Genomic DNA, 71713 nt, shown 5'->3' with positions numbered 1-71713 from the left:
ATGTGTGGATGAGATTTATCTGATCCGGCTCTGAACCAGTACACACTGTGACCTCCTGGACACGTTTGACTCTCAGAGTCAGAGAGGACTGAACACTGCAGAGTCATCAAGTCTCCTGGACGGACTGGATCAGAAACTGTCGGCCGCTGAACAACAGTGTAGTTTGATGTCCTCTGAGTGTTTCCTGTGTATTTGAAGACGTTCAAAAGTAAAATAAACACAATATAAAATGCTTTGACATGATGAAATGTAGCAGTAAGAACCTATTGTTCAGATGATTAAATCATGGGTCAAATCTCCACATTGCCAACATGGAGTAATATTTCTAATTTGACATATTAGGATATAATGTATATGCATTGGAAATCCTTTCAACAACTGCTACATGAAGCATTTTTTTCATAACATTGTTTAGTCATTAAAACAGTGTAGCTGATTCTAAGACATTGAAAAAACACATAATTACCTTTTATTGACAAATATGTCGCACACAAAGTTCTCTTGTCCCACACCAGGACTACACAGTGATACATTCCCTCGTCTTCTTGAATTGTCCTCAAAATGGTCAGATGGCTCGTATTCTCATTAACTTTTACATCAAATCTAGAAGCTGAAAACTCTGCGTCAATCTCAGGGTTTGTATTTCTCAGCCGTCTCGCAATTAATTTCAAAGCATCACCAGCACTCTGCTTGAACCAGAAGACGCTTTTGTAAAAAATATCAGGTGAATCACATGTGAAGGTTGCAGGTTCACCAAGTTGAACTTGGGTCACTGGAGCCAGCGCATCTAGATACAAGTATAAAGGAAGAATAAATTAAACAGTAAATAATCATTCAGCCAGACATCTGGACACAGTCATTATTGCGTATCACTTACAGGCCTGATGAAGGAGAAGCAGTGTGAGCCATAACGCGATCATCTTGACACTGTCTCTGCTCAGGAGACCTCTAAGTTACTTTATAAATAAAGATGGTGACGCGGTCATCAAAGCCACACCTTCAAATCTGATTGGATATCTAAATATACATCTAAGTTCACTTCCTCCCACAGTGGTTTTCTCCTTGTGATGTGTAGCATCTCACTTTTTTCAAACTCACTCAGGCCACTTTCACACCTAAAGTCTGTTTGTGTGATCCGAATCAAAGACCAAGTTCTTACAATGCTGCATTTTGCCTCCAGTTTGGTTTTGTGTTCACACAGCAGCTTTTACCAGTCGACCAAGAGTGTTGATGCACAAGAAAACTGCTCTCTGATTGGTCTAATTTTCACATGGGAAAACTCCCTGAAGTAAACAAATAGAGCGAGCGGACTCCTCAATCACACTCATCACGATCACAGACATTAATGTTTTGTAGCGTGTGACCAGGAGACGCCTGACCAAGGCCTGACCTGGTCCTTTGACCTCAGCAGGAAGAGAGCTAAGCCATTAGCTCTGTTCTGGGGACCAATAAAGTAAAGATTGTGTCCACAGGGGAAACTTTATAACTCTTTGACACACCAGATGAAGGACGTCACCTGATAAACCATGGGATTACAGTCGGTTAATGTTTGTCTTAGTTGATTAGCTGTGGGGAAATAAGGAACCACCGGCTTTGATCCAGGGACGGTGGATCAACAGACACAACTCACACCCCAGAGCCCTGGGGAGAAGAAAGAGTTTTGGAGCATCCATTTGTCCCCCCCCCCCCCCCCCCCCCCCTAACACCCCTCTCTCTGGCAGACCTGCAGACAGGCAGGGGAAGGGGGGGGTGAGACTGAGACAAAGGGATGTTGATTCAGTGAGGACATCTGTTAATGAATGTAACAAAGTTGTGTGTCTGTGAATACATATATGCCCTACAGGTATATATATATATATATATATATATCTATATAGATCCAGGTGTCACATTCACACGGAAATGCATAAAGACTGTGGAAGGTCGCTATGTGGTGATCTGGACATTCATCATTAACTTGTACCTTTATCCTCAGGAATCTGCCATGTAACCTCATTCTGTGTATTTTCATCCTGTGGTGTTTGGAGTCCATGTGCAGCTGAGAATCCAGAGGTATTACATGTTGGGATGTATAAGGATAACTACTTTGGGGTAAAAATAAGTAGTTTAATAAGTAGAGAAAGTCTCGGATATGAGGATGGGTCAAACTCGCGCCATTGGCCGGACGCCCCCCCCCCAGGAGGGGAGACCCTTTAAATGAGAGGTGACAACCTCTCTCGTTCTCTTGTTTCTTCCCTCCTTGTGCTACACCCTGCGTCCCGGCCGCTGACGAGCGCCTCCGCCTCCCCCTTCCTCCGTAACTTCTTCCCTTTCCCCTTTTTAAGTTTTGCCCGCAAGTAGGCCCAGAACCTGCGTGCACTCTGCCGTGCTGAAGACCTCGCGTGTCCATATTGCTCCAGCATTAGATCTGACTGCTCAAAATACAGACTCTAGCTCTCCCGGTGCTCAAGCCCCGGTGCTCGGACAGAATCTCAGTCCCGAACCCAGAAGACGCATTCAGCCTCCATCCGGCTCAGGCCGCAACGTGGGACTGACCAGCACGTCATCATCCAGAGAGACCGAACCGGCCGTGCGGCGCCGCTCCGAGGGAACCCGGGTACAAGCCCCGGCATCAGAAGCTCCGAACCACTCCAACCTGACGCTCTCCACACGCCTCATCAGCAACGCGGTTGACCCTCCTCACCCTCCGAGTAGGTTTAACTTTGGTTTTACTGTATATTGGGGTTGATGCTTTAGTCACAGATTTGTTAGGAAGGTTAGGATAAGGTTTTGTGCGATATACCTCCTAATATCTCAGCTGCTACACTTCACTCCTTTGAACAGGTTTCAATCCATCTTTCATCCTATTCATCCTGTTATTAATCATTTCACGTTCATCACCATATTTAGTTATCTCATGTATGTTTAGTGGTATTAGTCAATAAATTCTTCATTTATAAAGTACTGATTCAAGTGTCTTTGTGTGTGTGAAGTACTAAGCCTCTGTACACCGCGAAACGAACTCAATTCTAAACTGTAGCAACCTTCAGATTATGAGACTGAATTAAACAATTAGGTAACTAATTATATGTTTTCCCTGTTTTGTCAAAATTGGGTGGTGCCCCGTTAAATACCTATGATAGGTTAAGTCTTTTAATTAACTTTAAAGTTAACTTCTCGTCAATATAGAGTGCAGGCATTCTATGACGAGTTTAATTAATTATTAAATAATTATTCGACCGATTTACGCTACAGTTTTTGTTCTCTGAGTCTTTTTTTACTTTTTTGATTTTTCTTACAGTTTGAATATCTCCATATTTTTGTGCGTTTTCACAAGCATTTGTGAAATTGTTTGGTCAGCCAATATTTCTATGAGAGCCCTCACCTTGTTTCTCCCCCACGTTTGGCCTCTACTCATCTTGCTGCCTGGCTGTGTGTCTGTCTCTGCAAGTGTCAACATCCATTAAAAACCCACAACGCAGTTTTTTGGTTTGCTTCCTGTATTGGATCCTACTTTAATTGCAAACGAACTGGTCTTTCAGAGTAAAATCCGAAAAGTCTGGACCAAAGATGTCAGGTCTGAATGCCCCTTTAAGTCTGATTACGTCGTCACCTGAGGGTGCTTTAGGACCTGGGAGACTTTCAGACTTTACTTCAAAAGTCTGGTTTCTTTTGGACAGGTGAGAACACGCAGTCGAACTCTGGTGTGGACCAAACCACCGGACCATGGTCCACCAGAAAAGAAGGGACACCGGCCTTTTGGAATCGAACCACGGTCCGGTTTGATTCCGGTGAGAACATAATCAGACTCGATCTAATATAGGAAGCAAACCAAAAAAGTGTGCATTGTGGGTTGTTAACGGATGTTGACACTTGCAGAAACAACCACACAACCAGGCAGCAAGATGAGTGGACAAACGGCGAGGTGAGGGCTCTGATAGAAATATGGGCCATTTGAAATGTCTGAAGGTTTTTTTGTCGAAAATTAAATGTTCATGTGTTTTGTGTTCTCTTGCTTGATTCTGGCATGTGTTTCATGAAATGTAATAAACAACCGACCCTTACAGATCACTCCAGGAGCAAGTTTGGCTCAGACAGATATTTTATTTATTTACAAAGTTTGAACTCCACATCATCCACAAAACAACAGTTACTTCTACGTGCAGACTCAACATTTTCCAGCAGGTGTAATGGTAATAATTGTCCGTCTTTACATGTTTTATTGTGTACGGCAAGCGGCTGATGCGCTGCTCAAAGCATGCTGGGAACCTGCAGGCACAGACCAAGCTAGCACTGCTACGTCCGTAAACCTCCTGCAACCAAGCACAGGAAGAGTGGGTATGTATAACAGATGGGGAGGTTGAAGCACTTAGTGAATCCATGTATCTATTTTGATCTGTCGGGTTTCAAACAGACCTGTTAACTCACTGATCCAACCCAAAAGCCTTCACAGCAGCGTAGATCCTCTCTTTCTCCGCTGCTTTTGCGTCCTTCACTGCACCACTCTTTGTTTTCATCGCGGTGAAGACGACAGCAGAATAAACCTCCTCTCTCTGAGGAAACACAGTGACTGAGACGAGAACATCCAACATGTACATAAAGTGAAACAAGCTTTATTTTAGTTTGGAGACGTTTAATCCTACCTTTAAAATCCTCAGCTGTTGACTTCTCCAACCACCGCAGTTTTGGTGCTCAGCAACAGAGGCTGAAACGATGAGAAAACATAAAGATGACAAAAAATAAAGAAGCAGTCATTTTAATTTAATGTTTTACACTGAACAAAAATATAAACGCAACACTTTTGTTTTTGCTCCCATTTTTCATGAGCTGAACTCAAAGATCTAAGACTTTTTCTATGTACACAAAAGGCCTATTTCTCTCAAATATTGTTCACCAATTTGTCTAAATCTGTGTCAGTGAGCACTTCTCCTTTGCCCAGATAATCCATCCACCTCACAGGTGTGGCATATCAAGATGCTGATTAGACAGCATGATTATAGCACAGGTGTGCCTTAGGCTGGTCACAATAAAAGGCCACTCTAGTGTTGTATGTAACATGCAGAAATTACATGTTGTGAACCTGCCCATGTTGGTGCATATTACTTCTGGAATACGCGCCCTTAAAAGACAGAATAAAACTACACCATTGATGAGGTTTCATTGGTTAATAGCACAGCTGCATTCTGCTGCCTCACGATAGCAACGAGCCAACAATGCGTCTGACCATCTAACTGTACAATCTACTTACACAACTTGGGTGCTGAGCGTGACAAATAACTACGTCACTTAATAATAAGCACTAACAAATGCACTGTGCTCTGGGCTGCTTTGCCTTGGATGTGATTTCGGGCCTGAGTGTCGAATAGGAAGTGCCTCACTTTAGGCCAGATGTATGTAGGCCTACTACTGTATATGCAATATAGTACATACAAGAGAAAAACATGAGTGAGTATGATAGTGCATTAATAGTAGTAAGTAGAATGTACGTTAGCAACACATTAGCTAGAAACAACTAGCATCAGTAAAGTAGAATGTTATGTTAGCGACAGATTAGCCAGGGAAAGCTAGCATCATGGCTAGCTTGGTTAGCAGTAAACTGATCACAGATAAGAAAAACTAAACAAGAAATCAAAGATCACCTTAAGCTGTTAGCTGTTATTAGACCAAGCTGTAAAACAGTCTAATAAGGATATTTGGGGTTTCGGTAGATGAGGCCTGTCAATATTTTTTTGCTATCATCAGTGAGCTAATTATCACTCAACACATTCACAGACGGTGGGTAAGGGTTACCCCCTACCCTAACCTTAACCCCCCCATCTTCCTTGCTCTCTCCTCTCTTCCGTCATGAAAATGAGGGAGTAGGCGGAGGTAGAGCGTACAGCCCGGTCTGGCAGGGTTGCTCGCCCTGGACAGGGCACCTCACCCTGGCTCTGCCTTCCCTGTCTTCTTTCTAACACACCTCCCTCTATAAAACCTTTCTCGCTATGTTTTTCTCTTTTGTGTTTAATTCAAAAACGTTAGTTGCATCAGCGTTGTCAATACCTGGAGCCTGCATGACGGAGCCTGGGTCTGTTGAAAATGGCAAGGCTGCTTGGGTTGCGGTGATCACCAAGGGTCATGTATTAGGATGAGGATGAGGTTTCTTCACTGAGCGCTTCTCCTTATCATCCGGGCACAAGTATCTTGTGTTTAATTTAATTTAGTAAAGTAACATTACAGCACCTGAGCAGTTATTACTCATGAAGTTGTTCTCTTCTGTGTAGCTGTCTTTCATTCATTCACTGACACAGGAAAACTCAGGAAAGGTTGAAACGTATATCTTTTTTTTTTCGATGCTGGTTTGGAATCTCTTCTCATAACATATTTATTCATTCAGCAGGGAAAAACATCTACACAGCCATCAATTGTATTTAGTACATACTTTTTAACAGCATTGACACATATAGGTAGATGTAAGCCAAGAAGGAAGTAACGACTTTGATTACAGCTCACAATGAAACCAACATTTACATACAATACATGTTACATACATATAATGTTTTTAAGTTAACAGAGAAAAATATTGACATATAAGACATTAAGCTACAGGGCTACTTAAGCCGAATATTCCTCGTACCAAGTGCGTACGAAAGTGACACCACCATTAATTCCAGTGTTAAGACATTTCTTTCACCTGAACAGCCCTGACATGAGCGTAGATACTCTCTTCCTCCTGTGCTTTGACGTCCCTGGCCTCTGCTTTGCCAGATTTCCTACCAGTGAAGGTTGGTGCAGAATAAATCAATGAGTCCTCATCTGCCTGACAAAATACACAGAGGATAACAGAACAATTACAATGAAGCTGAGGAAAATGCTGATAACTTCATGTCACTTTACATTCCTCACCTGCTGACTTTGCGGATCACCACTGGCTGTTTCCTCATTTCTTTGCAGAAGAACATCAGCTGCATTATCATATAAAAACACAGAATCAATCTGCAGCGAGTTTTGCAAATTAATGTTTGACAGGGCGACATATAGTTGACTTTTCTTACCGTTGCAACAGCCACAAGATCTTTTCTGGAGTTTCCTGACTGAATAAATAAGAGTGGCTATAACAATGAGGCTTACAGCCAGAGCAGCACATAACAGAGAGAGAAATGTGTTGTCCGTCTGCAAATCGATGTTGACTGCTGATTTAAAAAGAAGCAAATAATGAAAGTTAACAAGTCAAAGTGTATTTGAGACTATACACTACTATTGTTCCTAATCAAAGATAAATATGTGACCTTTCTCATTGTATACAAACAGGATGAAGTTACCTTCTTTGTCTGTGTTTGATTCTCTTCCAGAAATGTTGTCCTCACATGTGGCCTCAGCACAGTGATAAGTCCCAGAATCCAAACAGCTGATGTTTTTGAAGAAACTGTCAATACATTTCTTTGCTGAGAGTCCCATAGGGCTCCTTTCTTCATCAACACTGATTCCTCGAGTGAAGTTAGGAAGAGATTGGTTTAATCCAGTTTTAAAACAGCACACGCTGTGTTCTCCTGGACAGGCTGTCTTCTCAGAGTCTTCTGGAGGGACAGGAGCGGGTGAAGGGACAGGAGGGGAAAGAGGTGCTGGGGGATTGAAAACACATTTTATTTGATTAAATCTTGACTTAAAGATGTGCACTTTTACATAATTCATCTAAAAGACAAACTTAAGTTCGGAAATAGAGGAAAAAATGTGGTGTACTTACCTTCAACTGTCAGATTTATTCCTTTCAAAAACATCAAGTTTTTTTCATTTGTTTTCATACAGTAATAAAGTCCTGGATCATGTAAATCTGCTCTTGTAATTTCTAGAACAAATGCTCCATGCTCTTCTTTGGTTGTAATGCGACTACCTCGTCCATATAAGCTGTATGTTTTCCCAAAGAACTCAGGAAAGTTTCCAGAACCCATCCTGATCCAAAACAAGCTTCCTGTAGACTCGCGTTTACATGACATTTCCACATCAGCTCCAACACGAACAGTCTTTTGCTCTAAGTTCTGATCATCTGAGCATCCTGAAAAGACATTATATGACATTAGTAACAGGATAATATTACTGCATGCACTCTTCTAAACCAGTGTAACGAGGATGACAATAATTTAAATGTATATTTGAAGTAAAGCTGACATTTATGTACTTACGCCCTGCTCTGAGCATCAGGAGTAAATAAAAAACAAGCAGCATTTTCTGGTTATCTCACTTGAGACGGCTGTTATGTAGAGTGCATTATCAAATGATTCACTTTAATGTAATCATAGCAGGTGGGAGGGAACAGTTACAGAGCGATCTGATTGGCTTCTGGCTATGTTGGGGTTTAACACAACAGTGGAAATATCGACCATCTTTCCAACTCAAACACATGAAACAAAACCAGAGCAAGCTTTCGTTTCATGTGCTACGGTGGGTTTCTGACACTCACACATCTTGTCTCATCTTAATGTGAAGAGCAATGTTGTTCATCATGTTCCTTTGTGTTTTTATGATACTTGGAAACAATGTTGAGCTCATACTCACCATGATATAACGACACAATGTTTCTTCTCGTTGGGGTCATAAATCAAGAGAATTTGTTACACTCGGTAGGAACGGGTTGAACCCAAAAGCGGACACAAGGCTGGGGTCGGATGAACAAGGTATTTATTTAAACACCACTGGATACAAGCTACTGTAAATTGAGGCTTGAAGCTGCTGAGGAGCTGCGAGGTGTGTTGCCGCTCGGGGAAGCGCAGGGCAGGTTGCCGCTCGGAAGAGCGCAGAGCAGGTAGCAGCGGGGCTGAAGAGCTGCGTGGCGGGTTGTCGCTCGGAGGAGCGCAGGGCAGGTGGCGGGTGGCAGCGGGGCTGAGGAGCTGCGAGGTGTATTGCTGCTCGGCGGAGCGCAGGGCAGGTTGAGTGCTGCAGAGGTGCTGAGGGCTCGAGACACTGAAGCGGAGTCGCACTTTGGTCGGTGCTCAGGAGGACACTGCAGACAGAGCAGGACGAAGTTAGTTGTAGCACAGGGAAAAAACACAGGAGCACTATAGAAGGTCTAAACAATACGAAAGACTGAGCCATATACCGCGTGTGGTTCACGAAATCATCTGGCAGCAGACAGCGTGAGGATCAGGGCTTTTAACCAGGCGCTGATTATCAACCTGCTGCAGGTGCGTGTGGGTGTGATCACTCCCGAGACCGCAACTCCGCCCAGCCCTCCGGTGCACCTCTGAAAGTAGACAATCACAAGCACAAACACACAACACCGACACTTCAGCCACAGATCGTGACAGTACCCCCCTCTCAACGGGCGCCTCCGGGCGCCCTACCCGGCTTGTTGGAAAACTCACGATAAAAGTCACGTAGGAGAGTGGGATCCAGGATAAGGGCCCGTGAGACCCACGAGCCTTCCTCGGGACCGTACCCCTCCCAGTCAACCAGAAACTGGAACCCGCGGCCCCGGCGACGAACATCCAGGATCTTACTGACTGTGTAAGCGGGGTCGTCGTCGATGAGCCGGGTGGGTGGCGGGGGTTCGGCCGGAGGGCTGAGGTCACTGGAGGACACAGGTTTAAGTTGAGACACATGAAAGGTGGGGTGAACTGTTAAGGATGCAGGCAGCTTTAGGCGAACAGCGGAGGGGTTGATTATCCTCTCCACCTCAAACGGGCCAACGAAACGTGGAGCCAGCTTGCGAGATTCGACTTGTAGGGGCAGATCACGGGATGAAAGCCACACCTTTTGTCCAGGTTGATATGTAGGAGCGGGGATGAGGCGACGATCTGCTAACCGTTGGCTACGCCGGGTAGAGCGCGTAATCGCCTCTCGTGCCATCCTCCATACCTCCTTGCACCGGGCGACGTGAGCCTGGACAGAGGGGACAGCGACGTCTCGTTCCTGCGCAGAGAGGAGAGGTGGTTGATAACCATACGCAGCCATGAATGGAGTCATACCTTTAGCCGCACTGGAAAGTGAGTTGTGCGCGTATTCCACCCAGGTGAGGAAGGAGGACCAGGAGGTAGGATTACGAGCCGTGATACAGCGGAGAGCGGTCTCTAGGTCCTGATTCGCCCTCTCAGTTTGTCCGTTAGACTGTGGATGGTAACCAGAAGTCAGGCTGCATGTAGTGCCAAACGCCCTGCAGAAAGCCTGCCAGACCCGTGATGTAAACTGGGGACCTCGATCAGAGACGATGTCAGCGGGGAGTCCATGGAGCCGGAAAACGTGTAGAGCTAGTAGATCTGCTGTTTCAGTAGCGGAGGGGAGTTTGACTAGCGGAATGTAATGAACCATCTTAGAAAAGCGGTCCACGATAGTGAGGATGGCTGTGTGTCCGTTAGAGGGAGGAAGTCCGGTGACGAAATCCACCGCGATGTGGGACCAGGGACGACTAGGAACGGGTAGGGGTCGAAGGAGATCCTAGCGCACACCACACATGCCGCCAACAAACTCACCAACGTCTCTGACTTGGCCGGGCCACCAGAAATGTTGGCGGAGGAACTGGAGAGTCCGCTGAGCTCCGGGGTGACAACTGAGCTTGGAAGAATGTCCCCACTGAAGAACCTGGGAACGGACCGCCTCCGGTACGAAAAGGCGATTAGGTGGGCCTGTGCCGGGATCTGGATGAGTACGTTGGGCCGCCCGTACAATAGTCTCTATTCCCCAGGTAGCGGCTCCGATGATCCGGGGAGAAGGCATGATGGGTTCAGGGTCGGGAGGAGGCGAGTCGCCAGAGAAAAGGCGAGAAAGAGTGTCTGGCTTCCCATTCTTGGAACCGGGGCGGAACGAAAGGGTGTAGTTGAAGCGACTCAGAAACAGAGACCAGCGAGCCTGGCGAGAATTCAATCTTCGTGCTGAACGCAGATACTCGAGGTTCTTGTGGTCGGTCCAAATAAGGAACGGCTCCCGGGTTCCCTCCAACCAATGTCGCCACTCCTGAAGGGCCAGAACCACCGCCAACAGCTCTCTATTCCCCACGTCATAGTTTCTCTCCGCAGGAGAGAGCCGTCGAGAGAAGAAAGCGCAGGGATGCAGTTTGTGGGAAACAGCGCTGCGCTGAGAGAGAATGGCTCCCACCCCGGAGTCTGAAGCGTCCACTTCAACCACGAACTGACGAGACGAGTCCGGATGCTGGAGAATGGGGGCATGAGTAAATAATCCCTTAAGTCTTTGAAAGGCTGCGTCAGCAGCGGGGGTCCAGCTGAAGGGTGTGCTGGAGGAGGTTAGTTGAGTGAGAGGGGCAGCGACACGGCTGAAGTCCCGGATGAATCTCCGGTAGAAATTAGCAAAACCCAGGAATCGTTGCAGCTGCTTGCGGGTAGCCGGTGTGGGCCATTCTTCCACAGCTTGAACCTTGACAGGGTCCGGCTGCAGCCGTCCCTGAGCGATGACAAAACCCAGGAAGTTGACTTTAGAAACATGAAATTCGCACTTCTCTGGTTTGGCGTAAAGCTTGTTGTTGAGCAGCCTCTGGAGCACCAGCCTCACATGCTCGACGTGCTCCTCCATGGTTTCCGAAAAGATTAGAATGTCATCTAAATAGACGAAAACAAAATGATTGAGCATGTCTCTCAAAATGTCATTGATCAAAGCCTGGAAAACGGCGGGGGCGTTAGAAAGGCCGAAAGGCATAACCAGATACTCGAAGTGGCCAAGGGGAGTCTTGAACGCCGTCTTCCACTCATCCCCCTCCCTTATGCGGACTAGATGATAGGCGTTCCGCAGGTCTAGTTTGGAGAATACACGGGCATGACAAAGTGGCTCAAACGAGGGATCAATCAGAGGAAGCGGGTATTTGTTCTAAATGGTGATCTTGTTCAGTCCTCAGTAATCGAATCCTTCTTTGCCACGAAAAAAAATCCAGCTCCGAGGGGAGACGAAGAGGAGCGAATGAGACCCGAGGCTTTGGAGCTGTTGATGTACTCCTCCATCGACTCTCTCTCGGGGCGCAACAGGTTGTAGAGGCGACTGGATGGGAGAGTTGCGCCGGGGAGGAGGTCGATACCACAGTCGTAAGGGCGGTGAGGTGGCAGGGACAGTGCTAGTTCTTTGCAAAAAACTGGGGCCAAGTTGTGATAAACTGGAGGAACTAGCGATAAATCTGGGGGTTCAGGGATGACCGGAGTTTTAATCCCGTCTGCGGAAACAGCAGAACGAAAACAGTGGGTGTGGCAAAAGGGGCTCCAGCTGGAAATGGCAGCTGCGGTCCAGTCAATGTGAGGGTTGTGGAGACGCAACCAGGGGAGTCCCAGCACCACCGGGGAAAAGGGGGAAGGAATGACAAAGAGCTGTATCATCTCCCGATGATTACCGGAAATTACTAGGGTGATGGGTAATGTGCGGTGAGTAATTACAGCCAATTTTCGCCCGTCTAAGGCGTTCACAGTTCTGGGGGCGTCGAGGGCTTCAATAGGGATCAAAGTTTGTTCAACCAGGGACATGTCGATGAAATTATCATCGGCACCGGAGTCCACGAACACTTGAATGGGTAAGGTCTCGCGAGACCACTGGAGTGATGCAGGAAGAGTTAGACGGACTAGAGGGCTGGAGCATGAGGATGTCTGGCTCACCAAGGTGCCCTCTGTCAATGGCGAGCCGGACCTTTTGGCAGAGCCGGACAGAGGGCGAGGAAGTGTCCGGGCTGGCCACAGTAAATGCATAACTGCAGAGCTCTTCGGCGTTGTCGTTCCTCTGGAGTCAGGCGAGATCTTCCCAGCTGCATCGGTTCCTCCGAAACAGCAGGAGGAGCTCGGGGAACCCCGGAGGGATGTGGGGTGTTCAGATGTCTTGTCGGAGGAAGAGGGGACTGACTGGGGGTGGAGCTAGCCAATCTGCGACTGTTGCAGGTTCTCTCTCTTACCCTCTCCCTCAAACGATTATCTAATCGAATGGTTAATTAAATGAGTTGCTCCAGAGAGGCTGGCTCTTCCCTGGCCGCTAACTCGTCCTGTAAGTTCTCAGATAACCCCTGTAAAAAGAAATTTACAAGAGCAGGCTCGTTCCAGCCAGTCTCTGCCGCCAGAATGCGGAACTCAATAGAATATTCGGCTGCCGACTGAGATCCCTGTCTTAAATTGAATAAATGGCTAGCTGCCACTGAACCTTGCACAGGATGATCAAAAACCTTCCTCATTTCGTCTACGAAAGAGGCGTGAGAGTCGAGAATATTAGAACCCCCCTCCCATAATGCGGTCCCCCACTGTGCTGCTTTTCCTCTTAAGAGGTTCATAGTATAAGCTATACGAGATTTGTCAGAGGCATAACTAGTGGGTTGCAGATCAAACACATGGGAACATTGTAACAGGAAGCTACTACAAGAACCTATGTTGCCTGAGTAATGCTCTGGTGGGGGACTAAAAGGCTCTCTGGTGGTAGATGAAGGGGGTTGAGCTGTGCTTGAAGCGGGAGGTTGGCTCACATTGGCAGTGGAGGTTAAAGGGAGCGCTGGTGGCTGCGTAGAAAGCACGGAGACTTGTTGGCCGAGCTGTGAGACGTTGGTGGTGAGGACCTGAAGGGCATCCATGACTTGTTTCAGCATTTGGTCGTGCCTCCCTACCAGGACTCCTTGAGCATTCAGGGCCTGGGCGACTGATGTTGGGTCCGCTGGGTCCATTTAGAGGCCAGATGATTCTGTTACACTCGGTAGGAACGGGTTGAACCCAAAAGCGGACACAAGGCTGGGGTCGGATGAACAAGGTATTTATTTGAACACCACTGGATACAAGCTACTGTAAATTGAGGCTTGAAGCTGCTGAGGAGCTGCGAGGTGTGTTGCCGCTCGGGGAAGCGCAGGGCAGGTTGCCGCTCGGAAGAGCGCAGAGCAGGTAGCAGCGGGGCTGAAGAGCTGCGTGGCGGGTTGTCGCTCGGAGGAGCGCAGGGCAGGTGGCGGGTGGCAGCGGGGCTGAGGAGCTGCGAGGTGTGTTGCTGCTCGGCGGAGCGCAGGGCAGGTTGAGTGCTGCAGAGGTGCTGAGGGCTCGAGACACTGAAGCGGAGTCGCACTTTGGTCGGTGCTCAGGAGGACACTGCAGACAGAGCAGGACGAAGTTAGTTGTAGCACAGGGAAAAAACACAGGAGCACTATAGAAGGTCTAAACAATACGAAAGACTGAGCCATATACCGCGTGTGGTTCACGAAATCATCTGGCAGCAGACAGCGTGAGGATCAGGGCTTTTAACCAGGCGCTGATTATCAACCTGCTGCAGGTGCGTGTGGGTGTGATCACTCCCGAGACCGCAACTCCGCCCAGCCCTCCGGTGCACCTCTGAAAGTAGACAATCACAAGCACAAACACACAACACCGACACTGCAGCCACAGATCGTGACAGAATTTCCCTTAACACAAGAGGAAGGAGAAAGAGGCAACTTGGTACAACAGAGCACATGTCTGTGATGTTTTCATTCACTGTGTATTTACACAGCATGGTAGGCATGATGACTCGGATGGCTTGAGTGTGCTCATTAGTTTGAATGTTAGCTGTTAAATATAAAATGATAAAATTCAATGCTGTTGAGTTTCTGTCTAACTATCAAGTATGTACGCAGCGAGTGGAATCTGGTGCTGTTTCATCGTGGAGCGTGCCTCCACACATGCGGCGCATGCCTCAATCGCTGAGGTCAACCTACACGCTATGCCCAAGGTTGACTACTTACTTACACATGTGCAGAGCAAGATCAGCAAAGTGATTAACGTAGAAGACTTACCGCGTTTTTCACAGGGGTCGTCGAGGTTGAAACAAAAAGAAACTTCCTCAAAGCAGCTAAGCAACTCAAACCACTTGTTTTGGGTTACAAGGTAATTGTAGAAACGGTAGAGAGATAGTAAAAAAAGAAAAAATGATTGCTTTAACCCGAACCAGACTCTGTATGGACATCTGTGTAAAGGCCAGATTTCTTGAGCCCATAAACAACATAGCTCCCTGTCTGCTTTTGGGAGGTCACCATCATGTTTAGTACTGTGCATTAGGTGGGGGACAAAATATCGGTATGGCAATTTATCATCGTCCTGACTCATGCTTGCAATATATCAATTATCGCAGAATCGCTGTATCGTGATCTTGTCGTTAACGTGGGCCACATATCGCGTATCGAATCAAGAGTTACCCTGTGATGTGTCAGGTGTTGTTTCTCTGTGGATTGGATAAGCATCCCACTGCCTTGTTAGCAGGTAATAGTGAGATTGAGAGTTGTGAAAATATTGATCCTAACAGCTTTGAATTGGAATTTTTTGTTTGCCTGTATTTAAAATTGGATCCAGATATTTGTAATTCAGCAAGTAAGGAAAAAGCTTTTCACAGACACAAGTCACAACGGCCTTATATGAAGATAACGCAACATGAGACATGCACACAATAAATATTCACAGCTGCTTAACATGGCAGTCAAATGATAACAGTAATACAGGAAGCTAAATTAATAAAATTGGAGCCAGCCAAGAAATGTTACACATCATAAATAATGCCCTGCCCACTCTACCATCCACCTGTAGCAAAGCACATTAGAAGGAAGGAAGAACTCCAGGTACACTTCTTGTCGGGGGGGAAGAAGAAAAGAAAGAGCAGAACATCGCTATCATAGAAACACAATCACCTATGAGAAGCGTACACAATAGCTTCTGATTCCTCTGACCTGCAGCTTTAGATCTGAAGGAATAATTCATGTGAATCTGAGCACAAACCACAAAAAAATGATGATAGATAAGAACCCAAGATATAGCAGTGCAGTTTAACACCACAATCACCTCGGAGATAAGCTAGCTATATATAGGGTCAAATCTGCATGTAAAACATTCAGACCAATGCATTGTGGTTTGTGGCCTTAAGCTCCATCATGATATTGACGACTAGCAAAAAAGATCTGGTTTGACCATAAAGTCCTTGCAAATGCGACATATGCACTCTTGCATGCGCCTGGCACATACACAAGAAACAAACACGTATTCACAGCCAGCGCTGACAAACAAGTGATGCATGGAAACTGAAGCACTGCTGTGGTTTGGCTTCAAACTGAGGTGTGAACACCGAGGGGCTTTTCTTGCTTCCTCTCTCTCTGTTAGAGGTCCATGATGCTCGGCCTGCACTGCCGCTTATACTGATCTTAAATAGGCAGGTGGAGTGTCATAACAACTTACACGAGTAAATAAAGGGTACAGTTTCACTTTGTAATGACTGTTTTTATCGTACTTTTCTGTGGTTTGGTGCTTTTCACATCCAAGAGGGTGAAAGCGCTAGAAGTTCACTGGTCCCAGCTCGGTCTTTTTGACCAGAAGCTTGTTAGACTGATCTTGAGTTACTTTTCGCTCTTTATATGTTGTTTCATATCCTTCCTAAAGTCTCTTCTAATTTGAACTTGGAGCACTGTTTTAATGCCAGCCTGTCCATATTAACAGTGATCAATGAAGTTACATTTAAATGAAATAACATGCATCTGCAATAAATCACAAATGCGTGTCGGTGTAGCTGTCTTTGGTTGCAAGCACAGAAAAGCCACATTAACACAAAAGAAAATTAAAACAATCCTTTCGCTTTTATCAACTCAAACTAGCCTGCAGAAACCTCACGCAGCCCGTCCCTCATTACACATCCTGTTCAAGGTCACAGTCATATACGCTCTGAGTAAACAGCCTTGAAGGTTGGTCAAAGCGCACAGAGAAACAGTCAACCGCAGCCTGTGTGTCAGTGAAGCTGTTGCATGTGGCTTTGCTTGTTGTTCTCACGGCAGACATATAAAAGGCCTTTACAAAGCTCTGTGACACAAGCAGGCAGAGGAGTTAACTTATTTAAGGTAGTTTTCCTGCAACTTTTTTATGCTGCATGACTTATTTTTTAACACAGGACACAAGATAAGATCTCTGTATATCTTTGTTAGCTGTGCTTTGCTCTACAGTTGTGGAAACTTGTGGCAGACAGATACACAAAACCACTGATCATCTACTCTCTCTCTCTCTCTCTCTCTCTCTCTCTCTCGCACTCTTCTTTTGTTCTCTGTAAATTTGTGTCTCAATGCACACATGGCTGAAATTTAGAGTGTCACCAAAGATGATAAGATGTTTTGCAAAGAAAAGGCCTGTAACAAAACAAGCAGGCTCATGCTAGATTCATTTACACAGAAGAAACAAACATCAGGATGTCAGATGTGTCATATATCTTAGCGCTACTTCCTCTGAATGTCCCTGCAATTCTGCCATTAACAACACAAAACATGTAAGCCCCCCTGATAGCATCCTCTGGAAACACGTATTTACAATATTTCACAGTAATCCATCCAAGTTTGGTCTGATATTTCAGTCGTAATCAAAGTGGTGGTGGACTTACAGAGAGACAACATTAGAGTCCTGGTAACACATATTTTACAGTCCTTTAATTTGACAAGATTTGACAAAGTAAATGTATTGTGAATTAAAGAATATTGTTTGGTAATCAAAACTAGTAAATTAAAACTTAGATAAACACAGAGACAACAGCTGAACATTTTGATAAAAACACAATCAATCAAACTGATTTTAAACATGAATCTTAGATTGTTGCGGCCTAAGCTGCTTGATTCTGTGGTAGCTTATTAAAAAAACTGCAATGCAAGTTGTGCTGGTTTTTTTTCTGTTAAACGCATCACAAATCCGCTGTGAGCGACTGGGAAAAACACGCTGGGGGACCACGATGATTCGCCATGCAACACCACAACTTCCTGGAAAGACTGAAATGGTCTGCTGTACTACTTAACATCCACAAACTCACTAAACATTCTGTAGCTCTAAACCAACCAATGTCATCATCATCGAGCTCACACAGAACCTACTAATGATTCACTCACTGGTCCAACCTAAAGGCCTTCACAGCGGCGTAGATCCTCTCTCTCTCCACTGCTGTTGCATCCTTCACTGCCCCGCTGTCAGCTCTCATCATGGTGAAGATGACAGCGGAGTAAACCAGTGTGTCCTTATTGCTCTGACAAAATACAGACATGAGAAGATTAAAATAATTAAATGTTGGTTTTGTTTAAGTTAATCGTGCCTTTAAATACTTTACCTGTTGTATGCTTTGAAGGTTGCTGTTCTTTCGCAGAGCAACGGCTGCAGGATCACGAAACAGAAAAAACATCAATAGTTATAATTAAGGATGAAGTAGTTTGAATATATTTTGCATGTATGATGAAGTCCTATTACTTATGGCGACAACCACAACTGAGAAAGATTCGGACATTATTATTTAGTAGCAGCAGCAGTAGTGCACATGCCTGTGCAGAATATACAGCTCATTCTTAAACCAAATATATATTGTACATGTTTTTTATAATCCTCTTTAATATGTATATGTTATTCTTTTTAAAGGGGCCATATCTTTTAAATGCATATTCTCATATTGTGCATGGGTTTCACATGTTTGGGTGTTTATTGTTCATAGAGAAAAAGTGAATTCCGTGTTTTTCCAGAGTTACATGTTTACAAAGGTCGCATCTGAAACGGGCCGCTCAGAACAGCTGCAGGTTTCTAGGAGAACCTTGCTTTCGCTGAAATCGACCAATCGTCATTCACCTCAGGCTGCCTTCTTGCACTAGCTTGAAGTCAAGTCGTTGTCAAGATTTCAACTTACCATTCTGATACCTCCCGGCGATTCTGGCTCGTACATATAGGGCCGAATAACTGATCCCAGAGCAGCCATGTTTTCTACAACTTTGGAGTGAGAGTGCGGTGCAGCCGCTCTGGGGCTATCACTCCAAATACTCAGCCAATCGCGACTAAGGTCTGACCTTTGAATGGCAAAATGGCTTGTAAGTGCTTGTTTGTTTCAGGAGGAAGGCGAGGCTCCGAAACTTAATTAAATTAAAATATGTGTACAGTTTTTGAAATGAAACAAACTTTAACCAACGTGATTCAAAAACACATTTGAATAATAGAAAACAAAGTAAGATAGAACTTTATTAATCCCAAAGGAAATTATAGTGCCAAATTGATTGCATAGCTAAATTCTGTTATATATATATATATATTCTATTTTTATTTTTACCACAATCTCAAGACCCATCGACCATCATCTGAAGCCGATATAACCTCTTTTCGGGCATTCAGGCGTGACCCACAGTTAGTGATAAACAACTTCCACCCAGCACTTCATTTACCGTGCGTTGCATGGTTTACAGTCCAATTCGCAACTCGAGAAGCGACTGTGCGTTCAGATCAAACGTGAAGCAAAATTCGCCCCTTCAGATATGTCAACAAAATGCTGTCATTTCATGGTTCATTAAATCCCCTAGAAGAACGCCTGTTCATCTGTTTCTGGTGAGCCTCAGTTTACTATAGAGGCATGAACCCAAAAAATAAACCGATTTTCTTGTAATTTACTTTAATTAACGAGTTTGTGGACATAACAACATCATAGTGCAGATTTGTGAAAAGTAAAAATGATCATATCTGATGCATTCGTGGAAGTCGGGAAATCTAAATGCTGATCGGCTTTCGCAACACAGTGTCAAGCGAATTTGTCTCAAGTTGAATTTTTGATCAAGAGCAGATTGTTAGCTGTCTGTCTCTAGAGATTAATAGGAAGCTAACTTATTGTCAGATGACCACCGACGGGAGCTGGGATGTCATAACGAAACATTGTGTTCTGCCTGCTTTTGCTCTGCATACAGACGGTTTTTCGTGATAGGTGATTGGTCAGTATTATAAATGTAGTACAAACAGAAACCAGAACAATTCTCATACCAAAGTCCTGTGTGTTCAGATTCTACATTCTTATTAAGAATCTGTAAATAGAGTTACACTTACGCAAACTCCTTGTATGTGGAAACCTACTTGGCAATAAACCCCTGAAATGTCATTTTTAAACCAGTAAACAACTCTTACCTTTACATTGTCCACATGCTGCTCTCGGAGATCGGTGACAGATGAAAACTATATTTCCAATCACAGAAATGACCAGGCAGACTATCGCTATCACCAGAGCAACACATTCAGAGCTTGTTGTTTGCTCTAGAGAACAAAGAAGAAAGTTTCATTCATGATGTTAATGAAATATTATGAAGATCACCTCCAGTGCTGAACTTATAATCATACCAAGCTCTAGTTTTGTTCCGTCTCCAAACAGTATCTCTCCACATGTGGCCACAGCACAGTAGTAAGTCCCAGCATCAGAGGAGCTGACGTTCTTCGAGAAGCGATAAACACAGCTTCTCTGAGTGTCAGATCTCTCGTCACATCCACCACGTCTGTTTCCATCAGTGTAGATGATGTCTGGATGAGATTTATTTGATCCGGCTCTGAACCAGTACACACTGTGACCTCCTGGACACGTTTGACTCTCAGAGTCAGAGAGGACTGAACACTGCAGAGTCATCAAGTCTCCTGGACGGACTGGATCAGAAACTGTCGGCCGCTGAACAACAGTGTAGTTTGATGTCCTCTGAGTGTTTCCTGTGTATTTGAAGACGTTCAAAAGTAAAATAAACACAATATAAAATGCTTTGACATGATGAAATGTAGCAGTAAGAACCTATTGTTCAGATGTAAAATCAAATCATGGGTCAAATCTCAACATTGCCAACATGGAGTAATATTTCTAATTTGACATATTAGGATATAATGTATATGAATTGGAAATCCTTTCAACAACAACAAAAAAATCACATAATTACCTTTTATTGACAAATATGTCATGAACGAAGTTATCTTATTCCAGTCCAGGACTACACAGTGATACATTCCCTCGTCTTCTTGAACTGTCCTCAAAATGGTCAGATTGTTCATATTCTGATGAACTTTTAAATCAAATCTAGAAGCTGAAAACTCTGCTCCAAACACTTTGTGTGTATTTTTCCATCGTCTCACAATTAATTTCAGATCATCACCAGCACTCTGCTTGAACCAGAAGGCTTCATTGTTTAAAATATAAGGTGAATCACATGTGAAGGTTGCAGGTTCACCAAGTTGAACTTGGGTCACTGGAGCCAGCGTATCTAGATACAAGTATAAAGGAAGAATAAATTAAACAGTAAATAATCATTCAGCCAGACATCTGGACACAGTCATTATTGCGTATCACTTACAGGCCTGATGAAGGAGAAGCAGTGTGAGCCATAACGCAATCATCTTTACACTGTCTCTACTCAGGAGACCTCTTAGTTACTTTGTAAGTGAAGATGGTGACGTGGTCATCAAAGCCACACCTTCAAATCTGATTGGATATCTAAATATACATCTAAGTTCACTTCCTCCCACAGTGGTTTTGTCCGTGTGATGTGAAGCATCTCACGTTTCTCACAAACTGTTTGTAAAGCTTATTAAATGTTTCATCAGCATTTAACTCTGAAGGGCTCATTTCTTTTTCTGGGTTTAGTGTTTAAATGTGGTATTCTTCATGTGGCTCTCACTTACTACACAAACATGGTGGCTATCGCAAGTTAATTTTAATCATCACATCCTTTATCTCCAAACCCTTCCGTAAGTATGATCCAGGGATGCCCCGATCAGGATTTTACTCGATACAAATTACTGATTCTTTTAATCGTGAGATCTGCCGACCATCGATCTGATCACCGATTTAAATGCATTTTTCTAACCTTCCAAAGAATATAAAAATCATTACACAAAGAGAGGAATTAATACATTATGAGTTGGGAAGGTTGTGTGAGAGGAGATGGAGAGGAGAGTTTAGCGATCTTTTATTCTCTCTATTCTAATCTATGGTAAAGGTAAGCATGTTTCTGTCATGTTGGTCACAGTTTATGTGAAGGCAGAGTCAAAGGGGTAAGGAATGAATAAGGTGTGCTTAAACACAAACATGGCTGAAATGGGATGTGTTTGAGGTGTGGTCTTTGCTCCCGGACCTAGTTTAAAACTACACCTATGAGGTTATAACCTCTTTTCATTAAATGTTAGGAATGGAAAGCAGTCTCTCACATCACAAACAAGCACATGTTGTTGAAAGTGATGGTGCCAAGTACCAAGTGGCTACTGCTTGAGTTCTTGCCCAAGCAGATAATGGAGGCTGTTGACTAAGCTCTGGCTTTCTGTGGGGTTTTGGGGGATGGTGGAGATTGCAGATAGGCTGTGAATTGGGATCCAGTAACAGGTGTCAGACATTTTTTGTGCTAGTGCAACAACAAGCCAAAGCAGTACTTGATAGTTTGGAATGTCCCTGACCTTGAAACTCCCTTAGTCTGGCTGAAAAGTGTTTTGATGTCCAGTGCAGATGTTACAACCCAGTTTCTGAATGTTGCACTGTCTGGGCCTGGCACCAATCAGGCTTCTCAGGCCAGCAGCACAGGTGGGCAGGAATATTCAGGAAAAAATACACACTCAGCCGTACTCTTATACGTGCATATACACCATAGCATAACATTACATTATATTATCATTTAAGTCCTGTAAGTCGCGAGGTGGGGCCTCCATTCATTGGACTTGTTTGCCAGCACATCCCACAGATGCTCGACTGGATTGAGGTCTGGGGAATTTGGAGGCCAAGTCAACACCTTGAACTTGTTGTGTTCAAACCTCAAACCATTTCTTAAGGATTTTTGCAGTCTGCTGAAAGAGGCCACACCATTAGGAGATACTGCTTCTATGAAGGGGTGTACTTGGTCTGCAACAATCTTTAGGTAGTTGGTACGTGTCAAAGTAGCATCCACATGAATGGCAGGACCCAAGGTTTCCCAGCAGAACATTGCCCAAAGCATCACACTGCCTCCGCCGGCTCGCCTTCTTCTCATAGTGCATCCTGGTGCCATGTCTTCCCCAGGTAAACGACGCACATGGACCCAGCCATCCACATGATGAAAACGAAAACGTGATTCCTGAGACCAGGCCATCTTCTTCCATTGCTCTGTGGTCCAGTTCTGATGCTCATGCGCCCATTGTTGGAACTTTTAGTGGTGGATGAGGATCAGGATGGGCACCCTGACTGGTCTGCAGCAAGGCAAGCCCATACGCATCAAACTGTGACGTACTGTGTGTTCTGACACCTTTCTATCAGAACCAGCATTAACCTTTTCAGCAATTTGAGCTTCAGTAGCTCTTCTGTTGGATTGGACCACACAGGCCAGCCTTCACTCCAAATAATCCGCATCAATAATCCTTGGCCACCCATGACCATGTCGTTGGTTTTCCTTCCAATGACTGCTTTTGGTAGATACTGACCATTGCAGACCAGGAACACCCCACAAGAGCTGCAGTTTTGGAGATGCTCTGACCCAGTTGTTTAGTTGTCAAAGTCACAAACCTCCTGAAACTTACCCATTTTTCCTGCTTCCAACACATCAACTTCAAGGACAAAACATTCACTTGCTGCCGAACGTATCCCACCCACTGACAGAGGCCATTGTAACAAGATAATCAATGTTATTCACTCGACTTGTCAGTGGTCATGATGTTATGGCTGATTGGTGCACAAGGAGGTGTAGGCGGTGGCTGTAACAGCAGAGTACATTGCAAACAAACGGGTGGGAGGCGTCTCAGACATTGTGGTGAGATCACACGTCTCAGAACCACATCTGTTTTTTTCTTTAGAGGTTGTATGTTTCACATAAACCAGGACAAGACCAGTGTAGCAGGAAATGCTCTTTCATTGTATATTGTGTGATAACCAATGAGATGCAACTGAAGGTTTGACCTATCATGACCATGTCACCATGTTCAGTCACATCATAACTAACAGTTCTCCTAACAAGACACAGTATCAAGATGATCGTGTTAGGTGTCACACTGCTTCTACTTCATTCAGCATGTAGGGGATGATATTGAATAAATACTTTCTCATTTATCCTCAGTCGACATGACCTCTGGGCCTGCAGGATCACCATCACCCCCGAGGAGTTTATAGCAGAAGGAACTCTCCACTAACTGGCCTCGTCCCTAAATCTCATACCAGGTGAGGAAGACCTGCAGAGACCCCACAGACCTTTGGGCAGACACAGTTATACTGAATACAGAGAACGTCAAGCACTTTAAACATGGGAGCAGTGAACAAGTAAGGACCTCTTTCAAATCCTTAGAAAGGACAATAAGTATATCTTAGATAAAAGAAGTGAAGATCACACCCAACATGCCCCCATGACCCCTGTTTCCTTCAGACAATACAGAAACAAATCAAAAAAGTCTCTTTTATTCTCATATGCCTTGGACTTTCTAACTGGAGATGCCCTGCACCCATAAAGTGAGCTGAAACTCAAGCAGCACCAGTTGTCCTGAAAGGTTGGCACTGTTTACAAGAAAAAACATCCGAGAGAAGCCTGCAACAGTTTGACTGCCAAAGATGAGACTTCAACCTGCGCATGGGATCGTGTGACGAGGTTTGTGCTGCACCAACAAATGCAGGATATAGGCAAGAGGCCTCGAAAGAATCTTTAAAAAAAGTATTTGCTGAAAGCCAAAACCTGTGGCTTTACTCACCCTAGAGAACTAACGTGCATTAAGCTGCTTCCTGGTGGTCCCTCGTGTTTCAAGCACCGTCAGATGTGACATTTATCAGTCACTAAAATTTGAGCTGTTTCAGTTTCTTTACAGTCCAAATCTTTAAATAAACTTTAACAAAGACAACAAACATTTAAAACTTATATGATGAAAAAGTGCATTTCTTTCCTTTTCCTTACTATGTGTTCTGTTGTCTGTTTAACCTCTTTGTTTAATTGTGTCTTAAATGCTGTAAGTGAATGCACCTAATATCACTGAGGAAAAGCAGAGACGCACGTGTAAGAAAGACAAAAAGATATTTATGCTTTAATAAGACATGACAAGGTTTTACTAAAGATTTCAGATTATTTAAAAAGACATTAAAACACAACAACAGGATGTGAAACATAAAAAGATGGAAGGATCAACTCACAGTAACATAAAGGGTCATTTTATGCATTCAGAAGTAGATGCAGAAACAGTAGTGTCTGCTTCCTCTCAACAATCATGTTAGACACTTTAAGGTCAGTCGTATAAAACCCCCCACATGTTTTCATAGACATTTACATCGAGCGTTTCACTTGAGAATAGACACCGTCTTCAGTCTTTAACTCTTTAGTCTTCCTCCCTCTTGTAGATTTCGGGCCGTGAAAATGCAACGCAGCATAGTTCAGATCATGTCCACCTTCAGTCTGTGCAGCAAATAAAGTTCTCATTACATGATGGTGTTCGTATACAGCAAGTTAGGAGTTATGTTAAAGTTATACAGTATGCAACTTTCTTTGATCACTTACAATATCATCTATTCTTGGGTTGGAGTTGTCACGTCTTGCTGGCAAAGAGGCGCTTTCTATTCCTTGAATTGAGTGAAGACAGAAACATTATGTACTTTTCTCACTTTTAAATCCAGATCCTCAGCTGTTTCAGCACATTTTAGTTTAAAATATAACATTAAAAACATCATTTTTGGACAGTGTCCTTAATAACTTGTGCATCCTGTTCAGGTTTATTGAGGCACACATGGAATAAACAGCAATGTGGAGGCTCAAAATAGTGCGAAATATCAGTGACGTGCTGATATGGATATCTTCTATTTCATTTAAGAACAGGAGGTGAAGGTTTGTCCTCTCCTGTTTGATGTTACACTTCCTGTAGTCAATAAACGTTTCAAGTAAAACTACCAAATGTTTGAGTCAGTAAACAACTCTTACCTTTACATTGTCCACATGCTGCTCTCGGAGATCGGTGACAGATGAAAACAATATTTCCAATCACAGAAATGACCAGGCAGACTATCGCTATCACCAGAGCAACAAATTCAGAGCTTGTTGTTTGCTCTAGAGAACAAAGAAGAAAGTTTCATTCATGATGTTAATAAAATATTATGAAGATCACCTCCAGTGCTGAACTTATAATCATACCAAGCTCTAGTTTTGTTCCGTCTCCAAACAGTATCTCTCCACATGTGGCCACAGCACAGTAGTAAGTCCCAGCATCAGAGGAGCTGACGTTCTTAGAGAAGCGATAAACACAGCTTCTCTGAGTGTCAGATCTCTCGTCACATCCACCACGTCTGTTTCCATCAGTGTAGATGATGTGTGGATGAGATTTATCTGATCCGGCTCTGAACCAGTACACACTGTGACCTCCTGGACACGTTTGACTCTCAGAGTCAGAGAGGACTGAACACTGCAGAGTCATCAAGTCTCCTGGACGGACTGGATCAGAAACTGTCGGCCGCTGAACAACAGTGTAGTTTGATGTCCTCTGAGTGTTTCCTGTGTATTTGAAGACGTTCAAAAGTAAAATAAACACAATATAAAATGCTTTGACATGATGAAATGTAGCAGTAAGAACCTATTGTTCAGATGTAAAATTAAGTCATGGATCAAATCTCAACATTGCCAACATGGAGTAATATTTCTAATTTGACATATTAGGATATAATGTATATGAATTGGAAATCCTTTCAACAACAACAAAAAAATCACATAATTACCTTTTATTGACAAATATGTCATGAACGAAGTTATCTCATACCACTCCAGGACTACACAGTGATATATTCCCTCGTCTTCTTGAAGTGTCCTCAAAATGGTCAGATTGCTCATATTCTGATGAATTTTTAAATCAAATCTAGAAGCTGAAAACTCTGCTCCAAACACATTGTTCGTATTTTTCCATCGTCTCACAATTAATTTCAGATCATCACCAGCACTCTGCTTGAACCAGAAGGCTTCATTGTTTAAAATATCAGGTGAATCACATGTGAAGGTTGCAGGTTCACCAAGTTGAACTCGAATCACTGTAGCCAGCGTATCTAGATACAGGTATAAAGGAAGAATAAATTAAACATTAAATAATCATTCAGCCAGACATCTGGACACAGTCATTATTGCGTATTACTTACAGGCCTGATGAAGGAGAAGCAGTGTGAGCCATAACGCGATCATCTTGACACTGTCTCTTGTTCGGAGACCTCTTAGTTACTTTAAGTAGACAATGACGTGGTCATCAAAGCAACACCTTCAAATCTGATTGGTTGTCTAAATATAAAGCAAGATCATTTCCTGCCACAGTGGTTTTGTTTGTGTGATGTGAGGCATCTCAGTTTTTTTCACTCTAATTTTTAATTCAGACAAGATTCATGGTTCTCAGTGATTGAGGAACTCTGAAACATTTACTGTAAACATGGACAGGTTCTCTTTCTTGTCAGGCTTATTCAACGTTCCCACAACATTTGGGGAATTATGAGACGTGTTCATTGACCGGTATCATGTTGACCTGCATCATATTTTCCAAAATCAACACTGTTTGTCATAACACCTCAGTTAATATCATGTCAGGTAGCAAAGTTATTTGTCATGCTAGACTGACAACACTGACATTCACACTCGGATAATATTTTAGTTGTCATAACGTTAGTGAGCATGCTAAGGTTAGCCAACTAGCTCCAACATAACTACACTGAGTAATTTGCCATTTGGTTACAAAGCACAATGCCAGATCCATGCAATTACCAGCCAGATCAGCCCAGAGAGTCTGTGCGAGTTGGCTGATGTTATCTACTCAACGGTGTTTTGCTACGTTGCCGAACTGGCAAATCGTCTGCGATAGCAGACAAGCTTACAGCTGGCTGGCTAACCTTAGCCTGGGCAGGTAATGCAATGATATTGGCTAATAGAAAACAATCGGTAGTTATGCACATTTGCTTTGTTCTGCTACATAATTTACAAAATCAACACTGTTTGTCATGTTAGCTGGCGAAGTTATTTGTCAAGCTAGATAACTGACACATACACTCGGATAGTATTTTGTTAGTTATAACGTTAGCGAGCATGCTAAGGTTAGCCAACTAGCTCTAACATAAATACACTGCATGACTCTGGCATTGTGTTTCGTGACCAAACGTCAAATTACACCGGCGAACCAGCAAATCATCACAAGCATTAGCTCACATTACTCATGCAGGGCAGGGCGGCTGGAGAGAGCTGGGATGAAGCACTTCTGCTGTGAGAGAAAAAACACTGCACCCGGTGAGAGAACGCTGCACGTGGGTTTTGTTTCTATGACAACAATAAGTTGTGGGTCTGTTTTGATCCCCAAAAGCAATCGAAGGTCTCCATGATTCGCATGCCCTGCCGATGTTGACTCAAGTTTTCCCCCTGATGTCGATCACATTCCTGTTTGGCCATAGGGTTGCCACCTTCCATGCAGAAAAATAAAGGACGCCATCCACAGCGGGGGCCTGTTCCTCGGGGCCACGACCACCACAGGTCCAGTGATGCGCCAGTGGTGTTAAATCATAACTTAAAACATGGTTTGAAGAAAGTATTAAGATTCATACTTCACGTTTGATGTGCTTTATTACCAGTGGACATTAGAAATAAGCTGAACAGATAGGGGAGGAGTAGGATAAGAAATTGTTAATGAAATTGAATCATTGTATAGGGTGGTGTGAACACGGGTTTTGGCTCAAATATTTCATCGTTTGCAGTCACGCCACCCAAACAGTGAAACCACACAGAAATTTCTAGAAACATTTTTAAATCTTAGAAAACTATTTAAGTAAAACACAGTTTTCATTATTGGTAAATGAATCTATTTATTTATTCATTAAGTTTTTTTAATATAGCCTACTGTTAATCCATTAGCATTTAAGGATGCAATTTTCCAGATTGGGTAATCATAACATATCATAGTTTCTTTTCCACACATGGGCACTATATTTGGATTCATGTATTAAATAAATGCTTACGTATCCGACTGTAAACCTCAACCTTAAAGGACAAATTCACCCCTGGAAAAAGCCACTGTCAGTCAAAGCTGGTGTTCTCTGCAATCAATAGAAGCAATAATATTTTAAATTGGCCTTAGCTGTGGAGAAAGTTGTACAAACAGCTTGTGGTTTAAACCCATTCCACTTTCCTACAACACCCATCATGCATTGCGCCTCTGTCTCTGAAAGGAATGGCCCAGTGAGGGCCTGGTTATATAGAGAAGTTACAGGTCTGTGCGAGAAGTCTGCCTGTTTGTTATGTTCGTTCTTTCGACCAGAACAGCTGGTAAACATAGGGGGTAATTCACTCCACTCTCAGCTGCGCGCACACTGACGAACCTCAACTGCATGTACAGATCGATGAGGAGACGGGAGAGGAGGGGGCAGATCTTTGAACAGCTTACTGTAAAATCCAGACTTGACAGGTGTTTACTAGTATTACTCTCTTTAAGTGTTTAAATGTGGTGTTCTTTATGTGGCTCTCACTTACTACACAAACATGGTGGCTATTGCAAGTTCATTTTAATCATCACATCCTTTATCTCCAAACCCTTCCATAAGTATGATCCAGGGATGCCCAGATCAGGATTTTACTCGATACCGATTACTGATTTTTTTTTTAATAGTGAGATCTGCCGACCATCGATCTGATCACCGATTTAAATGCATTTTTCCAACCTTCCTAAGAATATAAAAATCATAACACAAAGAGAGGAATTAATACATTATGAGTTGTGAAGGTTGTGTGAGAGGAGAAGGAGAGGACCCCGACCCTTAGAGTTTGGCGATCTTTTATTAGATTGCTGTCTGAAGTGTCAAGAAGGAGCTCCTAATCTATGGTAAAGGTAAGTGTGTTTCTGTCATGTCGGTCACAGTTTATGTGAAGGCAGAGTCAAAGGGGTAAGGAATGAATAAGGTGTGCTTCAACACAAACATGGCTGAAATGGGATGTGTTTGAGGTGTGGTCTTTGCTCCCGGACCTAGTTTAAAACTACACCTATGAGGTTATAACCTCTTTTCATTAAATGTTAGGAATGGAAAGCAGTCTCTCACATCACAACTTGAACAAACAAGCACATGATGTTGAAAGTGATGGTGCCAAGTACCAAGTGGCTACTGCTTGAGTTCTTGCCCAAGCAGATAATGGAGGCTGTTGACTAAGCTCTGGCTTAGTGTGGGGTTTTGGGGGGTGGTGGAGATTGCAGATAGGCTGTGAATTGGGATCCAGTAACAGGTGTCAGACATTGTGCCAGTGCAACAACAAGCCAAAGCAGTACTTGATAGTTTGGTATGTCCCTGACCTTGAAACTCCCTTAGTCTGGCTGAAAAGTGTTTTGATGTCCAGTGCAGATGTTACAACCCAGTTTCTGATTGTTGCACTGTCTGGGCCTGGCACCAATCAGGCTTCTCAGGCCGGCAGCACAGGTGGGCAGGAATATTCAGGAAAAAATACATACTCAGCCGTACTCTTATACGTGCATATACACCATAGCATAACATTATACAGCCATAACATTATGACCACCTGCTGTATATTGTGTAGGATCCGCTGCCACCAAAACAGCACTGACCATCGAAGCATGGACTCCACTAGATCTCTGAAGGTGTGCTGAGGTATGTGGTACCAAGATGTTAGCAGCAGATCCTTTAAGTCCTGTAAGTCGTGAGGTGGGGCCTCCATGCATTGGACTGACAGAGGCCATTGTAACAAGATAATCAATGTTATTCACTCGACTTGTCAGTGGTCATGATGTTATGGCTGATGGGTGCACAAGGAGGTGTAGGCGGTGGCCGTAACAGCAGAGTACATTGCAAACAAACATGTTGGAGGTGTCTCAGACATTGTGGTGAGATCACATGTCTCAGAACCACATCTGTTTTTTTCTTTAGAGGTTGTATGTTTCACATAAACCAGGACAAGACCCGTGTAGCAGGAAATGCTCTTTCATTGTATATTGTGTGATAACTGTCACGGCCCCTCTACTCGGTAGGCTCTACTGCTGTTTTGCTCTTTGTCTCCAGGACTGCAGACCTGGTGGCAGGCTAATCAGGAGAATGGGACACACCTGGGCCCGGTGTGCCTCATGTATTTAAGCCAGAGCAGCAGCAGCAGCAGCCAGTCTCTGGGCAGACCTCCTATCACCACACACCTCTGCGTTGCTCTTTTGTTTGTTCTTCTTTGTTTTTACACCACAACATCCATGCAACACATTTACACCCATCCACACCCCACACGACTAACTTTACAGATTATTCATATCTACATGTTTTTCTTGGTTTTGACTATTTATGTTGTAAATAAATTAATTCTTTGATTAGTATACCCCATGTGTCTCCCGTTTTTGTCGCAATCTAAGAGCCGGGCTGTGACATAACCAATGAGATGCAACTGAAGGTTTGACCTATCATGACCATGTCACCATGTTCAGTCGCATCATAACTAACAGTTCTCCTAACAAGAGACAGTGTCAAGATGATCGTGTTAGGGGTCACACTGCTTCTACTTCATTCAGCATGTAGGGGATGATATTGAATAAATACTTTCTCATTTATCCTCAGTCAACATGACCTCTGGGCCTGCAGGATCACCATCACCCCCGAGGAGTTTATAGCAGGAGGAACTCTCCACTAACCGGCCTCGTCCCTAAATCTCATACCAGGTGAGGAAGACCTGCAGAGACCACACAGACCTTTGGGCAGAAACAGTTATACTGAAAACAGAGAACGTCAAACACTTTAAACATGGGAGCAGTGAACAAGTAAGGACCTCTTTCAAATCCTCAGAAAGGACAATAGGTATATCTTAGATAAAGGAAGTGAAGATCACACCCAACATGCCCCCATGACCCCTGTTTCCTTCAGACAATACAGAAAAGAATCAAAAAAGTCTCTTTTATTCTCATATGCCTTGGACTTTCTAACTGGAGATGCCCTGCACCCATAAAGTGAGCTGAAACTCAAGCAGCACCAGTTGTCCTGAAAGGTTGGCACTGTTTACAAGAAAAAACATCCGAGAGAAGCCTGCAACAGTTTGACTGCCAGAGATGAGACTTCAACCTGTGCATGGGATCGTGAGACGAGGTTTGTGCTGCACCAACAAATGCAGGATATAGGCAAGAGGCCTGAAAAGAATCTTTAAAAAAAGTATTTGCTGAAAGCCAAAAGCTGTGGCTTTACTCACCCTAGAGAACTAACGTGCATTAAGCTGCTTCCTGGTGGTCCCTCGTGTTTCAAGCACTGTCAGATGTGACATTTATCAGTCACTAAAATTTGAGCTGTTTCAGTTTCTTTACAGTCCAAATCTTTAAATAATCTTTAACAAAAACAAATATTTAAAACTTATATAATGAAAAAGATAATTTATTTCCTTTTCCTTACTATGTGTTCTGTTGTCTGTTTAACCTCCTTGTTTAATTGTGTCTTAAATGCTGTAAGTAAATGCACCTAATATCACTGAGGAAAAGCAGAGACGCACGTGAAAGAAAGACAAAAAGATATTTATGCTTTAATAAGACATGACAAGGTTTTACTAAAGATTTCAGATTATTTAAAAAGACATTAAAACACAACAACAGGATGTAAAACATAAAAAGATGGAAGGATCAACTCACAGTAACATAAAGGGTCATTTTATGCATTCAGAAGTAGATGCAGAAACAGTAGTGTCTGCTTCCTCTCAACAATCATGTTAGACACTTTAAGGTCAGTCGTATAAAACCCCCCACATGTTTTCATAGACATTTACATCGAGCATTTCACTTGAGAATAGACACCGTCTTCAGTCTTTAACTCTTTAGTCTTCCTCCCTCTTGTAGATTTCGGGCCGTGAAAATGCAACGCAGCATAGTTCAGATCATGTCCACCTTCAGTCTGTGCAGCAAATAAAGTTCTCATTACATGATCGTGTTCGTATACAGCAAGTTAGGAGTTATGTTAAATTTATACAGTATGCAACTTTCTTTGATCACTTACAATATCATCTATTCTTGGGTTGGAGTTGTCACGTCTTGCTGGCAAAGAGGCGCTTTCTATTCCTTGAATTGAGTGAAGACAGAAACATTATGTACTTTTCTCACTTTTAAACCAGATCCTCAGCTGTTTCAGCACATTTTAGTTTAAAATATAACATTAAAAACATCATTTTTGGACAGTGTCCTTAATAACTTGTGCATCCTGTTCAGGTTTATTGAGGCACACATGGAATAAACAGCAATGTGGAGGCTCAAAATAGTGCAAAATATCAGTGACGTGCTGATATGGATATCTTCTATTTCATTTAAGAATAGGAGGTGAAGGTTTGTCCTCTCCTGTTTGATGTTACACTTCCTGTAGTCAATAAACGTTTCAAGTAAAACTACCAAATGTTTGAATCAGTAAACAACTCTTACCTTTACATTGTCCACATGCTGCTCTCGGAGATCGGTGACAGATGAAAACTATATTTCCAATCACAGAAATGACCAGGCAGACTATCGCTATCACCAGAGCAACAAATTCAGAGCTTGTTGTTTGCTCTAGAGAACAAAGAAGAAAGTTTCATTCATGATGTTAATAAAATATTATGAAGATCACCTCCAGTGCTGAACTTATAATCATACCAAGCTCTAGTTTTGTTCCGTTTCCAAACAGTATCTCTCCACATGTGGCCACAGCACAGTAGTAAGTCCCAGCATCAGAGGAGCTGACGTTCTTAGAGAAGCGATAAACACAGCTTCTCTGAGTGTCAGATCTCTCGTCACATCCACCACGTCTGTTTCCATCAGTGTAGATGATGTCTGGATGAGATTTATCTGATCCGGCTCTGAACCAGTACACACTGTGACCTCCTGGACACGTTTGACTCTCAGAGTCAGAGAGGACTGAACACTGCAGAGTCATCAAGTCTCCTGGACGGACTGGATCAGAAACTGTCGGCCGCTGAACAACAGTGTAGTTTGATGTCCTCTGAGTGTTTCCTGTGTATTTGAAGACGTTCAAAAGTAAAATAAACACAATATAAAATGCTTTGACATGATGAAATGTAGCAGTAAGAACCTATTGTTCAGATGATTAAATCATGGGTCAAATCTCAACATTGCCAACATGGAGTAATATTTCTAATTTGACATATTAGGATATAATGTATATGAATTGGAAATCCTTTCAACAACTGCTACATGAAGCATTTTTTTCATAACATTGTTTAGTCATTAAAACAGTGTAGCTGATTCTAAGACATTGAAAAAACACATAATTACCTTTTATTGACAAATATGTAATGAATGAAGTTATCTTATTCCACTCCAGGACTACACAGTGATACATTCCCTCGTCTTCTTGAACTGTCCTCAAAATGGTCAGATTGTTCATATTCTGATGAACTTTTAAATCAAATCTAGAATCTGAAAACTCTGCTCCAAACACTTTGTTTGTATTTGTCCATCGTCTCACAATTAATTTCAGAGCATCACCAGCACTCTGCTTGAACCAGAAGGCTTCATTGTTTAAAATATAAGGTGAATCACATGTGAAGGTTGCAGGTTCACCAAGTTGAACTTGGGTCACTGGAGCCAGCGCATCTAGATACAAGTATAAAGGAAGAATAAATTAAACAGTAAATAATCATTCAGCCAGACATCTGGACACAGTCATTATTGCGTATCACTTACAGGCCTGATGAAGGAGAAGCAGTGTGAGCCATAACGCGATCATCTTGACACTGTCTCTTGTTCGGAGACCTCTTAGTTACTTTGAATATACAATGACGTGGTCATAAAAGCAACACCTTCAAATGTGATTGGTTGTCTAAATATAAAACAAGATCATTTCCTGCCACAGTGGTTTTGTCTGTGTGATGTGAGGCATCTCAGTTTTTTTCACTCTAATTTAAATTCAGAAAAGATTCATGGTTCTCAGTGATTGAGGAACTCTGAAACATTTACTGTGAACATGGACAGGTTCTCTTTCTTGTCAGGCTTATTCAACGTTCCCACAACATTTGGGGAATTATGAGACGTGTTCATTGACCGGTATCATGTTGACCTGCATCATATTTTCCAAAATCAACACTGTTTGTCATAACACCTCAGTTAATATCATGTCAGGTAGCAAAGTTATTTGTCATGCTAGACTGACAACACTGACATTCACACTCGGATAGTATTTTGATTGTCATAACGTTAGCGAGCATGCTAAGGTTAGCATGGTTACCAACTAGCTCCAACATAACTACATTGAGTAATTTGCCATTTGGTTACAAAGCACAATGCCAGATCCATGCAATTACCAGCCAGATCAGCCCAGAGAGTCTGTGCGAGTTGGCTGATGTTATCTACTCAAGGGTGTTTTGCTACGTTGCCGAACTGACAAATCGTCTGCGATAGCAGACAAGCTAACGGTAGCTGGCTAACCTTAGCCTGGGCAGGTAATGCAATGATATTGGCTAATAGAAAACAATCGGTAGTTATGCACATTTGCTTTGTTCTGCTACATAATTTACAAAATCAACATTGTTTGTCATGTTAGCTGGCGAAGTTATTTGTCAAGCTAGATAACTGACACACACACTCGGATAGTATTTTGTTAGTTATAACTTTAGCGAGCATGCTAAGGTTAGCCAACTAGCTCTAACATAAATACACTGCATGACTCTGGCATTGTGCTTCGTGACCAAACGTCAAATTACACCGGCGAACCAGCAAATCATCACAAGCATTAGCTCACATTAGTCATGCAGGGCGGCTGGAGAGAGCTGGGATGAAGCACTTCTGCTGTGAGAGAAAAAACACTGCACCCGGTGAGAGAACGCTGCACGTGGGTTTTGTTTCTATGACAACAATAAGTTGTGGGTCTGTTTTGATCCCCAAAAGCAATCGAAGGTCTCCATGATTCGCATGCCCTGCCGATGAGGACTCAAGTTTTCCCCCTGATGTCGATCACATTCCTGTTTGGCCATGGGGTTGCCACCTTCCATGCAGAAAAATAAAGGACGCCATCCACAGCGGGGGCCTGTTCCTCGGGGCCACGGCCGCCACAGGTCCGGTGATGCGCCAGTGGTGTTAAATCATAACTTAAAACATGGTTTGAAGAAAGTATTAAGATTCATACTTCACGTTTGATGTGCTTTATTACCAGTGGACATTAGAAATAAGCTGAACAGATAGGGGAGGAGTAGGATAAGAAATTGTTAATGAAATTGAATCATTGTATAGGGTGGTGTGAACACGGGTTTTGGCTCAAATATTTCATTGTTTGCAGTCACGCCACCCAAACAGTGAAACCACATAGAAATATCTAGAAACATTTTTAAATCTTCGAAAACTATTTAAGTAAAACACAGTTTTCATTATTGGTAAGTGAATCTATTTATTGATTAATTAGGTTTTTTTAATATAGCCTACTGTTAATCCATTAGCATTTAAGGATGCAATTTTCCAGATTGGGTAATCATAACATATCATAGTTGTTTCTTTTCCTCACATGGGCACTATATTTGGATTCATGTATTAAATAAATGCTTACGTATCCGACTGTAAACCTCAACCTTAAAGGACAAATTCATCCCTGGAAAAAGCCACTGTCAGTCAAAGCTGGTGTTCTCCGCAATCAATAGAAGCAATATTATTTTAAATTGGCCTTAGCTGTGGAGAAAGTTGTACAAACAGCTTGTGGTTTAAACCCATTCTACTTTCCTACAACACCCATCGTGCATTGCGCCTCTCTCTCTGGAAGGAATGGCCCAGCGAGGGCCTGGTTATATAGAGAGGTTACAGGTCTGCGCGAGAAGTCTGCCTGTTTGTTATGTTCGTTCTTTCGACCAGAACAGCTGGTAAACATAGGGGGTAATTCACTCCACTCTCAGCTGCGCGCACACTGACGGACCTCAACTGCATGTACAGATCGATGAGGAGACGGGAGAGGAGGGGGCAGATCTTTGAACAGCTTCCTGTTAAGTCCAGACTCGACAGGTGTTTACTAGTATTACTCTCTTTAAGTGTTTTAATGTGGTATTCTTTATGTGGCTCTCACTTACTACACAAACATGGTGGCTATTGCAAGTTAATTTTAATCATCACATCCTTTATCTCCAAACCCTTCCATAAGTATGATCCAGGGATGCCCAGATCAGGATTTTACTCGATACCGATTACTGATTTTTTTTTTAATAGTGAGATCTGCCGACCATCGATCTGATCACCTATTTAAATGCATTTTTCCAACCTTCCTAAGAATATAAAAATCATTACACAAAGAGAGGAATTAATACATTATGAGTTGTGAAGGTTGTGTGAGAGGAGATGGAGAGGACCCCGACCCTTAGAGTTTGGCGATCTTTTATTAGATTGCTGTCTGAAGTGTCGAGAAGGAGCTCCTAATCTATGGTAAAGGTAAGCATGTTTCTGTCATGTCGGTCACAGTTTATGTGAAGGCAGAGTCAAAGGGGTAAGGAATGAATAAGGTGTGCTTAAACACAAACATGGCTGAAATGGGATGTGTTTGAGGTGTGGTCTTTGTTCCCGGACCTAGTTTAAAACTATACCTATGAGGTTATAACCTCTTTTCATTAAATGTTAGGAATGGAAAGCAGTCTCTCACATCACAACTTGAACAAACAAGCACATATGGGGTGTTTGGGGGGTGGTGGAGATTGCAGATAGGCTGCGAATTGGGATCCAGTAACAGGTGTCAGATATTGTGCCAGTGCAACAACAAGCCAAAGCAGTACTTGATAGTTTGGTATGTCCCTGACCTTGAAACTCCCTTAGTCTGGCTGAAAAGTGTTTTGATGTCCAGTGCAGATGTTACAACCCAGCTTCTGATTGTTGCACTGTCTGGGCCTGGCACCAATCAGGCTTCTCAGGCCAGCAGCACAGGTGGGCAGGAATATTCAGGAAAAAATACACACTCAGCCGTACTCTTATACGTGCATATACACCATAGCATAACATTACATTATATTATCATTTAAGTCCTGTAAGTCACGAGGTGGGGCCTCCATGCATTGGACTTGTTTGCCAGCACATCCCACCGATGCTCGACTGGATTGAGGTCTGGGGAATTTGGAGACCAAGTCAACACCTTGAACTTGTTGTGTTCAAACCTCAAACCATTTCTTAAGGATTTTTGCAGTCTGCTGAAAGAGGCCACACCATTAGGAGATACTGCTTCTATGAAGGGGTGTACTTGGTCTGCAACAATATTTAGGTAGTTGGTACTTGTCAAAGTAACATCCACATGAATGGCAGGACCCAAGGTTTCCCAGCAGAACATTGCCCAAAGCATCACACTGCCTCCGCCAGCTCGCCTTCTTCTCATAGTGCATCCTGGTGCCATGTCTTCCCCAGGTCATACTGTGGCTGATGGGTGCACAAGGAGGTGTAGGCGGTGGCCGTAACAGCAGAGCACATTGCAAACAAACGGGTGGGAGGCGTCTCAGACATTGTGGTGAGATCACACGTCTCAGAAGCACATCTGTTTTTTTCTTTAGAGGTTGTATGTTTCACATAAACCAGAACAAGACCCGTGTAGCAGGAAATGCTCTTTCATTGTATATTGTGTGATAACCAATGAGATGCAACTGAAGGTTTGACCTATCATGACCATGTCACCATGTTCAGTCGCATCATAACGAAGACTTCTCCTAACAAGAGACAGTGTCAAGATGATCGTGTTAGGAGTCACACTGCTTCTACTTCAATCAGCATGTAGGGGATGATATTGACTAAATACTTTCTCATTTATCCTCAGTCGACATGACCTCTGGGCCTGCAGGATCACCATCACCCCCGAGGAGTTTATAGCAGGAGGAACTCTCCACCAACTGGCCTCGTCCCTAAATCTCATACCATGTGAGGAAGACCTGCAGAGACCATGCAGACCTTTGGGCAGACACAGTTATACTGAATACAGAGAACATCAAGCACTTTAAACATGGGAGCAGTGAACGTAGTGAACAAGTAAGGACCTCTTTCAAATCCTTAGAAAGGACAATAAGTATATCTTAGATAAAGGAATTGAAGATCACACCCAACATGCCCCCATGACCCCTGTTTCCTTCAGACAATACAGAAAAGAATAAAAAAAAGTCTCTTTTATTCTCATATGCCTTGGACCTTCTAACTGGAGATGCCCTGCACCCATAAAGTGAGCTGAAACTCAAGCAGCACCAGTTGTCCTGAAAGGTTGGCACTGTTTACAAGAAAAAACATCCGAGAGAAGCCTGCAACAGTTTGACTGCCAGAGATAAGACTTCAACCTGCGCATGGGATCGTGTGACGAGGTTTGTGCTGCACCAACAAATGCAGGATATAGGCAAGAGGCCTCAAAAGAATCTTTAAAAAAAGTATTTGCTGAAAGCCAAAAGCTGTGGCTTTACTCACCCTAGAGAACTAACGTGCATTAAGCTGCTTCCTGGTGGTCCCTCGTGTTTCAAGCACCGTCAGATGTGACATTTATCAGTCACTAAAATTTGAGCTGTTAAAGTTTCTATACAGTCCAAATCTGTTATCTTACTATGTGTTCTGTTGTCTGTTTAATCTCTTTGTTTAATTGGGTCTTATATGCTGTAAGTAAATGCACCTAATATCACTGAGGAAAAGCAGAGACGCACGTGTAAGAAAGACAAAAAGATATTTATGCTTTAATAAGACATGACAAGGTTTTACTAAAGATTTCAGATTATTTAAAAAGACATTAAAACACAACAGGATGTGAAACATAAAAAGATGGAAGGATCAACTCACAGTAACATAAAGGGTCATTTTATGCATTCAGAAGTAGATGCAGAAACAGTAGTGTCTGCTTCCTCTCAACAATCATGTTAGACACTTTAAGGTCAGTCGTATAAAACCCCCCACATGTTGTCATAGACATTTACATCGAGCATTTCACTTGAGAATAGACACCGTCTTCAGTCTTTAACTCTTTAGTCTTCCTCCCTCTTGTAGATTTCGGGCCGTGACAATGCAACGCAGCATAGTTCAGATCATGTCCACCTTCAGTCTGTGCAGCAAATAAAGTTCTCATTACATGATGGTGTTCGTATACAGCAAGTTAGGAGTTATGTTAAAGTTATACAGTATGCAACTTTCTTTGATCACTTACAATATCATCTATTCTTGGGTTGGAGTTGTCACGTCTTGCTGGCAAAGAGGCGCTTTCTATTCCTTGAATTGAGTGAAGACAGAAACATTATGTACTTTTCTCACTTTTAAACCAGATCCTCAGCTGTTTCAGCACATTTTAGTTTAAAATATAACATTAAAAACATCATTTTTGGACAGTGTCCTTAATAACTTGTGCATCCTGTTCAGGTTTATTGAGGCACACATGGAATAAACAGCAATGTGGAGGCTCAAAATAGTGCGAAATATCAGTGACGTGCTGATATGGATATCTTCTATTTCATTTAAGAATAGGAGGTGAAGGTTTGTCCTCTCCTGTTTGATGTTACACTTCCTGGAGTCAATAAATGTTTCAAGTAAAACTACCAAATGTTCGAATCAGTAAACAACTCTTACCTTTACATTGTCCACATGCTGCTCTCGGAGATCGGTGACAGATGAAAACAATATTTCCAATCACAGAAATGACCAGGCAGACTATCGCTATCACCAGAGCAACAAATTCAGAGCTTGTTGTTTGCTCTAGAGAACAAAGAAGAAAGTTTCATTCATGATGTTAATAAAATATTATGAAGATGACCTCCAGTGCTGAACTTATAATCATACCAAGCTCTAGTTTTGTTCCGTCTCCAAACAGTATCTCTCCACATGTGGCCACAGCACAGTAGTAAGTCCCAGCATCAGAGGAGCTGACGTTCTTAGAGAAGCGATAAACACAGCTTCTCTGAGTGTCAGATCTCTCGTCACATCCACCACGTCTGTTTCCATCAGTGTAGATGATGTGTGGATGAGATTTATCTGATCCGGCTCTGAACCAGTACACACTGTGACCTCCTGGACACGTTTGACTCTCAGAGTCAGAGAGGACTGAACACTGCAGAGTCATCAAGTCTCCTGGACGGACTGGATCAGAAACTGTCGGCCGCTGAACAACAGTGTAGTTTGATGTCCTCTGAGTGTTTCCTGTGTATTTGAAGACGTTCAAAAGTAAAATAAACACAATATAAAATGCTTTGACATGATGAAATGTAGCAGTAAGAACCTATTGTTCAGATGATTAAATCATGGGTCAAATCTCCACTTTGCCAACATGGAGTAATATTTCTAATTTAAAATGTTAGAATATAATGTATATGAATTGGAAATCCTTTCAACAACTGCTACATGAAGCATTTTTTTCATAACATTGTTTAGTCATTAAAACAGTGTAGCTGATTCTTAGACATTGAAAAAACACATAATTACCTATTATTGACAAATATGTCGCACACAAAGTTATCTTATACCACTCCAAGACTACACAGTGATACATTCCCTCGTCTTCTTGAAGTGTCCTCAAAATGGTCAGATGGCTCATTTTCTCATTAACTTTTAAATCAAATCTAGAATCTGAAAACTCTGCTCCAAACACTTTGTTTGTATTTTTCCATCGTCTCACAATTAATTTCAGAGCATCACCAGCACTCTGCTTGAACCAGAAGGCTTCATTGTTTAAAATATCAGGCGAGCCACATGTGATGGTTGCAGGTTCACCAAGTTGAACTTGGGTCACTGGAGCCAGCGTATCTAGATACAAGTATAAAGGAAGAATAAATTAAACATTAAATAATCATTCAGCCAGACATCTGGACACAGTCATTATTGCGTATCACTTACAGGCCTGATGAAGGAGAAGCAGTGTGAGCCATAACGTGATCATCTTGACACTGTCTCTTGTTAGGAGACCTCTTAGTTACTTTATAAGTAAAGATGGTGACGTGGTCATCAAAGCCACACCTTCAAATCTGATTGGATATCTAAATATACATCTAAGTTCACTTCCTGCCACAGTGGTTTTGTCCGTGTGATGTGAAGCATCTCACGTTTCTCACAAGTGTGAGGATCACTTGAACATTTAGTCTCAACATGGACAGGTTCTGTTTGTAAAGCTTATTAAAAGTTTCATCAGCATTTAACTCTGAAGGGCTCATTTCTTTTTCTGGGTCTAGTGTTTAAATGTGGTATTCTTCATGTGGCTCTCACTTACTACACAAACATGGTGGCTATTGCAAGTTAATTTTAATCATCACATCCTTTATCTCCAAACCCTTCCGTAAGTATGATCCAGGGATGCCCCGATCAGGATTTTACTCGATACCGATTACTGATTCTTTTAATTGTGAGATCTGCCGACCATCGATCTGATCACAGATTTAAATGCATTTTTTTATTTAATACATTATGAGTTGTTAAGGTTGTGTGAGAGGAGATGGAGAGGACCCCGACCCTTAGAGGTTGGCGACCTTTTATTAGATTGCTGTCTGAAGTGTCGAGAAGGAGCTCCTAATCTATGGTAAAGGTAAGCGTGTTTCTGTCATGTCGGTCACAGTTTATGTGAAGGCAGAGTCAAAGGGGTAAGGAATGAATAAGGTGTGCTTAAACACAAACATGGCTGAAATGGGATGTGTTTGAGGTGTGGTCTTTGTTCCCGGACCTAGGTCACAACCTCTTTTCATTAAATGTTAGGAATGGAAAGCAGTCTCTCACATCACAACTTGAACAAACAAGCACATGATGTTGAAAGTGATGGTGCCAAGTACCAAGTGGCTTCTGCTTGAGTTCTTGCCCAAGCAGATGATGGAGGCTGTTGACTAAGCTCTGGCTTTCTATGGGGTTTTGGGGGATGGTGGAGATTGCAGATAGGCTGCGAATTGGGATCCAGTAACAGGTGTCAGACATTGTGCCAGTGCAACAACAAGCCAAAGCAGTACTTGATAGTTTGGTATGTCCCTGACCTTGAAACTCCCTTAGTCTGGCTGAAAAGTGTTTTGATGTCCAGTGCAGATGTTACAACCCAGTTTCTGATTGTTGCACTGTCTGGGCCTGGCACCAATCAGGCTTCTCAGGCCTGCAGCACAGGTGGGCAGGAATATTCAGGAAAAAATACACACTCAGCCGTACTCTTATACGTGCATATACACCATAGCATAACACTATACAGCCATAACATTATGACCACCTGCCGTATATTGTGTAGGATCCCCTGCCACCAAAACAGCACTGACCATCGAAGCATGGACTCCACTAGATCTCTGAAGGTGTGCTGAGGTATGTGGTACCAAGATGTTAGCAGCAGATCCTTTAAGTCCTGTAAGTCGCGAGGTGGGGCCTCCATGAATTGGACTTGTTTGCCAGCACATCCCACAGATGCTCGACTGGATTGAGGTCTGGGGAATTTGGAGGCCAAGTCAACCCCTTGAACTTGTTGTGTTCAAACCTCAAACCATTTCTTAAGGATTTTTGCAGTCTGCTGAAAGAGGCCACACCATTAGGAGATACTGCTTCTATGAAGGGGTGTACTTGGTCTGCAACAATATTTAGTTAGTTGGTACGTGTCAAAGTAACATCCACATGAATGGCAGGACCCAAGGTTTCCCAGCAGAACATTGCCCAAAGCATCACACTGCCTCCGCCGGCTTGCCTTCTTCTCATAGTGCATCCTGGTGCCATGTCTTCCCCAGGTAAATGACACACATGGACCCAGCCATCCACATGATGAAAATGAAAAACATGATTCCTGAGACCAGGCCATCTTCTTCCATTGCTCTGTGGTCCAGTTCTGATGCTCATGCGCCCATTGTAGGCACTTTTAGTGGTGGATGAGGATCAGGATGGGCACCTGACTGGTCTGCAGCAAGGCAGGCTCATACGCATAAAACTGTAACGTACTGTGTGTTCTGACACCTTTCTATCAGAACTAGCATTAACCTTTTTAGCAATTTGAGCTTCAGTAGCTCTTCTGTTGGATTGGACCACACAGGCCAGCCTTCGCTCCAAATAATCCGCATCAATAATCCTTGGCCCTGTCGTTGGTTTTCCTTCCTATGACTGCTTTTGGTAGATACTGACCATTGCAGACCAGGAACACCCCACAAGAGCTGCAGTTTTGGAGATGCTCTGACCCAGTTCTTTAGTTGGCAAAGTCACAAACATCCTGACACTTACCCATTTTTCCTGCTTCCAACACATCAACTTCAAGGACAAAATGTTCACTTGCTGCCGAACGTATCCCACCCACTGAATGAGGCCATTGTAACGAGATAATCAATGTTATTCACTCGACTTGTCAGTGGTCATGATGTTATGGCTGATCGGTGCACAAGGAGGTGTAGGCGGTGGCTGTAACAGCAGAGTACATTGCAAACAAACAGGTGGGAGGCGTCTCAGACATTGTGGTGAGATCAGACGTCTCAGAACCACATCTGTTTTTTTCTTCAGAGGTTGTATGTTTCACATAAACCAGGACAAGACCAGTGTAGCAGGAAATGCTCTTTCATTGTATATTGTGTGATAACCAATGAGATGCAACTGAAGGTTTGACCTATCATGACCATGTCACCATGTTCAGTCACATCATAACTAAGAGTTGTCCTAACAAGAGACAGTGTCAAGATGATCGTGTTAGGGGTCACACTGCTTCTACTTCATTCAGCATGTAGGGGATGATATTGACTAAATACTTTCTCATTTATCCTCAGTCAACATGACCTCTGGGCCTGCAGGATCACCATCACCCCCGAGGAGTTTATAGCAGGAGGAACTCTCCACTAACTGGCCTCGTCCCTAAATCTCATACCAGGTGAGGAAGACCTGCAGAGACCACACAGACCTTTGGGCAGACACAGTTATACTGAATACAGAGAACGTCAAGCACTTTCAACATGGGAGCAGTGAACAAGTAAGGACCTCTTTCAAATCCTTAGAAAGGACAATAAGTATATCTTAGATAAAAGAAGTGAAGATCACACCCAACATGCCCCCATGACCCCTGTTTCCTTCAGACAATACAGAAACAAATCAAAAAAGTAGTCTCTTTTATTCTCATATGCCCTGGACTTTCTAACTGGAGATGCCCTGCACCCATAAAGTGAGCTGAAACTCAAGCAGCACCAGTTGTCCTGAAAGGTTGGCACTGTTTAAAAGAAAAAACATCCGAGAGAAGCCTGCAACAGTTTGACTGCCAAAGATGAGACTTCAACCTGCGCATGGGATCGTGTGACGAGGTTTGTGCTGCACCAACAAAAGCAGGATATAGGCAAGAGGCCTCAAAAGAATCTTTAAAGTAAGTATTTGCTGAAAGCCAAAAGCTGTGGCTTTACTCACCCTAGAGAACTAACGTGCATTAAGCTGCTTCCTGGTGGTCCCTCGTGTTTCAAGCACTGTCAAATGTGACATTTATCAGTCACTAAAATTTGAGCTGTTTCAGTTTCTTTACAGTCCAAATCTTTAAATAAACTTCAACAAAGACAACAAATATTTAAAACTTATATAATGAAAAAGTGCATTTCTTTCCTTTTCCTTACTATGTGTTCTGTTGTCTGTTTAACCTCTTTGTTTAATTGTGTCTTAAATGCTGTAAGTAAATGCACCTAATATCACTGAGGAAAAGCAGAGACGCACGTGTAAGAAAGACAAAAAGATATTTATGCTTTAATAAGACATGACAAGGTTTTACTAAAGATTTCAGATTATTTAAAAAGACATTAAAACACAACAACAGGATGTAAAACATAAAAAGATGGAAGGATCAACTCACAGTAACATAAAGGGTCATTTTATGCATTCAGAAGTAGATGCAGAAACAGTAGTGTCTGCTTCCTCTCAACAATCATGTTAGACACTTTAAGGTCAGTCGTATAAAACCCCCCACATGTTTTCATAGACATTTACATTGAGCGTTTCACTTGAGAATAGACACCGTCTTCAGTCTGTAACTCTTTAGTCTTCCTCCCTCTTGTAGATTTCGGGCCGTGAAAATGCAACGCAGCATAGTTCAGATCATGTCCACCTTCAGTCTGTGCAGCAAATAAAGTTCTCATTACATGATCATGTTCGTATACAGCAAGTTAGGAGTTATGTTAAAGTTATACAGTATGCAACTTTCTTTGATCACTTACAATATCATCTATTCTTGGGTTGGAGTTGTCATGTCTTGCTGGCAAAGAGGCGCTTTCTATTCCTTGAATTGAGTGAAGACAGAAACATTATGTACTTTTCTCACTTTTAAATCCAGATCCTCAGCTGTTTCAGCACATTTTAGTTTAAAATATAACATTACAAACATCATTTTTGGACAGTGTCCTTAATAACTTGTGCATCCTGTTCAGGTTTATTGAGGCACACATGGAATAAACAGCAATGTGGAGGCTCAAAATAGTGCAAAATATCAGTGACGTGCTGATATGGATATCTTCTATTTCATTTAAGAACAGGAGGTGAAGGTTTGTCCTCTCCTGTTTGATGTTACACTTCCTGTAGTCAATAAATGTTTCAAGTAAAACTACCAAATCTTTGAATCAGTAAACAACTCTTACCTTTACATTGTCCACATGCTGCTCTCGGAGATCGGTGACAGATGAAAACAATATTTCCAATCACAGAAATGACCAGGCAGACTATCGCTATCACCAGAGCAACAAATTCAGAGCTTGTTGTTTGCTCTAGAGAACAAAGAAGAAAGTTTCATTCATGATGTTTATAAAATATTATGAAGATCACCTCCAGTGCTGAACTTATAATCATACCAAGCTCTAGTTTTGTTCCGTCTCCAAACAGTATCCCTCCACATGTGGCCACAGCACAGTAGTAAGTCCCAGCATCAGAGGAGCTGACGTTCTTAGAGAAGCGATAAACACAGCTTCTCTGAGTGTCAGATCTCTCGTCACATCCACCACGTCTGTTTCCATCAGTGTAGATGATGTCTGGATGAGATTTATCTGATCCGGCTCTGAACCAGTACACACTGTGACCTCCTGGACACGTTTGACTCTCAGAGTCAGAGAGGACTGAACACTGCAGAGTCATCAAGTCTCCTGGACGGACTGGATCAGAAACTGTCGGCCGCTGAACAACAGTGTAGTTTGATGTCCTCTGAGTGTTTCCTGTGTATTTGAAGACGTTCAAAAGTAAAATAAACACAATATAAAATGCTTTGACATGATGAAATGTAGCAGTAAGAACCTATTGTTCAGATGATTAAATCATGGGTCAAATCTCCACATTGCCAACATGGAGTAATATTCCTAATTTAAAATGTTAAAATATAATGTATATGAATTGGAAATCCTTTCAACAACTGCTACATGAAGCATTTTTTTCATAACATTGTTTAGTCATTAAAACAGTGTAGCTGATTCTAAGACATTGAAAAAACACATAATTACCTTTTATTGACAAATATGTCGTACTCAAAGTTATCTTGTCCCACTCAAGGACCCCACAGTGATACATTCCCTCGTCTTCTTGAATTGTCCTCAAAATGGTCAGATTGCTCGTATTCTCATTAACTTTTATATCAAATCTAGAAGCTGAAAACTCTGCTCCAAACACTTTGTCTGTATCTGTCCATTGTCTCACAATTAATTTCAGATCATCACCAGCACTCTGCTTGAACCAGAAGGCGTCATTCTTTAAAATCTCAGGCGAGCCACATGTGAAGGTTGCAGGTTCACCAAGTTGAACTTGGATCACTGGAGCCAGCGCATCTAGATACAAGTATAAAGGAAGAATAAATTAAACATTAAATAATCATTCAGCCAGACATCTGGACACAGTCATTATTGCGTATCACTTACAGGCCTGATGAAGGAGAAGCAGTGTGAGCCATAACGCGATCATCTTGACACTGTCTCTTGTTCGGAGACCTCTTAGTAACTTTGAGTAGACAATGACGTGGTCATAAAAGCAACACCTTCAAATGTGATTGGTTATCTAAATATAAAACAAAGATCATTTCCTGCCACAGTGGTTTTGTCTGTGTGATGTGAGGCATCTCAGTTTTTTTCACTCTAAGTTTTAATTCAGACAAGATTCATGGTTCTCAGTGATTGAGGAACTCTGAAACATTTACTGTGAACATGGACAGGTTCTCTTTCTTGTCAGGCTTATTCAAAGTTCCCGCAACATTTGGGGAATTATGAGACGTGTTCATTGACCGGTATCATGTTGACCTGCATCATATTTTCCAAAATCAACACAGTTTGTCATAACACCTCAGTTAATATCATGTCAGGTAGCAAAGTTATTTGTCATGCTTGACTGACAACACTGATATTCACACTCGGATAGTATTTTGGTTGTCATAACGTTAGCGAGCATGCTAAGGTTAGCCAACTAACTCCAACATAACTACACTGAGTAATTTGCCATTTGGTTACAAAGCACAATGCCAGATCCATGCAATTACCAGCCAGATCAGCCCAGAGAGTCTGTGCGAGTTGGCTGATGTTATCTACTCAAGGGTGTTTTGCTACGTTGCCGAACTGGCAAATCGTCTGCGATAGCAGACAAGCTAACGGTAGCTTGTTGCCAGCTTACAGCTGGCTGGCTAACCTTAGCCTAGGCAGGTAATGCAATGATATTGGCTAATAGAAAACAATCGGTTGTTATGCACATTTGCTTTGTTCTGCTACATAATTTACAAAATCAACACTGTTTGTCATGTTAGCTGGCGAAGTTATTTGTCAAGCTAGATAACTGACACACACACTCAGATAGTATTTTGTTCGTAATTACGTTAGCAAGCATGCTAAGGTTAGCCAGCTAGCTCTAACATAAATACACTGCATGACTCTGGCATTGTGCTTCGTGACCAAACGACAAATAACGCCGGCGAACCAGCAAATCATCACAAGCATAAGCTCACATTAGTCATGCAGGGCGGCTGGAGAGAGCTGGGATGAAGCACTTCTGCTGTGAGAGAAAAAACACTGCACCCAGTGAGAGAACGCTGCACGTGGGTTTTGTTTCTATGACAACAATAAGTTGTGGGTCTGTTTTGATTCCCAAAAGCAATCGAAGGTCTCCATGATTTGCATGCCCTGCCGATGTTGACTCAAGTTTTCCCCCTGATGTCGATCACATTCCTGTTTGGCCATGGGGTTGCCACCTTCCATGCAGAAAAATAAAGGACGCCATCCACAGCGGGGGCCTGTTCCTCGGGGCCACGACCACCACAGGTCTGGTGATGCGCCAGTGGTGTTAAATCATAACTTAAAACATGGTTTCAAGAAAGTATTAAGATTAATACTTCAAGTTTGATGTGCTTTATTACCAGTGGACATTAGAAATAAGCTGAACAGATAGGGGAGGAGTAGGATAAGAAATTGTTAATGAAATTGAGTCATTGTATAGGGTGGTGTGAACACGGGTTTTGGCTCAAATATTTCATTGTTTGCAGTCACGCCACCCAAACAGTGAAACCACACAGAAATATCTAGAAACATTTTTAAATCTTAGAAAACTATTTAAGTAAAACACAGTTTTCATTATTGGTAAGTGAATCTATTTATTTATTCATTAAGTTTTTTTAATATAGCCTACTGTTAATCCATTAGCATTTAAGGATGCAATTTTCCAGATTGGGTAATCATAACATACCATAGTTGTTTCTTTTCCTCACATGGGCACTATATTTTGATTCATGTATTAAATAAATGCGTACGTATCCGACTGTAAACCTCAACCTTAAAGGACAAATTCATTCCGAGAAAAAGCCACTGTCAGTCAAAGCTGGTGTTATGCAATCAATAGAAGCAATAATATTTTGAATTGGCCTTAGCTGTGGAGAAAGTTGTACAAACAGCTTGTGGTTTAAACCCATTCTACTTTCCTACAACACCCATCATGCATTGCGCCTCCGTCTCTGAAAGGAATGGCCCAGTGAGGGCCTAGTTATATAGAGAAGTTACAGGTCTGCGCGAGAAGTCTGCCTGTTTGTTATGTTAGTTCTTTCGACCAGAACAGCTGGTAAACATAGGGGGTAATTCACTCCACTCTCTGCTGCGCGCACACTGACGGACCTCAACTGCATGTACAGATCGATGAGGAGACGGGAGAGGAGGGGGCAGATCTTTGAACAGCTTCCTGTTAAGTCCAGACTCGACAGGTGTTTACTAGTATTACTCTCTTTAACGCAGCTTTATGTTTTTAAAACAAGCGCGTAGCAGCAGCGTGTACAGTCCATCCATATAATAATTACCCTTCCTGCGTAACGGCTCCGGAAATGTGGACAAAGTGTGTCCGTGTACCGCGGTTGAGCCTCGCACAGCCACGGACTGATTGGTCTCCCGATTATAATAATAATGACAAAACGTTATTAACAGATTGTTTTTACAGACAAATACATTTTGTTTTTCAACAACAAAAGGTTGAGTTGTTATAATGATCACTGGAAACTCTGAGCCTGACAGCCCTTAAAATACTGCACCGCAGCTCCCACCACCTGCTGTTCGAGCTGGCGTTTGTGAACTAGGTGCTTTTTGTTTGCATAACATGACTCACTGAAGTACGCGCAAGCGGTTCCGGAGCACACAGACGCTGTTTGCTCTGCAGCGCACTTTGGGGTGCGTTTGAGTACGAGGCAGAGTCTTTATGTCATTTGCATAGGTTTAGAGGGCACAAAATTGTTTCCCACTGGCTCTCCGCTAAGAGACCCGCCTTCCTCTGCCTCTTATTGGCTCTGACCCTGACGGTCTTTCCCTATCCCCAGCGAACATTTTTCACAGAATGCGGGTGGGATAATGCTGCGTTCATAACAACTCAGAAATATGGGACAAACCTCGTCCCGTATTGATTCAAAACGGGACACGCCCTTTAATTGTCAAATACGGGACAATTCCGTATTTTTAGGGACGGGTGGCAACCCTATTTGGCCAGACGGGCTTCAGGAGATAAATCTTATTTTTGTTCTTTAATTCTTGTGTGTAACAAAGACAACAAATATTTAAAACTTATATAATGAAAAAGTGCATTTCTTTCCTTTTCCTTACTATGTGTTCTGTTGTCTGTTTAACCTCTTTGTTTAATTGTGTCTTAAATGCTGTAAGTAAATGCACCTAATATCACTGAGGAAAAGCAGAGACGCACGTGTAAGAAAGACAAAAAGATATTTATGCTTTAATAAGACATGACAATGTTTTACTGAAGATTTCAGATTATTTAAAAAGACATTAAAACACAACAACAGGATGTAAAACATAAAAAGATGGAAGGATCAACTCACAGTAACATAAAGGGTAATTTTATGCATTCAGAAGTAGATGCAGAAACAGTAGTGTCTGCTTCCTCTCAACAATCATGTTAGACACTATAAGGTCAGTCGTATAAAACCCCCCACATGTTTTCATAGACATTTACATCGAGCATTTCACTTGAGAATAGACACCGTCTTCAGTCTTTAACTCTTTAGTCTTCCTCCCTCTTGTAGATTTCCCGCCGTGAAAATGCAACACAGCATAGTTCAGATCATGTCCACCTTCAGTCTGTGCAGCAAATACAGTTCTCATTACATGATGGTGTTCGTATACAGCAAGTTAGGAGTTATGTTAAAGTTATACAGTATGCAACTTTCTTTGATCACTTACAATATCATCTATTCTTGGGTTGGAGTTGTCATGTCTTGCTGGCAAAGAGGCGCTTTCTATTCCTTGAATTGAGTGAAGACAGAAACATTATGTAATTTTCTCACTTTTAAATCAGATCCTCAGCTGTTTCAGTACATTTTAGTTTAAAATATAACATTAAAAACATCATTTTTGGACAGTGTCCTTAATAACTTGTGCATCCTGTTCAGGTTTATTGAGGCACACATGGAATAAACAGCAATGTGGAGGCTCAAAATAGTGCAAAATATCAGTGACGTGCTGATATGGATATCTTCTATTTCATTTAAGAACAGGAGGTGAAGGTTTGTCCTCTCCTGTTTGATGTTACACTTCCTGTAGTCAATAAACGTTTCAAGTAAAACTACCAAATGTTTGAATCAGTAAACAACTCTTACCTTTACATTGTCCACATGCTGCTCTCGGAGATCGGTGACAGATGAAAACAATATTTCCAATCACAGAAATGACCAGGCAGACTATCGCTATCACCAGAGCAACAAATTCAGAGCTTGTTGTTTGCTCTAGAGAACAAAGAAGAAAGTTTCATTCATGATGTTAATAAAATATTATGAAGATCACCTCCAGTGCTGAACTTATAATCATACCAAGCTCTAGTTTTGTTCCGTCTCCAAACAGTATCTCTCCACATGTGGCCACAGCACAGTAGTAAGTCCCAGCATCAGAGGAGCTGACGTTCTTAGAGAAGCGATAAACACAGCTTCTCTGAGTGTCAGATCTCTCGTCACATCCACCACGTCTGTTTCCATCAGTGTAGATGATGTGTGGATGAGATTTATCTGATCCGGCTCTGAACCAGTACACACTGTGACCTCCTGGACACGTTTGACTCTCAGAGTCAGAGAGGACTGAACACTGCAGAGTCATCAAGTCTCCTGGACGGACTGGATCAGAAACTGTCGGCCGCTGAACAACAGTGTAGTTTGATGTCCTCTGAGTGTTTCCTGTGTATTTGAAGACGTTCAAAAGTAAAATAAACACAATATAAAATGCTTTGACATGATGAAATGTAGCAGTAAGAGCCTATTGTTCAGATGATTAAATCATGGGTCAAATCTCCACATTGCCAACATGGAGTAATATTCCTAATTTAAAATGTTAGAATATAATGTATATGAATTGGAAATCCTTTCAACAACTGCTACATGAAGCATTTCTTTCTTAAAATTGTTTAGTCATTAAAACAGTGTAGCTGATTCTTAGACATTGAAAAAACACATAATTACCTTTTATGGACAAATATGTCGCACACAAAGTTATCTTATACCACTCCAGGACTACACAGTGATACATTCCCTCGTCTTCTTGAACTGTCCTCAAAATGGTCAGATTGCTCATTTTCTCATTAACTTTTAAATCAAATCTAGAAGCTGAAAACTCTGCTCCAAACACATTGTTTGTATTTGTCCATCGTCTCACAATCAATTTCAGAGCATCACCAGCACTCTGCTTGAACCAGAAGGCTTCATTGTTTAAAATATTAGGTGAATCACATGTGAAGGTTGCAGGTTCACCAAGTTGAACTTGGGTCACTGGAGCCAGCGCATCTAGATACAAGTATAAAGGAAGAATAAATTAAACATTAAATAATCATTCAGCCAGACATCTGGACACAGTCATTATTGCGTATCACTTACAGGCCTGATGAAGGAGAAGCAGTGTGAGCCATAACGCGATCATCTTGACACTGTCTCTGCTCAGGGGACCTCTAAGTTGCTTTATAAGTAAAGATAGTGACGTGGTCATCAAAGCCACATCTTCAAATCTGATTGGATATCTAAATATACATCTAAGTTCACTTCCTCCCACAGTGGTTTTGTCCGTGTGATGTGAAGCATCTCACGTTTCTCACAAGTGTGAGGATCACTTGAACATTTAGTCTCAACATGGACAGGTTCTGTTTGTAAAGCTAATTAAATGTTTCATCAGCATTTAACTCTGAAGGGCTCATTTCTTTTTCTGGGTTTAGTGTTTAAATGTGGTGTTCTTTATGTGGCCCTCACTTACTACACAAACATGGTGGCTATTGCAAGTTCATTTTAATCATCACATCCTTTATCTCCAAACCCTTCCGTAAGTATGATCCAGGGATGCCCCGATCAGGATTTTACTCGATACCGATTACTGATTCTTTTAATCATGAGATCTGCCGACCATCGATCTGATCACAGATTTAAATGCATTTTTCCAACCTTCCTAAGAATATAAAAATCATTACACAAAGAGAGGAATTAATACATTATGAGTTGTGAAGGTTGTGTGAGAGGAGATGGAGAGGACCCCGACCCTTAGAGTTTGGCGACCTTTTATTAGATTGCTGTCTGAAGTGTCGAGAAGGAGCTCCTAATCTATGGTAAAGGTAAGCGTGTTTCTGTCATGTCGGTCACAGTTTATGTGAAGGCAGAGTCAAAGGGGTAAGGAATGAATAAGGTGTGCTTAAACACAAACATGGCTGAAATGGGATGTGTTTGAGGTGTGGTCTTTGTTCCCGGACCTAGTTTAAAACTATACCTATGAGGTTATAACCTCTTTTCATTAAATGTTAGGAATGGAAAGCAGTCTCTCACATCACAACTTGAACAAACAAGCACATTATGTTGAAAGTGATGGTGCCAAGTACCAAGTGGCTACTGCTTGAGTTCTTGCCCCAGCAGATGATGGAGGCTGTTGACTAAGCTCTGGCTTGGCGTGGGGTTTTGGGGGTGGTGGAGATTGCAGATAGGCTGTGAATTGGGATCCAGTAACAGGTGTCAGACATTTTTTGTGCCAGTGCAACAACAAGCCAAAGCAGTACTTGATAGTTTGGTATGTCCCTGACCTTGAAACTCCCTTAGTCTGGCTGAAAAGTGTTTTGATGTCCAGTGCAGATGTTACAACCCAGTTTCTGATTGTTGCACTGTCTGGGCCTGGCACCAATCAGGCTTCTCCGGCCGGCAGCACAGGTGGGCAGGAATATTCAGGAAAAAATACACACTCAGCCGTACTCTTATACGTGCATATACACCATAGCATAACATTATACAGCCATAACATTATGACCACCTGCTGTATATTGTGTAGGATCCGCTGCCACCAAAACAGCACTCACCATCGAAGCATGGACTCCACTAGATCTCTGAAGGTATGCTGAGGTATGTGGTACCAAGATGTTAGCAGCAGATCCTCTAAGTCCTGTAAGTCGTGAGGTGGGGCCTCCATGCTTTGGACTTGTTTGCCAGCACATCCCACAGATGCTCAACTGGATTGAGGTCTGGGGAATTTGGAGGCCAAGTCAACACCTTGAACTTGTTGTGTTCAAACCTCAAACCATTTGTTAAGGATTTTTGCAGTCTGCTGAAAGAGTCCACACCATTAGGAGATACTGCTTCTATGAAGGGGTGTACTTGGTCTGCAACAATCTTTAGGTAGTTGGTACGTGTCAAAGTAACATCCACATGAATGGCAGGACCCAAGGTTTCCCAGCAGAACATTGCCCAAAGCATCACACTGCCTCCACCAGCTTGTCTTCTTCCCATAATGCATCCTGGTGCTATGTCTTCCCCAGGTAAGCGACGCACACACACCTGGCCATCCACATGATGTAAGAGAAAACATGATTCTTTTGACCAGGCCAACTTCTTCCATTGCTCCGTGATCCAGCTCTGATGCCCAGGTGCCCATTGTAGGTGCTTTCGGCAGTGGACAGAGGTCAGCATGGGCACCTTGACCGGTCTGCGGCTACGCAGCCCCATGTGTCACAAACTGCGATGCACTATGTGTCCTGACTCCTTTCTATCAGAACCAGCATTAACTTCTTCAGCAATTTGAGCTACAGTAGCTCTTCTGTTGGATCGGACCACACAGGCCAGCCATTGCTCCCATGAGCATCAATAATCCCTGGCCACCCATGTCCCTGTCACTTGTTTTCCTTCCTATGACTGCTTTTGGTAGACACTGACCTTTGCAGACCAGGAACACCCCACAAGAGCTGCAGTTTTGGAGATGCTCTGACCCAGTTGTTTAGTTGTCAAAGTCACAAACATCCTGACACTTACCCATTTTTCCTGCTTCCAGCACATCAACTTCAAGGACAAAACATTAACTTGCTGCCTAACATATCCCACCCACTGACAGAGGCCATTGTAATGAGATAATCAATGTTATTCACTCGACTTGTCAGTGTTCATGATGTTATGGCTGATTGGTGCACAAGGAGGTGTAGGCGGTGGCTGTAACAGCAGAGTACATTGCAAACAAACGGGTGGGAGGCGTCTCAGACATTGTGGTGAGATCAGACGTCTCAGAACCACATCTGTTTTTTTCTTTAGAGGTTGTATGTTTCACATAAACCAGGACAAGACCCGTGTAGCAGGAAATGCTCTTTCATTGTATATTGTGTGATAACCAATGAGATGCAACTGAAGGTTTGACCTATCATGACCATGTCACCATGTTCAGTCGCATCATAACTAAGAGATCTCCTAACAAGAGACAGTGTCAAGATGATCGTGTTAGGAGTCACACTGCTTCTACTTCATTCAGCATGTAGGGGATGATATTGAATAAATACTTTCTCATTTATCCTCAGTCGACATGACCTCTGGGCCTGCAGGATCACCATCACCCCCGAGGAGTTTATAGCAGGAGGAACTCTCCACTAACTGGCCTCGTTCCTAAATCTAATACCAGGTGAGGCAGACCTGCAGAGACCACACAGACCTTTGGGCAGAAACAGTTATACTGAATACAGAGAACGTCAAGCACTTTAAACATGGGAGCAGTGAACAAGTAAGGACCTCTTTCAAATCCTTAGAAAGGACAATAAGTATATCTTAGATAAAAGAAGTGAAGATCACACCCAACATGCCCCCATGACCCCTGTTTCCTTCAGACAATACAGAAAAGAATCAAAAAAGTAGTCTTTTTTATTCTCATATGCCTTGGACTTTCTAACTGGAGATGCCCTGCACCCATAAAGTTGGCACTGTTTACAAGGAAAAACATCCGAGAGAAGCCTGCAACAGTTTGACTGCCAAAGATGAGACTTCAACCTGCGCATGGGATCGTGTGACGAGGTTTGTGCTGCACCAACAAAAGCAGGATATAGGCAAGAGGCCTCAAAAGAATCTTTAAAAAAAGTATTTGCTGAAAGCCAAATGCTGTGGCTTCACTCACCCCAGAGAACTAACGTGCATTAAGCTGCTTCCTGGTGGTCCCTCGTGTTTCAAGCACTGTCAGATGTGACATTTATCAGTCGCTAAAATTTGAGCTGTTTCAGTTTCTTTACAGTCCAAATCTTTAAATAATCTTTAACAAAGACAACAAATATTTAAAACTTATATAATGAAAAAGTGCATTTCTTTTCTTTTCCTTACTATGTGTTCTGTTGTCTGTTTAACCTCTTTGTTTTATTGTGTCTTAAATGCTGTAAGTAAATGCACCTAATATCACTGAGGAAACGCAGAGACGCACGTGTAAGAAAGACAAAAAGATATTTATGCTTTAATAAGACATGACAAGGTTTTACTAAAGATTTCAGATTATTTAAAAAGACATTAAAACACAACAACAGGATGTAAAACATAAAAAGATGGAAGGATCAACTCACAGTAACATAAAGGGTAATTTTATGCATTCAGAAGTAGATGCAGAAACAGTAGTGTCTGCTTCCTCTCAACAATCATGTTAGACACTTTAAGGTCAGTCGTATAAAACCCCCCACATGTTTTCATAGACATTTACATCGAGCATTTCACTTGAGAATAGACACCGTCTTCAGTCTTTAACTCTTTAGTCTTCCTCCCTCTTGTAGATTTCCCGCCGTGAAAATGCAACGCAGCATAGTTCAGATCATGTCCACCTTCAGTCTGTGCAGCAAATACAGTTCTCATTACATGATGGTGTTCGTATACAGCAAGTTAGGAGTTATGTTAAAGTTATACAGTATGCAACTTTCTTTGATCACTTACAATATCATCTATTCTTGGGTTGGAGTTGTCATGTCTTGCTGGCAAAGAGGCGCTTTCTATTCCTTGAATTGAGTGAAGACAGAAACATTATGTACTTTTCTCACTTTTAAATCAGATCCTCAGCTGTTTCAGCACATTTTAGTTTAAAATATAACATTAAAAACATCATTTTTGGACAGTGTCCTTAATAACTTGTGCATCCTGTTCAGGTTTATTGAGGCACACATGGAATAAACAGCAATGTGGAGGCTCAAAATAGTGCGAAATATCAGTGACGTGCTGATATGGATATCTTCTATTTCATTTAAGAACAGGAGGTGAAGGTTTGTCCTCTCCTGTTTGATGTTACACTTCCTGTAGTCAATAAATGTTTCAAGTAAAACTACCAAATGTTTGAATCAGTAAACAACTCTTACCTTTACATTGTCCACATGCTGCTCTCGGAGATCGGTGACAGATGAAAACAATATTTCCAATCACAGAAATGACCAGGCAGACTATCGCTATCACCAGAGCAACAAATTCAGAGCTTGTTGTTTGCTCTACAGAACAAAGAAGAAAGTTTCATTCATGATGTTAATAAAATATTATGAAGATCACCTCCAGTGCTGAACTTATAATCATACCAAGCTCTAGTTTTGTTCCGTCTCCAAACAGTATCTCTCCACATGTGGCCACAGCACAGTAGTAAGTCCCAGCATCAGAGGAGCTGACGTTCTTAGAGAAGCGATAAACACAGCTTCTCTGAGTGTCAGATCTCTCGTCACATCCACCACGTCTGTTTCCATCAGTGTAGATGATGTGTGGATGAGATTTATCTGATCCGGCTCTGAACCAGTACACACTGTGACCTCCTGGACACGTTTGACTCTCAGAGTCAGAGAGGACTGAACACTGCAGAGTCATCAAGTCTCCTGGACGGACTGGATCAGAAACTGTCGGCCGCTGAACAACAGTGTAGTTTGATGTCCTCTGAGTGTTTCCTGTGTATTTGAAGACGTTCAAAAGTAAAATAAACACAATATAAAATGCTTTGACATGATGAAATGTAGCAGTAAGAACCTATTGTTCAGATGATTAAATCATGGGTCAAATCTCCACATTGCCAACATGGAGTAATATTTCTAATTTAAAATGTTAGAATATAATGTATATGAATTGGAAATCCTTTCAACAACTGCTACATGAAGCATTTCTTTCTTAAAATTGTTTAGTCATTAAAACAGTGTAGCTGATTCTAAGACATTGAAAAAACACATAATTACCTTTTATTGACAAATATGTCGCACACAAAGTTCTCTTGTCCCACACCAGGACTACACAGTGATACATTCCCTCGTCTTCTTGAATTGTCCTCAAAATGGTCAGATTGCTCGTATTCTCATTAACTTTTACATCAAATCTAGAAGCTGAAAACTCTGCGTCAAACACAGGCTTTGTATTTCTCAGCCGTCTCGCAATTAATTTCAAAGCATCACCAGCACTCTGCTTGAACCAGAAGACGCTTTTGTAAAAAATATCAGGTGAATCACATGTGAAGGTTGCAGGTTCACCAAGTTGAACTTGGGTCACTGGAGCCAGCGCATCTAGATACAAGTATAAAGGAAGAATAAATTAAACAGTAAATAATCATTCAGCCAGACATCTGGACACAGTCATTATTGCGTATCACTTACAGGCCTGATGAAGGAGAAGCAGTGTGAGCCATAACGTGATCATCTTGACACTGTCTCTTGTTAGGAGACCTCTTAGTTACTTTTTAAGTAAAGATGGTCACGTGGTCATCAAAGCCACACCTTCAGATCTGATTGGATATCTAAATATACATCTAAGTTCACTTCCTCCCACAGTGGTTTTGTCCGTGTGATGTGAAGCATCTCACGTTTCTCACAAGTGTGAGGATCACTTGAACATTTAGTCTCAACATGGACAGGTTCTGTTTGTAAAGCTTATTAAATGTTTCATCAGCATTTAACTCTGAAGGGCTCATTTCTTTTTCTGGGTTTAGTGTTTAAATGTGGTGTTCTTTATGTGGCCCTCACTTACTACACAAACATGGTGGCTATTGCAAGTTCATTTTAATCATCACATCCTTTATCTCCAAACCCTTCCGTAAGTATGATCCAGGGATGCCCCGATCAGGATTTTACTCGATACCGATTACTGATTCTTTTAATCGTGAGATCTGCCGACCATCGATCTGATCACAGATTTAAATGCATTTTTCCAACCTTCCTAAGAATATAAAATCATTACACAAAGAGAGGAATTAATACATTATGAGTTGTGAAGGTTGTGTGAGAGGAGATGGAGAGGACCCCGACCCTTGGAGTTTGGCGACCTTTTATTAGATTGCTGTCTGAAGTGTCGAGAAGGAGCTCCTAATCTATGGTAAAGGTAAGCGTGTTTCTGTCATGTCGGTCACAGTTTATGTGAAGGCAGAGTCAAAGGGGTAAGGAATGAATAAGGTGTGCTTCAACACAAACATGGCTGAAATGGGATGTGTTTGAGGTGTGGTCTTTGTTCCCGGACCTAGTTTAAAACTATACCTATGAGGTTATAACCTCTTTTCATTAAATGTTAGGAATGGAAAGCACTCTCCCACATCACAACTTGAACAAACAAGCACATTATGTTGAAAGTGATGGTGCCAAGTACCAAGTGGCTTCTGCTTGAGTTCTTGCCCGAGCAGATGATGGAGGCTGTTGACTAAGCTCTGGCTTGGTATTGGGTGTTTGGGGGATGGTGGAGATTGCAGATAGGCTGTGAATTGGGATCCAGTAACAGGTGTCAGACATTTTTTGTGCCAGTGCAACAACAAGCCAAAGCAGTACTTGATAGTTTGGTATGTCCCTGACCTTGAAACTCCCTTAGTCTGGCTGAAAAGTGTTTTGATGTCCAGTGCAGATGTTACAACCCAGTTTCTGATTGTTGCACTGTCTGGGCCTGGCACCAATCAGGCTTCTCCGGCCGGCAGCACAGGTGGGCAGGAATATTCAGGAAAAAATACACACTCAGCCGTACTCTTATACGTGCATATACACCATAGCATAACATTATACAGCCATAACATTATGACCACCTGCTGTATATTGTGTAGGATCTGCTGCCACCAAAACAGCACTGACCATCGAAGCATGGACTCCACTAGATCTCTGAAGGTGTGCTGAGGTATGTGGTACCAAGATGTTAGCAGCAGATCCTCTAAGTCCTGTAAGTCGCGAGGTGGGGCCTCCATGCTTTGGACTTGTTTGCCAGCACATCCCACAGATGCTCAACTGGATTGAGGTCTGGGGAATTTGGAGGCCAAGTCAACACCTTGAACTTGTTGTGTTCAAACCTCAAACCATTTCTTAAGGATTTTTGCAGTCTGCTGAAAGAGTCCACACCATTAGGAGATACTGCTTCTATGAAGGGGTGTACTTGGTCTGCAACAATCTTTAGGTAGTTGGTACGTGTCAAAGTAACATCCACATGAATGGCAGGACCCAAGGTTTCCCAGCAGAACATTGCCCAAAGCATCACACTGCCTCCGCCGGCTTGCCTTCTTCCCATAATGCATCCTGGTGCCATGTCTTCCCCAGGTAAATAACGCACATGGACCCAGCCATCTCCATGATGAAAACGAAAAACATGATTCCTGAGACCAGGCCACCTTCTTCCATTGCCCTGTGGTCCAGTTCTGATGCTCATGCGCCCATTGTAGGCACTTTTAGCGGTGGATGAGGATCAGGATGGGCACCTGACTGGTCTGCAGCAAGGCAGGCCCATACGCATCAAACTATGACGCACTGTGTGTTCTGACACCTTTCTATCAGAACCAGCATTAACCTTTTCAGCAATTTGAGCTTCAGTAGCTCTTCTGTTGGATCGGACCACGTGGGCCAGCCTTCGCTCCAAATAATCCGCATCAATAATCCCTGGCCACCCATGACCATGTCGTTGGTTTCCCTTCCTATGACTGCTTTTGGTAGATACTGACCATTGCAGACCAGGAACACCCCACAAGAGCTGCAGTTTTGGAGATGCTCTGACCCAGTTGTTTAGTTGTCAAAGTCGCGAACATCCTGAAACTTACCCATTTTTCCTGCTTCCAGCACATCAACTTCAAGGACAAAACATTAACTTGCTGCCGAACATATCCCACCCACTGACAGAGGCCATTGTAACAAGATAATCAATGTTATTCACTCGACTTGTCAGTGGTCATGATGTTATGGCTGATGGGTGCACAAGGAGGTGTAGGCGGTGGCCGTAACAGCAGAGTACATTGCAAACAAACATGTTGGAGGCGTCTCAGACATTGTGGTGAGATCAGACGTTTCAGAACCACATCTGTTTTTTTCTTTAGAGGTTGTATGTTTCACATAAACCAGGACAAGACCAGTGTAGCAGGAAATGCTCTTACATTGTATATTGTGTGATAACCAATGAGATGCAACTGAAGGTTTGACCTATCATGACCATGTCACCATGTTCAGTCGCATCATAACTAACAGTTCTCCTAACAAGAGACAGTGTCAAGATGATCGTGTTAGGAGTCACACTGCTTCTACTTCATTCAGCATGTAGGGGATGATATTGACTAAATACTTTCTCATTTATCCTCAGTCGACATGACCTCTGGGCCTGCAGGATCACCATCACCCCCGAGGAGTTTATAGCAGGAGGAACTCTCCACTAACGGGCCTCGTCCCTAAATCTCATACCAGGTGAGGAAGACCTTCAGAGACCACACAGACCTTTGGGCAGACACAGTTATACTGAAACAGAGAACGTCAAGCACTTTAAACATGGGAGCAGTGAAGAAGTAAGGACCTCTTTCAAATCCTTAGAAAGGACAATAAGTATATCTTAGATAAAAGAAGTGAAGATCACACCCAACATGCCCCCATGACCCCTGTTTCCTTCAGACAATACAGAAAGAAATCTAAAAAGTAGTCTCTTTTATTCTCATATGCCTTGGACTTTCTAACTGGAGATGCCCTGCAACCATAAAGTGAGCTGAAACTCAAGCAGCACCAGTTGTCCTGAAAAGTTGGCACTGTTTAAAGGAAAAAACATCCGAGAGAAGCCTGCAACAGTTTGACTGCCAAAGATGAGACTTCAACCTGCGCATGGGATCGTGTGACGAGGTTTGTGCTGCACCAACAAATGCAGGATATAGGCAAGAGGCCTCAAAAGAATCTTTAAAAAAAGTATTTGCTGAAAGCCAAAAGCTGTGGCTTTACTCACCCTAGAGAACTAACGTACATTAAGCTGCTTCCTGGTGGTCCCTCGTGTTTCAAGCACCGTCAGATGTGACATTTATCAGTCACTAAAATTTGAGCTGTTTCAGTTTCTTTACAGTCCAAATCTTTAAATAATCTTTAACAAAGACAACAAATATTTAAAACTTATATAATGAAAAAGTGCATTTCTTTCCTTTTCCTTACTATGTGTTCTGTTGTCTGTCTAACCTCTTTGTTTAATTGTGTCTTAAATGCTGTAAGTAAATGCACCTAATATCACTGAGGAAAAGCAGAGACGCACGTGTAAGAAAGACAAAAAGATATTTATGCTTTAATAAGACATGACAAGGTTTTACTAAAGATTTCAGATTATTTAAAAAGACATTAAAACACAACAACAGGATGTAAAACATAAAAAGATGGAAGGATCAACTCACAGTAACATAAAGGGTCATTTTATGCATTCAGAAGTAGATGCAGAAACAGTAGTGTCTGCTTCCTCTCAACAATCATGTTAGACACTTTAAGGTCAGTCGTATAAAACCCCCCACATGTTGTCATAGACATTTACATCGAGCATTTCACTTGAGAATAGACACCGTCTTCAGTCTTTAACTCTTTAGTCTTCCTCCCTCTTGTAGATTTCGGGCCGTGAAAATGCAACGCAGCATAGTTCAGATCATGTCCACCTTCAGTCTGTGCAGCAAATAAAGTTCTCATTACATGATCGTGTTCGTATACAGCAAGTTAGGAGTTATGTTAAAGTTATACAGTATGCAACTTTCTTTGATCACTTACAATATCATCTATTCTTGGGTTGGAGTTGTCATGTCTTGCTGGCAAAGAGGCGCTTTCTATTCCTTGAATTGAGTGAAGACAGAAACATTATGTACTTTTCTCACTTTTAAATCAGATCCTCAGCTGTTTCAGCACATTTTAGTTTAAAATATAACATTAAAAACATCATTTTTGGACAGTGTCCTTAATAACTTGTGCATCCTGTTCAGGTTTATTGAGGCACACATGGAATAAACAGCAATGTGGAGGCTCAAAATAGTGCGAAATATCAGTGACGTGCTGATATGGATATCTTCTATTTCATTTAAGAATAGGAGGTGAAGGTTTGTCCTCTCCTGTTTGATGTTACACTTCCTGTAGTCAATAAATGTTTCAAGTAAAACTACCAAATGTTTGAATCAGTAAACAACTCTTACCTTTACATTGTCCACATGCTGCTCTCGGAGATCGGTGACAGATGAAAACAATATTTCCAATCACAGAAATGACCAGGCAGACTATCGCTATCACCAGAGCAACAAATTCAGAGCTTGTTGTTTGCTCTAGAGAACAAAGAAGAAAGTTTCATTCATGATGTTAATAAAATATTATGGAGATCACCTCCAGTGCTGAACTTATAATCATACCAAGCTCTAGTTTTGTTCCGTCTCCAAACAGTATCTCTCCACATGTGGCCACAGCACAGTAGTAAGTCCCAGCATCAGAGGAGCTGACGTTCTTAGAGAAGCGATAAACACAGCTTCTCTGAGTGTCAGATCTCTCGTCACATCCACCACGTCTGTTCCCATCAGTGTAGATGATGTGTGGATGAGATTTATCTGATCCGGCTCTGAACCAGTACACACTGTGACCTCCTGGACACGTTTGACTCTCAGAGTCAGAGAGGACTGAACACTGCAGAGTCATCAAGTCTCCTGGACGGACTGGATCAGAAACTGTCGGCCGCTGAACAACAGTGTAGTTTGATGTCCTCTGAGTGTTTCCTGTGTATTTGAAGACGTTCAAAAGTAAAATAAACACAATATAAAATGCTTTGACATGATGAAATGTAGCAGTAAGAACCTATTGTTCAGATGATTAAATCATGGGTCAAATCTCCACATTGCCAACATGGAGTAATATTTCTAATTTGATATATTAGGATATAATGTATATGAATTGGAAATCCTTTCAACAACTGCTAAATCAAACAGTTTTAATATAAATTGTTTAGTCATTAAAACAGTGTAGCTGATTTTTAGACATTGAACAAACACATTATTACCTATTATTGACAAATATGTCGCACACAAAGTTATCTTATACCACTCCAGGACTACACAGTGATACATTCCCTCGTCTTCTTGAAGTGTCCTCAAAATGGTCAGATGGCTCATTTTCTCATTAACTTTTAAATCAAATCTAGAAGCTGAAAACTCTGCTCCAAACACTTTGTTTTTATTTTTCCATCGTCTCACAATTAATTTCAGAGCATCACCAGCACTCTGCTTGAACCAGAAGGCTTCATTGTTTAAAATATTAGGTGAATCACATGTGATGGTTGCAGGTTCACCAAGTTGAACTTGGGTCACTGGAGCCAGCGTATCTAGATACAAGTATAAAGGAAGAATAAATTAAACAGTAAATAATCATTCAGCCAGACATCTGGACACAGTCATTATTGCATATCACTTACAGGCCTGATGAAGGAGAAGCAGTGTGAGCCATAACGCGATCATCTTGACACTGTCTCTGCTCAGGAGACCTCTAAGTTACTTTATAAATAAAGATGGTGACGTGGTCATCAAAGCCACACCTTCAAATCTGATTGGATATCTAAATATACATCTAAGTTCACTTCCTGCCACAGTGGTTTTCTCCTTGTGATGTGTAGCATCTCACTTTTTTCAAACTCACTCAGGCCACTTTCACACCTAAAGTCTGTTTGTGTGATCCGAATCAAAGACCAAGTTCTTACAATGCTGCATTTTGCCTCCAGTTTGGTTTTGTGTTCACACAGCAGCTTTTACCAGTCGACCAAGAGTGTTGATGCACAAGAAAACTGCTCTCTGATTGGTCAAATTTTCACATGGGAAAACTCCCTGAAGTAAACAAATAGAGCGAGCGGACTCCTCAATCACACTCACCACGATCACAGACATTAATGTTTTGTAGCGTGTGACCAGGAGACGCCTGACCAAGGCCTGACCTGGTCCTTTGACCTCAGCAGGAAGAGAGCTAAGCCATTAGCTCTGTTCTGGGGACCAATAAAGTAAAGATTGTGTCCACAGGGGAAACTTTATAACTCTTTATAACTCAGGACGTCACCTGATAAACCATGGGATTACAGTCGGTTAATGTTTGTCTTAGTTGATTAGCTGTGGGGAAATAAGGAACCACCGGCTTTGATCCAGGGACGGTGGATCAACAGACACAACTCACACCCCAGAGCCCTGGGGAGAAGAAAGAGTTTTGGAGCATCCATTTGTCCCCCCCCCCCCCCCCCCCCCCCCCCCTAACACCCCTCTCTCTGGCAGACCTGCAGACAGGCAGGGGAAGGGGGGGGTGAGACTGAGACAAAGGGATGTTGATTCAGTGAGGACATCTGTTAATGAATGTAACAAAGTTGTGTGTCTGTGAATACATATATGCCCTACAGGTATATATATATATATATATATATATATATATATATATCTATATATATATCTATATAGATCCAGGTGTCACATTCACACGGAAATGCATAAAGACTGTGGAAGGTCGCTATGTGGTGATCTGGACATTCATCATTAACTTGTACCTTTATCCTCAGGAATCTGCCATGTAACCTCATTCTGTGTATTTTCATCCTGTGGTGTTTGGAGTCTATGTGCAGCTGAGAATCCAGAGGTATTACATGTTGGGAGGTTAGATGTATAAGGATAACTACTTTGGGGTAAAAATAAGTAGTTTAATAAGTAGAGAAAGTCTCGGATATGAGGATGGGTCAAACTCGCGCCATTGGCCGGACGCCCCCCCCCCAGGAGGGGAGACCCTTTAAATGAGAGGTGACAACTTCTCTCGTTCTCTTGTTTCTTCCCTCCTTGTGCTACACCCTGCGTCCCGGCCGCTGACGAGCGCCTCCGCCTCCCCCTTCCTCCGTAACTTCTTCCCTTTCCCCTTTTTAAGTTTTGCCCGCGAGTAGGCCCAGAACCTGCGTGCACTCTGCCGTGCTGAAGACCTCGCGTGTCCATATTGCTCCAGCATTAGATCTGACTGCTCAAAATACAGACTCTAGCTCTCCCGGTGCTCAAGCCCCGGTGCTCGGACAGAATCTCAGTCCCGAACCCAGAAGACGCATTCAGCCTCCATCCGGCTCAGGCCGCAACGTGGGACTGACCAGCACGTCATCATCCAGAGAGACCGAACCGGCCGTGCGGCGCCGCTCCGAGGGAACCCGGGTACAAGCGCCAAGAACCACTCCAACCTGACGCTCTCCACACGCCTCATCAGCAACGCGGTTGACCCTCCTCACCCTCCGAGTAGGTTTAACTTTGGTTTTACTGTATATTGGGGTTGATGCTTTAGTCACAGATTTGTTAGGAAGGTTAGGATAAGGTTTTGTGCGATATACCTCCTAATATCTCAGCTGCTACACTTCACTCCTTTGAACAGGTTTCAATCCATCTTTCATCCTATTCATCCTGTTATTAATCATTTCACGTTCATCACCATATTTAGTTATCTCATGTATGTTTAGTGGTATTAGTCAATAAATTCTTCATTTATAAAGTACTGATTCAAGTGTCTTTGTGTGTGTGAAGTACTAAGCCTCTGTACACCGCGAAACGAACTCAATTCTAAACTGTAGCAACCTTCAGATTATGAGACTGAATTAAACAATTAGGTAACTAATTATATGTTTTCCCTGTTTTGTCAAAATTGGGTGGTGCCCCGTTAAATACCTATGATAGGTTAAGTCTTTTAATTAACTTTAAAGTTAACTTCTCGTCAATATAGAGTGCAGGCATTCTATGACGAGTTTAATTAATTATTAAATAATTATTCGACCGATTTACGCTACAGTTTTGTTCTCTGAGTCTTTTTTTACTTTTTTGATTTTTCTTACAGTTTGAATATCTCCATATTTTTGTGCGTTTTCACAAGCATTTGTGAAATTGTTTGGTCAGCCAATATTTCTGTGAGAGCCCTCACCTCGTTTCTCCCCCACGTTTGGCCTCTACTCATCTTGCTGCCTGGCTGTGTGTCTGTCTCTGCAAGTGTCAACATCCATTAAAAACCCACAATGCAGTTTTTTGGTTTGCTTCCTCTATTGGATCCTACTTTAATTGCAAACGAACTGGTCTTTCAGAGTAAAATCCGAAAAGTCTGGACCAAAGATGTCAGGTCTGAATGCCCCTTTAAGTCTGATTACGTCATCACCTGAGGGTGCTTTAGGACCTGGGAGACTTTCAGACTTTACTTCAAAAGTCTGGTTTCTTTTGGACAGGTGAGAACACGCAGTCGAACTCTGGTGTGGACCAAACCACCGGACCATGGTCCACCAGAAAAGAAGGGACACCGGCCTTTTGGAATCGAACCACGGTCCGGTTTGATTCCGGTGAGAACATAATCAGACTCGATCTAATATAGGAAGCAAACCAAAAAAGTGTGCATTGTGGGTTGTTAACGGACGTTGACACTTGCAGAAACAACCACACAACCAGGCAGCAAGATGAGTGGACAAACGGCGAGGTGTGGGCTCTGACAGAAATATGGGCCATTTGAAATGTCTGAAGGTTTTTTTGTAGAAGATTAAATGTTCATGTGTTTTGTGTTCTCTTGCTTGATTCTGGCATGTGTTTCATGAAATGTAATAAACAACCGACCTTTACAGATCACTCCAGGAGCAAGTTTGGCTCAGACAGATATTTTATTCATTTACAAAGTTTGAACTCCACATCATCCTCAAAACAACAGTTACTTCTACGTGCAGACTCAACATTTTTCAGCAGGTGTAATGGTAATAATTGTCCGTCTTTACATGTTTTATTGTGTACGGCAAGCGGCCTATTTGCTGCTCAAAGCATGCTGGGAACCTGCAGACACAGATCAAGCTAGCACTGCTACGTCCGTAAACCTCCTGCAACCAAGCACAGGAAGAGTGGGTATGTATAACAGATGGGGAGGTTGAAGCACTTAGTGAATCCATCCTATCTATTTGGATCTATCGGGTTTCAAACAGACCTGTTAACTCACTGATCCAACCCAAAAGCCTTCACAGCAGCGTAGATCCTCTCTTTCTCCGCTGCTTTTGCGTCCTTCATTGCACCACTCTTTGTTTTCATCGCGGTGAAGACGACAGCAGAATAAACCTCCTCTCTCTGAGGAAACACAGTGACTGAGACGAGAACATCCAACATGTACATAAAGTGAAACAAGCTTTATTTTAGTTTGGAGACGTTTAATCCTACCTTTAAAATCCTCAGCTGTTGACTTCTCCAACCACCGCAGTTTTGGTGCTCAGCAACAGAGGCTGAAATGATGAGACAACATAAAGATGACAAAAAATAAAGCAGCAGTCATTTTAATTTAATGTTTTACACTGAACAAAAATATAAACGCAACACTTTTGTTTTTGCTCCCATTTTTCATGAGCTGAACTCAAAGATCTAAGACTTTTTCTATGTACACAAAAGGCCTATTTCTCTCAAATATTGTTCACCAATTTGTCTAAATCTGTGTCAGTGAGCACTTCTCCTTTGCCCAGATAATCCATCCACCTCACAGGTGTGGCATATCAAGATGCTGATTAGACAGCATGATTATAGCACAGGTGTGCCTTAGGCTGGTCACAATAAAAGGCCACTCTAGTGTTGTATGTAACATGCAGAAATTACATGTTGTGAACCTGCCCATGTTGGTGCATATTACTTCTGGAATACGCGCCCTTAAAAGACAGAATAAAACTACACCATTGATGAGGTTTCATTGGTTAATAGCACAGCTGCATTCTGCTGCCTCACGATAGCAACGAGCCAACAATGCGTCTGACCATCTAACTGTACAATCTACTTACACAACTTGGGTGCTGAGCGTGACAAATAACTACGTCACTTAATAATAAGCACTAACAAATGCACTGTGCTCTGGGCTGCTTTGCCTTGGATGTGATTTCGGGCCTGAGTGTCGAATAGGAAGTGCCTCACTGTAGGCCAGATGTATGTAGGCCTACTACTGTATATGCAATATAGTACATACAAGAGAAAAACATGAGTGAGTATGATAGTGCATTAATAGTAGTAAGTAGAATGTACGTTAGCAACACATTAGCTAGAAACAACTAGCATCAGTAAAGTAGAATGTTATGTTAGCGACAGATTAGCCAGAGAAAGCTAGCATCATGGCTAGCTTGGTTAGCAGTAAACTGATCACAGATAAGAAAAACTAAACAACAAATCAAAGATCACCTTAAGCTGTTAGCTGTTATTAGACCAAGCTGTAAAACAGTCTAATAAGGATATTTGGGGTTTCGGTAGATGAGGCCTGTCAATATTTTATTGCTATCATCAGTGAACTAATTATCACTCAACACATTCACAGACGGTGGGTAAGGGTTACCCCCTACCCTAACCTTAACCCCCCCATCTTCCTTGCTCTCTCCTCTCTTCCGTCATGAAAATGAGGGAGTAGGCGGAGGTAGAGCGTACATCCCGGTCTGGCAGGGGTGCTCGCCCTGGACAGGGCACCTCACCCTGGCTCTGCCTTCCCTGTCTTCTTTCTAACACACCTCCCTCTATAAAACCTTTCTCGCTATATTTTTCTCTTTTGTGTTTAATTTAAAAACGTTAGTTGCATCAGCGTTGTCAATACCTGGAGCCTGCATGGCGGAGCCTGGGTCTGTTGAAAATGGCAAGGCTGCTTGGGTTGCGGTGATCACCAAGGGTCATGTATTAGGATGAGGATGAGGTTTCTTCACTGAGCGCTTCTCCTTATCATCCGGGCACAAGTATCTTGTGTTTAATTCAATTTAGCAAAGTAACATTACAGCACCTGAGCAGTTATTAATCATGAAGTTGTTCTCTTCTGTGTAGCTGTCATTCATTCATTCACTGACACAGGAAAACTCAGGAAAGGTTGAAACGTTTATCTTTTTTTTTCGATGCTGGTTTGGAATCTCTTCTCATAACATATTTATTCATTCAGCAGGGAAAAACATCTACACAGCCATCAACTGTATTTAGTAGATACTTTTTAACAGCATTGACACATATAGGTAGACGTAAGCCGAGAAGGAAGTAACGACTTTGATTACAGCTCACAATGAAACCAACATTTACATACAATACATGTTACATACATATAATGTTTTTAAGTTAACAGAGAAAAATATTGACATATAAGACATTAAGCTACAGGGCTACTTAAGCCGAATATTCCTTGTACCAAGTGCGTACAAAAGTGACACCACCATTAAGTCCAGTGTTAAGACATTTCTTTCACCTGAACAGCCCTGACATGAGCGTAGATACTCTCTTCCTCCTGTGCTTTGACGTCCCTGGCCTCTGCTTTGCCAGATTTCCTACCAGTGAAGGTTGGTGCAGAATAAATCAAGGAGTCCTCATCTGCCTGACAAAATACACAGAGGATTACAGAACAATTACAATGAAGCTGAGGAAAATGCTGATAACTTCATGTCACTTTACATTCCTCACCTGCTGACTTTGCGGATCACCACTGGCTGTTTCCTCATTTCTTTGCAGAAGAACATCAGCTGCATTATCATATAAAAACACAGAATCAATCTGCAGTGAGTTTTGCAAATTAATGTTTGACAGGGCGACATTTAGTCGACTTTTCTTACCGTTGCAACAGCCACAAGATCTTTTCTGGAGTTTCCTGACTGAATAAATAAGAGTGGCTATAACAATGAGGCTTACAGCCAGAGCAGCACATAACAGAGAAAGAAATGTGTTGTCCGTCTGCAAATCCATGTTGACTGCTGATTTAAAAAGAAGCAAATAATGAAAGTTAACAAGTCAAAAGTATTTGAGACTATACACTACTATTGTTCCTAATCAAAGATAAATATGTGACCTTTCTCATTGTATACAAAGAGGATGAAGTTACCTTCTTTGTCTGTGTTTGATTCTCTTCCAGAAATGTTGTCCTCACATGTGGCCTCAGCACAGTGATAAGTCCCAGAATCCAAACAGCTGATGTTTTTGAAGAAACTGTCAATACATTTCTTTGCTGAGAGTCCCATAGGGCTCCTTTCTTCATCAACACTGATTCCTCGAGTGAAGTTAGGAAGAGATTGGTTTAATCCAGTTTTAAAACAGCACACGCTGTGTTCTCCTGGACAGGCTGTCTTCTCAGAGTCTCCTGGACGGACAGGAGCGGGTGGAGGGACAGAAGGGGAAAGAGGTGCTGGGGGATTGAAAACACATTTTTTATTCTATTTTATTAAATCTTGACTTAAGTTTGTCTTTTAGATGAATTATGTAAAAGTGCCAACTTCACATCTTTAAGTTCGGAAATAGAGGAAAAAAATGTGGCGCACTTACCTTCAACTGTCAGATTTATTCCTTTCAAAAACATCAAGTTTT

General features: G+C 42.3%; 4 protein-coding genes and 1 long non-coding RNA gene across 5 annotated transcripts; all 5 read right to left on the bottom strand.

The window, feature by feature from the left end:
* Nucleotides 1–6632: 6632 nt before the first annotated feature.
* LOC138597745 (uncharacterized) lies at nucleotides 6633–7144 on the bottom strand. Its single transcript, XR_011308634.1, has 3 exons — nucleotides 7014–7144; nucleotides 6865–6923; nucleotides 6633–6778 (listed from the first exon to the last, which is right to left on the bottom strand). It is a non-coding gene; the product is annotated as an uncharacterized lncRNA (long non-coding RNA).
* A 6547-nt stretch (nucleotides 7145–13691) lies between these two features.
* On the bottom strand, nucleotides 13692–21047 carry LOC138598526 (uncharacterized). Its single transcript, XM_069670321.1, has 5 exons — nucleotides 21005–21047; nucleotides 20594–20914; nucleotides 19831–19931; nucleotides 17797–17907; nucleotides 13692–13988 (listed from the first exon to the last, which is right to left on the bottom strand). Exons 1-5 carry the CDS (start codon nucleotides 21045–21047, stop codon nucleotides 13692–13694), a joined length of 873 nt encoding a protein of 290 aa, XP_069526422.1.
* Nucleotides 21048–32364: 11317 nt separating this feature from the next.
* LOC138597896 (uncharacterized) lies at nucleotides 32365–34314 on the bottom strand. The gene is made up of 6 exons (XM_069669453.1): nucleotides 34272–34314; nucleotides 33861–34181; nucleotides 33222–33578; nucleotides 33012–33137; nucleotides 32596–32657; nucleotides 32365–32493 (listed from the first exon to the last, which is right to left on the bottom strand). Exons 1-6 carry the CDS (start codon nucleotides 34312–34314, stop codon nucleotides 32365–32367), a joined length of 1038 nt encoding a protein of 345 aa, XP_069525554.1.
* A 5160-nt stretch (nucleotides 34315–39474) lies between these two features.
* LOC138597788 (uncharacterized) lies at nucleotides 39475–41424 on the bottom strand. The gene is made up of 6 exons (XM_069669300.1): nucleotides 41382–41424; nucleotides 40971–41291; nucleotides 40332–40688; nucleotides 40122–40247; nucleotides 39706–39767; nucleotides 39475–39603 (listed from the first exon to the last, which is right to left on the bottom strand). The coding sequence occupies exons 1-6, from the start codon at nucleotides 41422–41424 to the stop codon at nucleotides 39475–39477; spliced, it is 1038 nt and encodes a 345-aa protein (XP_069525401.1).
* A 9472-nt stretch (nucleotides 41425–50896) lies between these two features.
* Nucleotides 50897–52846, bottom strand: LOC138597780 (uncharacterized). Its single transcript, XM_069669292.1, has 6 exons — nucleotides 52804–52846; nucleotides 52393–52713; nucleotides 51754–52110; nucleotides 51544–51669; nucleotides 51128–51189; nucleotides 50897–51025 (listed from the first exon to the last, which is right to left on the bottom strand). Exons 1-6 carry the CDS (start codon nucleotides 52844–52846, stop codon nucleotides 50897–50899), a joined length of 1038 nt encoding a protein of 345 aa, XP_069525393.1.
* Nucleotides 52847–71713: the final 18867 nt, after the last annotated feature.

The sequence above is a fragment of the Semicossyphus pulcher genome, unplaced genomic scaffold (assembly GCF_022749685.1).
Source record: "Semicossyphus pulcher isolate SPU_LCO1_2020_fin unplaced genomic scaffold, fSemPul1.0.p SCAF_2, whole genome shotgun sequence".
NCBI classification, from domain to species: Eukaryota; Metazoa; Chordata; class Actinopteri; order Labriformes; family Labridae; genus Semicossyphus; species Semicossyphus pulcher.
This window is presented reverse-complemented; position numbering and strand designations above follow the sequence as displayed.

Excerpts from the sequence above, each read along its gene's own strand:
- LOC138598526 (XM_069670321.1), bottom strand. The coding sequence starts at position 21,047 with ATGATTGCGTTATGGCTCACACTGCTTCTCCTTCATCAGGCCT. Across the intron at positions 19,932-20,593 it reads GACATATTTGTCAATAAAAG|AGCAAACAACAAGCTCTGAA; the intron begins GTAATTATGTGA and ends TTTGTTCTCTAG. Across the intron at positions 13,989-17,796 it reads GAGAGAGGATCTACGCCGCT|TGTCCTCCTGAGCACCGACC; the intron begins GTGAAGGCCTTT and ends CTCTGTCTGCAG.
- LOC138597896 (XM_069669453.1), bottom strand. The coding sequence starts at position 34,314 with ATGATCGCGTTATGGCTCACACTGCTTCTCCTTCATCAGGCCT. Across the intron at positions 34,182-34,271 it reads GCTTCTCCTTCATCAGGCCT|ATGCGCTGGCTCCAGTGACC; the intron begins GTAAGTGATACG and ends ACTTGTATCTAG. Across the intron at positions 33,138-33,221 it reads CGGAACAAAACTAGAGCTTG|AGCAAACAACAAGCTCTGAA; the intron begins GTATGATTATAA and ends TTTGTTCTCTAG.
- LOC138597788 (XM_069669300.1), bottom strand. The coding sequence starts at position 41,424 with ATGATCACGTTATGGCTCACACTGCTTCTCCTTCATCAGGCCT. Across the intron at positions 40,689-40,970 it reads GACATATTTGTCAATAATAG|GAAACACTCAGAGGACATCA; the intron begins GTAATTATGTGT and ends TCAAATACACAG. Across the intron at positions 39,768-40,121 it reads AGCATGTGGACAATGTAAAG|GAATAGAAAGCGCCTCTTTG; the intron begins GTAAGAGTTGTT and ends ACTCAATTCAAG.
- LOC138597780 (XM_069669292.1), bottom strand. The coding sequence starts at position 52,846 with ATGATCGCGTTATGGCTCACACTGCTTCTCCTTCATCAGGCCT. Across the intron at positions 52,714-52,803 it reads GCTTCTCCTTCATCAGGCCT|ATGCGCTGGCTCCAGTGACC; the intron begins GTAAGTGATACG and ends ACTTGTATCTAG. Across the intron at positions 51,670-51,753 it reads CGGAACAAAACTAGAGCTTG|AGCAAACAACAAGCTCTGAA; the intron begins GTATGATTATAA and ends TTTGTTCTCTAG.